Source organism: Erythranthe guttata, chromosome 6, assembly GCF_056151865.1.
Source record: "Erythranthe guttata isolate IM_541 chromosome 6, IM_541, whole genome shotgun sequence".
Taxonomy (NCBI): Eukaryota; Viridiplantae; Streptophyta; class Magnoliopsida; order Lamiales; family Phrymaceae; genus Erythranthe; species Erythranthe guttata.
In genome coordinates this window covers 7,016,828-7,082,082 of record NC_142538.1, presented here as the reverse complement: position 1 = coordinate 7,082,082, position 65,255 = coordinate 7,016,828, and the positions used below count along the sequence as shown (strand labels likewise).

At 34.0% G+C, this 65,255-nt stretch overlaps 4 protein-coding genes and 2 long non-coding RNA genes across 6 annotated transcripts in view; 3 read left to right on the top strand and 3 right to left on the bottom strand.

The window, feature by feature from the left end:
* Positions 1-15,847: 15,847 nt before the first annotated feature.
* On the bottom strand, positions 15,848-17,016 carry LOC148770019 (uncharacterized). Its single transcript, XR_016031533.1, has 3 exons — positions 16,943-17,016; positions 16,109-16,254; positions 15,848-15,962 (listed from the first exon to the last, which is right to left on the bottom strand). It is a non-coding gene; the product is annotated as an uncharacterized LOC148770019 (long non-coding RNA).
* Positions 17,017-19,936: 2,920 nt separating this feature from the next.
* On the top strand, positions 19,937-20,361 carry LOC148770018 (uncharacterized). The gene is made up of 2 exons (XR_016031532.1): positions 19,937-20,022; positions 20,287-20,361. It is a non-coding gene; the product is annotated as an uncharacterized LOC148770018 (long non-coding RNA).
* A 5,541-nt stretch (positions 20,362-25,902) lies between these two features.
* On the bottom strand, positions 25,903-27,716 carry LOC105960327 (two-component response regulator ARR17). Its single transcript, XM_012984491.2, has 5 exons — positions 27,259-27,716; positions 27,082-27,161; positions 26,872-26,949; positions 26,257-26,327; positions 25,903-26,164 (listed from the first exon to the last, which is right to left on the bottom strand). Exons 1-5 carry the CDS (start codon positions 27,365-27,367, stop codon positions 26,056-26,058), a joined length of 447 nt encoding a protein of 148 aa, XP_012839945.2. The 5' UTR covers positions 27,368-27,716; the 3' UTR covers positions 25,903-26,055.
* Positions 27,717-47,472: 19,756 nt separating this feature from the next.
* On the bottom strand, positions 47,473-48,872 carry LOC148770017 (two-component response regulator ARR17-like). Its single transcript, XM_088818949.1, has 5 exons — positions 48,641-48,872; positions 48,464-48,543; positions 48,253-48,330; positions 47,678-47,748; positions 47,473-47,581 (listed from the first exon to the last, which is right to left on the bottom strand). Exons 1-5 carry the CDS (start codon positions 48,747-48,749, stop codon positions 47,473-47,475), a joined length of 447 nt encoding a protein of 148 aa, XP_088675075.1. The 5' UTR covers positions 48,750-48,872.
* Positions 48,873-57,964: 9,092 nt separating this feature from the next.
* On the top strand, positions 57,965-59,605 carry LOC105960378 (Nucleic acid-binding, OB-fold-like protein). The gene is made up of 5 exons (XM_012984535.2): positions 57,965-58,263; positions 58,579-58,724; positions 58,803-58,878; positions 59,048-59,174; positions 59,290-59,605. Exons 2-5 carry the CDS (start codon positions 58,611-58,613, stop codon positions 59,480-59,482), a joined length of 510 nt encoding a protein of 169 aa, XP_012839989.2. The 5' UTR covers positions 57,965-58,263; positions 58,579-58,610; the 3' UTR covers positions 59,483-59,605.
* A 2,837-nt stretch (positions 59,606-62,442) lies between these two features.
* The window catches only part of LOC148770016 (putative aarF domain-containing protein kinase At5g05200, chloroplastic), a 4,644-nt gene continuing 1,831 nt past the window's right edge, over positions 62,443-65,255 (top strand). The window contains exons 1-7 of the mRNA XM_088819752.1: positions 62,443-62,721; positions 62,835-62,946; positions 63,381-63,523; positions 63,958-64,071; positions 64,209-64,397; positions 64,512-64,667; positions 65,191-65,255. The exon at positions 65,191-65,255 is cut by the window's right edge and continues 201 nt beyond it. Coding sequence (XP_088675878.1) covers positions 62,653-62,721; positions 62,835-62,946; positions 63,381-63,523; positions 63,958-64,071; positions 64,209-64,397; positions 64,512-64,667; positions 65,191-65,255 — 848 coding nt within the window. The 5' untranslated portion in view covers positions 62,443-62,652. The remainder of the gene's footprint in view (positions 62,722-62,834; positions 62,947-63,380; positions 63,524-63,957; positions 64,072-64,208; positions 64,398-64,511; positions 64,668-65,190) is intronic.

The following is a 65,255-nucleotide window of genomic DNA, read 5'->3' as shown; positions in this document are numbered from 1 at the left end:
AATTCAAAATAGAACAAATAACGGCCGGTTCACCATGTCGGTTCAGCTTTTTTAAGTTTTTTCAACTTTTTTTTAATTTTATTTTTTAATTCGGGTCAACAGCCGGGCCGGGCCGACGGTTCACGGTTTACCTATTTCTAGAACCGGGCCTGATCCGAGCTACATGGGCCGGTTCACGGTTCCGAAATCGGTTCACCGGTCAACGGGCCGGTCCGGTTAGTCAACGGGCCGATCTGGGGTGTGTCTAGTTATGACTATCGGACATTCCAGAAGAAGGGTTTGGTACCTCTCGTTGCTCTTCTTGCGAGGGTTGTAGCTTTCTTACACGTACCATGATTCGCATGTTCTTTGACGAACTACAGTTTCTTGGTTATCAATCGCCAACTTTAATAATTCTCCTTTTTTGTTAGAGCTGGTCGATTAGAAAAACATCCAAAAACACAGTAATTATGAAAACCGTCCAAACGCACAGGACATAAAAATCCCTAGGGCTATCAATATTTAACCAAAATGGTCCTAGGGATTTTGGGACAAAAACTTCATTTTAGAATTATAAAGACTTCATCCATCAAACTCGGACGACCACTTTTTACCGATAATGTTACTTTGTTGTCAACATGGTGATGATAATATATTTTTTTATTTTTTTATATTTTTATCAAATTAGCAAAGTTTGTTATAATGACCGATAATTTTAATGTGTTGTAAACACAGTAACAACAAGAAAAAAGATATAATTGGTTGGATCCCCTTAATTGGAACTTATATGGGTGGAGATACATTTTGTTAGATGATTATGTGTATAGGTAGGTCCTTAACCAATAAAAATAATATAAATTAAATAAATTTATAAGTATATGTATAAAAAGAGACAATTTGCTATAAGTTCCTCTATATTATAATTTATGTGTATAGATCCAAGACAAAATTTCAATATTTTAGTAAACTAGGCAGGTGCACGTGCGTTGCACGTGTCGTAATAACTTTACTGTATATTTGTTATTTTTACATTATGCTTGACACATATTCAGAAAAATATATTATTATATATATTTAATTTGTCTAAATTGTCTTTTGAGACAAGTTAAACTTTTTTCATTATATATAATCGAACATGTGTTATTTATGTAAGCAATTTTGCAATATTCTTAAATCATTGTTTTTTATCTTCATAGTTTAATTTGTTGTTTTTAACAATCAAATTATGTTTGAAGGAAATAGACTCCTTTGAAATGTTTTGAGGATTTTTTTTTTTTTTTGGAAAACTTAACTTGATATGTTTTGGGTTAGAGTTGGAAGAAAATGAGAGAATCATTCTCTGACAATCAAGAGCAGTATGTACCATAAATTAATCACATATTTTTTTTTAAATAAGTACAATAAACTACTATTATCACTTTTTATTTAGTTATGTAATTTGATTATCATGATATAATAGTCATGTTTTTACAGTGAACTCGTAGGAATCCACATGTAATAAATGATAGACTCCATAAATAGATGTACTTCATATTCAACATCAACATAAGTATAAAAACAATAAATAAAGAACAAAAAAAATCAACAAATAACTATGTACACGGGGAATTTTTTTTCTTCCGTACGCCTCTTCGATACTGAATGATGCATGGTGAGAACGGCATACGCATACTATAGTGTGTGTGTATATGTAAGCAGTTATGTTTCTGGTATTGTTATATGCATTAATGGATAAATTGGTCTAATCTATGCCACAACTTGTGAATTTAATCAAGTTATTTTTCATTTTTTATTTACATATAACGACAAATATATAATATATATGTGTTCATTGGTATGGGTTTATACACATGTATAGTATAATATAGTCCAATGAAGTACATCCGCGTAACATGGAACAAAACTAATAAATATTGTAGGCAGATTGTTTTCTTACTAAGGATTTAATGATCATTTTCCATTTTGTGTAGAATGAGTATATATATATATATATATATATATATATATATATATATATATATATATATATATATATATATATATATATATATATATATATATATATATATATATATATATATATATATATATATATATATATATATTTTGTGTGTGTGTGTGTGTATGTGTATAATAATAATAATAATAATAATAATAATAATAATAATAATAATAATAATAATAATAATAATAATAATAATAATAATAATAATAATAATAATAATAATAATAATAATAATAATAATAATAATAATAATAATAATAATAATAATAATAATAATAATAATAATAATAATAATAATAATAATAATAATAATAATAATAATAAATCTTTTGTCGATAATCTAGCTTACAATAATAAATTGTTGATAATAAAAGAATATTTATGGTCCGTTTGGCTAAACGTATTTTAGACAACTCGATAATTTAGCTCACAATAATCCGATCTAGTGATCTCAATATAGTCAGACATTTGAAGAAAATTATAGGGGTGTGCACGGATCGGTTCGGTTAGGTTTTTTGCTAACACACAAAAAAAAAATTATTTGGGATCTAAACCTTCAATATGAATCTTTCAATACTCTGAACAAAAATCCATGGCATTCCCTGAATGAATCGTCAATAAAAAAAATTAAAAATATGTGCAAGAGAAAATTACTTGTACTTTGCCGATTCACACCATCTTGTCAAATATTTTTTCTGTTGTGATTTGCATCCACAAAAACAACGATAATGTATATTTATGCATCGCTGTAAAAGAAGTTGGGGGGCGGGGGGGTGTTGGGGTTTTAGTTTTTGGAGTTTAACCATCGAGATAAATGTGGCCATATATTTGCTAAAACTGATTTGGGGTAAGGGTTTTGGAATATATGAATTTAGGATCAATTTTCCTATTTTTCGGCAAATCATCCCTATTAAAATGTAGGGGGTTATAACAATATTGGGCTTATAACTTGGATTTATACCTACATAATCTAATAATGGGGGGATAGAAAATTGTCTGTAAAAATAATTATTTTAATTTCTTTTCTTCGGTCAATTGTTTGCACCAAGAGGCAAAATCTCTCGCCCTCGGGGCACTCATACTTTGGCCCGACAACTATTTGATGGAGGGATGTAAATTCATGGTGACTCAACGGTCCGTTAGGGGTAGCGGACCTGAATCTTGTGCCCACAAGGATCCAACCCTCATTGGAGTTGAAATTCTCACACTGCGGTTGCCAGGATTCGATCATAGGATCTTGCACCAACTTACCACCCCCGAAACCAGTTAAGCTATATTCATACGGGCTTCTCGGTCAAATGTTGTTGTGCTCGAAGGAGGGCCAAAGAAAATGTTATAGTCGTAAATAACGTTTGGCATTTTTTTTTAATGTTAATGTGTTGATTATACCGGCCTTCAAAATATTTCTAAAGGTATCTTATCTTATCTTGTTCTATAGAAACAAAAGAAACATTGAGGCAAGCCCTTGCAGGTCAAGATAGTAGCCTTGATCGTTACAAAGGGCGATTCTACTGTATTAATTAATTTTATCGTCTCGGTCTGCAATTTTGTTGTGTTCGACCACAAGTATACGGTCTCCGATCGTAATATCACTACCTCATCCAATAATATTACTGTTTCGGCATTCAATATTACTTTCTCGGACACTAATTTTGTTGTTAACACAGCAATTTAGAGAGAAAAAAAATCAACGCCAGAATCTGGCCGGAAAAAAAAAATTATTTTCTAAAAAACATTAAAAAAAATTATGAAAATGGGGATTAATGTGATATATTTGTTCAAATTCGGGGTCAATATGAAGTTAGAATACAATAGATGGAGTTGATTAAAATTATATTATGATCCGTATTTTAGACAAAAGAAATGAAAATGAATTTATTTGCAAAATTACTTTTTGTCTCAACCTATATGCATTTAAATATCTCATCATGGGCCCATTTGTTATTTGTCATTTCTATAAATTTAGATATTCTTTTTGAATGTCGGATGAAAAGCTAAGCATTAAGTGAGCTAATAAAGATAAATATGATGTAAGTACACAAATAAAATACTTAATATACAGAGTAAAAAATATTAAATAAAAGGGAAAATTAGCAGGAAACCATCTAGGAAATGTAGTGAAGGAAAACTCGACTCCAAAAATAATAAAAGAAAATCCCCTTAGCTAATATTCCACCCAAATACAATTTTAATAATTCTCAAACCACCCTTATTGATATTAAATCACATTTTCACGTTTCTGAACCCTAACCCATTTCATTTGTCATTTCAATCTTCTCATTTTCTCATCTTCTCTTCTCAACTGAAATTCGGAGGAAAAGCAAGACGTCTTCGAAGAATGAGATCAGACGACGACTCTGAAAGAATGTTTGACGACAACCGATAGCGGTGGTGGAAGAATGTTTGCCGCCGCCTCCCGCAGTCGCATGAAGGGTGGTGACGTGTCTGTAGTTGGCGGCGGTGGTATCCACCTACAACGCTGAAACTGATGTTGGGGCGCTCGTCATCCAGGATGCAGTGGGTCGAAGTCTACGGGAATGAGGCGTGAGAAAATCATTGTTGCGGTTGATGTTGATGAAGGTATTTGTTTTTCTTTTCTTTTTTTTTTTGCTTCTTTACTTTTTTTTTTTATAGTGTTGGTTTTGTTATGTGTTCAAAAATTGTTTATCGAGTGGCTAGCAATAGTTGACAAATACTATGAATTGTTCCTTTTTCTTTTTTTTTGGACATTTAAAGGCTAATTTGTGTTTTTTTTATGAATTATTTAATTTATTTATTTTATTCTTGTTAGGGATGTTTGAATAGTGGGGTGTGGCAGTGGTGTGTTGACGATGGGGAGGCATATCTAGGTTTTTTGGTGGAAGGCGGAGGACAGCACGGGTAGAGAAGTTCGTGCAGGCTAAAACCTTAATCGACTTTGTATTTTCATAGTCGATTAAGTTAGTCAACTATGCTCAGGTAGTCAATTAAAGTGTTAATCGACTGTTTTGGTAGTCGATTAAGGTTACTCGATTTCATTTTTAAATTCATTTTTGGATTTTTGTGTATTGATTATGATTTGTATAAATCAAGTACAATTTATGTATATTATTTATTTTGGTAAAAAAATGTTGATTTTCGTTTTTATGTAGTTGTGTTTTAATATTTTTAGTAGCAAATTCTTTAATCGACTATGTTTCATCTTAGTCGATTAATATGCTTCATAGTCGGTCAATATACTTGATAGAGGAAAAAAATGAAAAAATGAAAGAAAAAATAATAAATTACGGCTGATGGGCAGATAGTACTAATGAGGTGGCAAGGACATAATTAGAATAATAGATAGCTAAAATTAGGAGTGAAATTTTCTCAAATAATACAAAATAATTTGATTATCTCCCTGTTAAAAGAAGTATTGAAGGGTTATTTCAAAATGGACCTAAATAAAATTGGGCCGGAACCCCACATAGGGTTTTGATTAAAAAAAAAGGAGTCCACATAGGGTTAGGTTAAGGGTGAATCCCTAAATTAATAAATTCCTAAAACGCGTGGTACATTCCTCCACACACATCCGCTATTTTTCTTCTAGTTCAGATCTTCAAGAATTTACAGAGGAGAAATTCTTTACTTCAAAAGTGCCCATAAAAAAGGTAAGTTTTATTTATTGAGATTAATAGTGGGAATTGAATATATTAACTGCGAAAACTGAAATCAAGAACCCCAAAATTAATTGAATAACTGCTGTTTCTTTTTATATAAGTTTTATTTATTGAGATCAATAGTGGGAATTGAATATATTAACTGTGTACAATTGTGCTGTTTCCTTTCACGTGTTTATTTTATAGTGTGTTATTATGTGCATGTATTTTATGAGTGTCAAATTGAATTATTTCTGATTTATATAAATATTATAGGGAGAAAGAAATATGGGTCATGGACACCACCACCACCACGACGGCCACCACCACCACGACCACCACCACCACGGCGACGAGCACCACGAGCACCACCACGACTTTGATCGTCGATGCTATAATCCAGTGGTGGCATGTAACAGGTCCCCTAGTTTAGTTACGACAATTGTCGTAATGTTGAGTTGCATAGGTGATGTTTTGAAGTGCTTCGGACTCGCCCTCCAGGACGGCCTCAACGACCGTCACCCCACCGTTATTGTTGTCGATTAATTACTTTTCTATTCGTCTCTAATTTCGCTATATCTTTAGGTGTTAGAATTCTTTCTAGTCAAATTTTGGGATGTTCAAGCTACGATCGATTGGATTTTGATATTTCTTGTTTTTTTTTTTTTTTTTTTTTTTGTTTTAGTTATGCAAGTCATGTATATCAAAAGGAAGATTTTTCTATGGAAAACAACATATTTATTTGTATTAGTGGGTATGCTTTTTGTTGCACAGTTCAAATCACGTTTGAATGTTGATTTTATCGATCTTTGTAAGAATAAAATAGATTGACGAATTCGAGTTGCAATGCATATGGATATTTAGGGTTGTGAATTAAACAAAGCCACTCGATTCGAGAGTGTTGTTTAAAAGTTCGTTTGAGCTCGGCTTACTAACAACACAAGCTTGGACATATTTTAGTTAGATAAGCTACGACACATGTTCTGCTAGTTAAATTAAAGATCAATTTCAATTACTAGTGAAAGGAGAGGTTAGAAGTAACGTTTGGCAATGCAATGCCAGATTTTCAACAAAATAAGGAGTACTTACGTGTACCTACACCTGATTAATTTCGCAGCATAGAGCGACACAACCCCACACATTCATATGCGGGTGTGTGTGTCATTTATATGGTGAAATTACACCCGATGAACTTCACTAAGTGTAGGTTAAAATAAATTGAATGGGGGGCAACGCTCCCAATTTTTTTGTGGGTACTTTAATGAACCGACAAATAGAGTACCAAATGGATTATCAAACATGTAAACTATCTGTTGATACCCCAAAACTAAAAATCACTAAAAATTTCCGTAAATATTTTGATATTCCACCTATTTGTATGTAAAAATATATATTGGAAATTGAGTTATCAAAAAAAATAACCACATAAATATTCAATACAAATAGCATGTGCAAATTATAAATAAAACCACCCAAAACCTTCTAATTAATAGTTAATTTGATAACACCATGGTAGGAGCAGATGAATATTAAATGGATAATTAAATATTATATTAAATATCTAACGAGTATTTGATAATTCAATTTGAGTTGTTCTAAGAGCATCTCCAATCGGTTTCACCATTTATTCACCAAATTTCAGTTTTGATTGTGAAAAAATGGGTTCATCTCCCACCGGGTAGCACATCATTTTACCATTTCACCATTTTGTTTGGAAAAATGGTGTTTTTGGTATCCCATGGATTTCACCAAAATTTAGATCAAATATTAAAATAAGAATATTTCACCATTTCACCACTTATATGAAATGGAGATTTGGTTTGGTCTATCAAGGCATTTCACCATATATGTCCCAAAATTGTAAATCTAATGTTTATCGTAATTTTAGTATATTTTATTTCCTAAATACTAATTATAGATCCAATTTTGAGTAAAAAAATATTTTTTTTAACTATATAATTTAAAAATGTGTTATCAATTTTAAAAAACTATCTAAACATGAAATAACATAAACTCAAATTATTTTACATATAATAAAATCATACATAAACAATAATCTAATAAATTATTGCTTAAATAAAAATATTACAACATAAATTATACAAATTAATAAAAAAAATATAAGCATATTTATATTATTAGAATTAATATTTTTTTTAATAATACATGCTAATAAGTCGGTAATCAAGTGCAATTAGTTAAAATCATCATCTATATGCTAATTACTAAAATTGTGTTAATTACACCAAATCTTATTTTTCACCTTTATATTTGTTAGGAAAATAGGATTTGGTGGAAAAAATAGGAAAATGGTGGATGGGTGAGAGATGAAAATTTCTTCACCAAAAAAATTGGTGGAAAAATATTGATAATGCTAAAATATAGCTCACCTAGGGTGGTGTAGAAAATGAACTGGGAGAGCAAAGCGGATCAGTAGCTTGACAACTTGATGATCCTGAGGTACCTGCGATCATAGAACACATGAACTAAGCCGGGGGTTGATCCGGCGGAAACCCCTCCGACGCTCAAGTCAGACGTGCTGATCATAGAAATAGTCCAGAGAATACATGTTATAGTATTGCTCAGTTAATAGGACGTACCTTAATAAAATGAGTAAAACCTCTATTTATATGTCGTTTATTGGGTTGGGTTTGTTTTGTTGGGCCCAAGCCTTACTTGAAGGTGTTTGGGCCTCGGTAATATTAGTCTTCGATATTGGGCTCGTAGCCCATTAGGTAAAGAAATTGTAGGCCCATTGGGTTGACCCAATTAGGCATATCAAATATGATTTTGGTATACGGTGATATGGGGGTTGGCCACGATGGGATGCTAAAACCAAATCTCCATAATTATAGGTGTAATGGTGGTATAAGAATTTTAAGTGAGAGGCTAAAAACACCTAAATTAAATGAAAAAAATGGCGATATAGTAACCGGTCGGAGATGCTCTCAGAGAACTCCAATAGATAGGCATTAATTAAGACCAATGATCAAACTTTTAGTTGATGATTAATATAATGGGTTTATTAGGGAAAACCCCCTTATTCATATTTTCTAATGAGGTAGATCCAATTTTTTTTCCCCTTTTTGAGATACACCCAATTTTGCCAACTTGGCAAAATATATTATATAATTTCCCTTTAATACCCCTGTTTTATTATTAAACGACATTTATTTCCTTTAATACGTGATTTGAGATTTGCTGATACGTTGCCTAAAATCACGTAATAAATTTACGTGAGATCATTGGCCGTTATATCAAATCGTGTACAATATTTTTTGAAGATTCTCTTCATCGTTCCAGCGGGTTTTATCGTCTTTGAAGATTTCTGCACCGTCGTGGAAATAGGATCGATTTTTGAGCGTTTGTTAATTGTTGGACGTTGTTAAGCGAGTATGAATGCATTATTCGTTTTTAATTTTTGCTCAATGTCCATGATTGTCGTGTACGGTGGTTAGAAATTTTTAAGAATTGTGTTGATACTTGATTATATTAAGTAGAACGTTTTTTAACAAAATTATTCCGTCATATATATATCGTTTTTTTTTGCCGATGATGTTTGTTTGGAAGAGGATTGACAGAGTTAGAAGAGGATGGTTCACGCAGATCGGACCAGAGTTGTTTTATATGAGCTTCGTAGTTGGTTTATGCAATAATCGGAATAATTGTCCGCTGTGGTCGAGTTCATGTTTTTATCCCGATCGATAGTTGGTTTATTTGTTTATAACAGCCGATTTAAGTGTGCTGGGTAGTACATTAAAATATAGTTCATAGTCTTTTTTAATTTAGCGTATGGATTTTGCATTTTAAGTTTATTTTTGATGATATTAATGTATTATCATTCAAATGTATTTGCAGTCTATTTAATCATTTTTTAGTATTCTGGATTTTTAAATTTGTTTCATGATTTTAGGTTTTTTCGATGGCGAATTTCGTACGGATTTTGTTGAGGTTTGGTGGGTTGGTTGCTATAAAGAGGTGTTTACGATGTAATGGCTCGGTAACTTCGGTTAAGTGTTAAACCGTTGTAATACAGTAGTATACTATTATGAATACCGTATGATACTACCATTTTCATTTTATTATACTATTATGAGATTATTAATGTACTAGAGTTTTTTAACTCGACATATTGGTTTGATTATGTTATGATGTGTTTTATGTATTTAATCAAAACCCTAGATTGAAATTATGAGATTATTAATGTACTATTTTATTGGTTATGTGGAATACTTTACGTTGGTGTAGTTCTCAATGTTCTTGTCATTTCAGTGGTATATTGTTTGTAACACAATTTCATATCACTACTATAACCGTAATATACTATCATAGCAGATTAATGTACTATATTGAAATTATTAATATACTATATGTGGTTGAATAATACGGGATCCATAGTCAATTAACGAGATCCATAGTCGAATTAGATCAATAAGATAGTCTATTACATGATATAAGGAAAATTACCCTAATTGATTAGTATTTCAAACAAACATATTATTCAGTTTCCATATATATTATTATTTTTTCATATATATTATTATTTACCCTAATCGTTTTCATATAATAAGTAAAATTACCCTAATTGATTAGTATTTCAAACAAACATATTATTCAGTTTCCATATATATTATTATTTTTCCAATAGTCAATTAACTAAACCCATAGTCGAATTAGATACATGGGATAGTCTATTAAAAGATATGAGATAGTCTATTAATTTTAAAAACAAATCCGCCGCCGTCACTTCTCAAATCTAGGGTTTTGATGATTCTTCGGCCCATAGTCGATTAACGAGATTCATAGTAAAATTATACCAGTGGGATAGTCTATTAAATGATATGGGATAGTATATTAATACAGATGTAATTCGACTATGCATCTCGTTAATCAACTATGGGCCGAAGGATTTGATATTATTTCAAAAGGTAAAGTAACGGGATTTGTGGGATTTGATTGAGGGTAATTATGTAATTACGAAAAGCTTGGGCTTTTATCAAAATGGCAAATTTAAATTTGGATCTACCCCTATTATTTGAATGTTTAAGGGGGTTATATCTAATAGACCCTAATATAATACTTTCGTACTTACAAAAACCTCTTATATTATTTAAATGAAATTGAATTAAAAATAAATTAATAGGTAGGACCGTAGGAGGAGTATATGTAATACGTGTTATGTAGAAATTTGTTGAGATTTTATTTTTTAGCCGAATTAAAATAGAGGTTCTTAATATTAAGGAATATTAGATTTCTTTTTTTTTCCTCCTTGTGTTTTTACATTTCAATGAGGTGAAGTATCGAAAATCATTAGAGCGTGCGCGAGTAAGTGAGGCGCGCTGGAGAGTTCGCGCAATTTGGTGGAGAATAGCGGGAGTTGTGCGCGCTCCAAAGTAGGAGGTAGCGCGCTGTGAGAACGCGCGCGCATGGGGTCGCGCGTCAGGCGCTGTGTACGCGCTCCGCCCTTTTTTTTTTTTTTTTTTTTTTTTACTTATTTTTTCTTAATCTTCTTCTCCTTCTATTCTTCTTCTTTTTTCCTTCTTCTCATTTTGGTTTTTTTTTTTTGCCTCAGGAATCGTGCCCACGCGCTGCCTCGGGAATCGTGCCCGCGGCTGCCTCGGGAATCGTGCCGGATTTTTTTTGCATCGGGAAGCGTGCCCGCGCGCTGCCTCGGTAATCGTGCCGATTACTTTTTTCTTTGCATCGGGAAGCGTGCCACGCGCGCCTCGGGAAGCGCGCCCGCGCGCGCCTCGGGAATTGCGCCCGCGCACTGCCTCGGGAATCGTGCCCGTGGTTGCCTCGGGAATCGTACCCATTTTTTTTTTTGCATCGGGAAGCGTGCCCGCGCGCGCCTCGGGAATCGTGCCCGCGCGCGCCTCGGGAATCATGACCATTTTTTTTTCTTTTTTTTTGCATCGGAAGCGTGCCCGCGCACTGCCTCGGGAATCGTGCCCGCGCGCGCTCGGGAATCGTGTCGGGGCGCCTCGGGAAGCGTGCCCGCGCGTGCCTCGGGAATCGTGCCCGATTTTTTTTTTTTTTTTTTTTTTTTTTGGTTGATATTCACCCCTTGGGGATGTTATATTTTTTGAGTAGGGAGATTATCCTCGTTCCTTGAGATGGGATGTGCACCCCCTTGGGGATGTTCTATTTTTTGAGTAGGGAGATTATCCTCGTTCCTTGAGATGGGATGTGTACCCCCTTGGGGATGTTCTATTTTTTGAGTAGGGAGATTATACTCGTCTCTTGAGATGTGATGTGAACCCACTTAGGGTTGAAAGGTAAGGGTGATGTCCAACCTTAGGATGGGGATAACTGCCCACTGTAGGATGAGGCGCTCGAGACCTATGGTCTGAGGTGGATGCGCATGGTTGTGCCATTGGTTCGCGCGTGCGCGTCAGACCATTTTTTCTGCTTTTGAAGTAGGGACGTGAAACACTTGATGGGATGTGAAACCCCTTGGGGTTGAAAGGTAAGTGGATGTACCACCCTTGAGATGAGATGCCCAACTTTAGGATGGGATAGCCCCCCATTTAGGATGAGGCGATCACGAACCACTGGGGTGAGATGCCCAACCTTGGCGATATATGGTGCCACTGATTCAGTGGCAGCACGAGTTGAATCTTCCGTGATCATACGCTGAAGGTCTTCTTCAGTTATCTGAACCGTTCGAGAAGTAAGTAGAAATTGATCATGTTGAGGACCCAGTGGGGCCTCACGAGGAGGAGTGTTGGCTCCTACTATGACGATGTATGGTGCCACTGCTTCAGTGGTAGCACAAGTTGAAGCTTCCGCGATTATACGCTGAAGGTCCTTATCGGTTATCTGAACCGTTAGAGGAGCAAGTAGAAGTTGATCTTGTTGAAGGTTCGGCGATCATATGCTGAAGGTCCTCTTCGGTTATTTGAACCGTTCGAGGGGGCGGAAGTAGACCTCCAGAGAGTCGATGACCCATGGCGAATGAAATGTTTTGGGGGCACTGTGAACCCCCAGGGAGTCGATAACCCTTGGCGAACGAAATATTTTGGGGGTGATGTAAGCCCCCAGGGAGTCGATAACCCTTGGCGAACGAAATATTTTGGGGGCGATGTAAGCTCCCAGGGAGTCAATAACCCTTGGCGAGCGAAATATTTTGGGGGCAGGTGTAAGCCCCCAGGGAGTCGATGGCGGTGGTGCCATAGGTGGCTCCACATGTGGAGCAGGTGCTGGTATCGCGTTGGGAGCATTTGCTCCCATCGTGGCGATATATTGGGTCACGGCCTCTGTGGCATCGCGAGTTGAAGCTTCTGCTATCATGCGTTGAAGCGCATCCTCGGTTATTTGAACCATTCGAGGAGCAGGGAGTGGTGGATCGGCGAGTGGTGGGTCCCGAGGGGGGATCACCTGAACCTTGCGAGGTGGATCCATAGAATATGGAGGAGGTGGCAAGCTAGAGCCTCCACGAGGTGGGAGGTCGTTAGCTGTGTCATTTTCTCTCTTAGCAGACGCCTCAGGAGGATCTTGTTGGCTACCTGATCTGGTTTGCATCGTTCCCACAGACGGCGCCAAAATGATGATGCTAAAATATAGCTCACCTAGGGTGGTGTAGAAAATGAACTGGGAGAGCAAAGCGGATCAGTAGCTTAACAACTTGATGATCCTGATGTACCTGCGATCATAGAACACATGAACTAAGCCGGGGGTTGATCCGGCGGAAACCCCTCCGACGCTCAAGTCAGACGTGCTGATCATAGAAATAGTCCAGAGAATACATGTTATAGTATTGCTCAGTTAATAGGACGTACCTTAATAAAATGAGTAAAACCTCTATTTATATGTCGTTTATTGGGTTGGGTTTGTTTTGTTGGGCCCAAGCCTTACTTGAAGGTGTTTGGGCCTCGGTGATATTAGTCTTCGATATGGGGCTCGTAGCCCAGTAGGTAAAGAAATTGTAGGCCCATTGGGTTGACCCAATTAGGCATATCAAATATGATTTTGGTATACGGTGATATGGGGGTTGGCCACGATGGGATGCTAAAACCAAATCTCCATAATTATAGTTGTAATGGTGGTATAAGAATTTTAAGTGAGATGCTAAAAACACCTAAATTAAATGAAAAAATGGCGATATAGTAACCGGTCGGAGATGCTCTCAGAGAACTCCAATAGATAGGCATTAATTAAGACCAATGATCAAACTTTTAATTGATGATTAATATAATACTTTCACATGGGGTTGTCTAGGGTCCGAGAGGTTTGTACTTCTCGGACCATTATTATCCAATGAAAATTTGCCATTTAGGATAAGTGCGTACCCTGCGAAAATAAGTACGAACTCTGGATTATATACTAAATGACACAAATACCCTTAAAACTAAAACTTTATTATAATTGAATGACTAATAACTAATATTGAATTACATAACAATAATAATGATAAGATAATATGTTAATTGTCGATTAATCATTAATATGTTCTGTGTTCTTCAGCCAACAACCGTAAACCCTTCTCCAACATGTCCTCTTTCCGGCCGACGAATTGTGTCTCTCTCACCACAACTACCGTAAACCCATCTCTCTCTCTCTCTCTCTCTCTCTCTCTCTCTCTCTCTCTCTCTCTCTCTCTCTCTCTCTCTCTCTCTCTCTCTCTCTCTCTCTCTCTCTCTCTCTCTGGCTGAGCGTCTTTCTCTTTCACCATCTCTTCTTCGGGCTGATTTTTTAAGAGTACGAAAACAATGGTTGTACAACATTTAGGGCTTGAAAGTTGAGGTAATGCATGCGCTCCGATTGAGATCATCAACTGCATTTAGGGTTTTCAAGACTCCACCCATAAATTTGTAACAATTTAATGAAAAATATTGTCTTACATTTGGTTGGTTATGTCCATTCCATAATTGATTGTATTGTGCCCAGAACACGTCATTATTCTTTATTATCACTTTCAGCTTTGTGCTTGGTCTGCATTGCAAGTTTTTATTACCATTATGAAGATAGATTGCTATGGAAAATATTTTAGAGTGCGTTTGGATGGAGGGATTTGGAGGGGGATTTGATTTGTGAAAGAAATTTGAAATGACTTCAATTTGGAGTCATTTGAAATCCACCCCAATTGCTCAAAAAGCAACTAAAAAATAAGGGTATGGATTTGAAATTCATCCCCAATTCCCTCAATCCAAACAAGTTAGAGGAATTTATTGTCATGGATTTGAAATCCCTCCTCCAAATCCCTCCATCCAAATGGACCCTTAAGGTATTTATATGAATCGAACTATTAGTATGTAATCGTAAGTGTTCACTATATTTTGATGTTTTGGTGGCATGAGTTGAACAGTTTATGTATTATATATGTTGGCTTGTTGTTTCCTAAGATTCTTGCATGCATGTTTATTATGTGTTTGCTACTCTGCTTTATTGTTACATATCATTTTTTCTTGTTCTCTTATAGACTACATAACTACATGTTACTTTGAAATAGAATACTAATAGTGAAAATAAATACTGTTCCTGGTTCCAAGAAGTAATGGCTTTACTATAATTGAACTCATTGGTAGCATTCTCCCCTGATGGCAGGGTCAAAAAGTACAATAATTCTTGTTTTTCTTCTTCTTCTTCTTGTTTGTAGGCATAATGGTGTTAACCTGACGTTATCTAAAGGAAGGTCGGAAAGGTTATGAAAAACACATATATTCACCTCCAGGAGATAGAGTTGTGGGATATTATGGTCGTATAAGAGGTCTCAAATTCGTTATGCATTTCTTGGAGAAAATTATTATTGATCCGCACAATGCTATTCGTCTCGATTAAAAGTATAAGCAAGGGATTGAAGAGGAAAAGGAAGTAATGAGTCATGTCGCAATGCAACTCAGAAACATAGTGGCTTCTTGAATACATCTCACCGTCCCTGTAGTCAGTATTATGGGATGCAACACCCTATTGGAGTTGATTTTCTTTTTATTGATTTCTATTGGTTTTTATTTTTTATATTTATTTAATTAATGTTTTCTAACTATATATATATATACAAACATAAACTATTTTGTTTTACTGTTGAAATACTTATTTTTATGCCATATATGGGCTAGCAGATTGTTTCTTGTAACCGGAGAGCAGAGGGAGTCAGTGACTCTTTTCCCGTTCTAACAAGTAGAAGCAAAAATATGCCTAACATATTTACAGGTATTCATTGCAAATATTTATCACAGATTGAATAATTTCTCATCATTTCACAAAACTATCACATAGAATTTAGTTCACATATTAATGTAAAATCCTAACAACTACAAGTGATTAAAACCCAAATTAAAATCAGTAGAAGGATCTCTAGTCTTGTTTCGGATCAAAACTCCAGCTTGCACTTGCGATCGATCTTCTTTAGGCTATATCACCTGTATATGCACAGACAAATAATAAATTCAATAACTTCAGTAAGATTGGGGCGATGCACAATAAAAGCATAATTTCTAAAAAAGAATCCACAAGTCTATCAAAGCAAAAATACTTTACAACAACCTCAATATATAAGTGTATTTACCATCATCGGAAGGAGCTGAAGAAGGGTAAGCGGCGCTTCTGCAGTTCTTCTGGCACCATAAATAATAGTTTCTTTGCAACATTTTGCTTCTAACTCCTAGGTCTGAGTCATTATCTCACTCCAACTGATTTTTGGTTCTCTCTAGTCTTTGCTCACACAATAAAAAACACGAGCATTTAGAAATCAATCAATATTATTTATTTCAATACAATTAAAAGACACAGATTTTGACATGTATCATACTTTGAAGTACTAATATTTTTCTTTCGTGGTTTTATTATGCAAGAATATCAATTTATTGGCAACTCAATCCAATGTAAAGGAGAGGTATGCTAAATAAAAGTTGCTCCATGAATGGCCTTAGCCACATATATGTTAGATAAAAATTTAAGAATATATATACTACACAAGAACATCAGAGAAAAACGCGAAGCACTTGGGCATAGTTGGAAAAAACACAATATAATTCATAGTTGACCATGTCGAATATAGCAAGAAAAGCACGAACCAATAACCATAAAACCATAATTTATTCAAAACAAAACAAATTTACGTGATCGGAATTTAGCCTCAATAAAAAGAATGTGGGAAATATCATGGGACATCCCTTTCATGGTTAATCTTATCAACAACATGTTAGTATATATGTCTATGTGGAAACAATACCAGCCATTAGAGACGTCATTCTAATCAATGAAACCAAAGAACGAACATTAATTAGGTTCGTCAAAGTTATCCAGTTTGATTCTATTTAATTCATGGATTTATTTTTTGAATTAAGGTTCAAATAAAAATCTAATCGAATTTAAAAAAAAAAAAAAAATCCAAACTAACCTCTAATTGTCGCCTTCCATGGGTATTGCTCAGATCGGGGTCCCGTTCGAAATTCTCTCAGTTGCCGTTGAACCCACCCACTACCATCAATTTTCATTCCTACACAACAACATCAACAAAGAAACACAAAAGAGGGAATATTCAATCTCGTTTACCTTTTCAAGAAGACGGCGAATAGGTTCACAAACTAAAACCTTGAATATCTTGACGGACTTCTCCATCAACGGAGATGGCACCAAGAAAATACTTGAATTGCGTCTTTGTCTGTGTGGGAAAGACGACCCAGTTCGTTCATGGTGTGTAAACTATCAAATTTTGTTTATAAAAATTGAGTAAATATTTACTAATTAAATGTTAAGGTTAAAAGTGTAAATTCGTTGAAGTACGATCCATGTATGATGGGAGTACAATGATTTTTGCTAGGTGCGTACATTTTTTTACGATACCCTAGGGTCGTGGTATGTACATTAGATCAATGGACAAAATCATTTATCAATTAATATTAACGGTGCAGATTAAATTGTTTATGGTCCGAGAAGTACAACCCTCTCGGACCCTAGACAACCCCTACTTTTCATACTTACAAAAACCTCTTATATTATTTAAATGAAATTGAATTAAAAATAAACTAATAGGTAGGACCGTAGGATGAGTATATGTAATACGTGTTATGTAGAAATTTGTTGAGATTTTATTTTTTAGCCGAATTAAAATAGAGGTTCTTAATATTAAGGAATATTAGATTTCTTTTTTTCCCTTGTGTTTTTGCATTTCAATGAGGTGAAGTATCGAAAATCATTAGAGGGTGTTTTTATGTCTTGAGGTATCAAAGTGCTAGTTTTATGATTTGGTATTCTTGCAATTTTTCGTCTCGAGCCATATTGAATAACAATCACCTAATCTTTTGAATCCTTGTTTCGGAGTCGATAAATTATACGTCCACTAGTTGAATCATAACGACTTACTTCGTTATTTTGTGATTTTTTTTCTTTTTTTTTACAGAAAAAACTATTATCTAAGATATTATTTTTCATTCCAACAACCCAAAAGATCATTCCCCATCCACTATAATGTTGCCAAGTCTCATCAATTAATGTTACTATATCATTTTATTTATTGCAATTATAATTAATTAAATTATATCCCAAAATTCCAGGCTAGCCATTACAATTCTCAACCACCGACATCCCACGACGAGTAGAAAATATAAATTGTTAAACTTGAACATTAATGAAATCGTGTTCACGAAAAAAGAAAAACAATACGAGTCCTCACACACGCGTAGTACACACACTTAAGTTTTAGTTTAAATTACAAACCCCCTGAACTTAGGATAAATAACAAAAAACACCCCCACCTATCTGTAATAACCAAAATTCCCCTCTAGTTAACTACTTGTCGAGATTATTAACAGAAAATGTGTTACAATCTATTATACATTCTATTAAATAGGTGAGATATAAAAGAAAATATATGAAATTGTGTAAAGTCTACTCCCTGGAATTAAAAAAATAATCCGTGAAAAAATCACACTATAAGGATTAAGGGGTGTTGTAAGCAGTGTTCTAAAAATCGGACTAGGCGGCCGATTAATCGGTCGCCGAGGCGGAGGCGGTCCAAAACCTTTACGATTTTAGTGTAAAGGTTTGAAAAATCGGTTTTTTGCCTTTGAGGCGGTTTGAGGCGGTCCGAGGCGGTCTGAGGCGGTCAAACCTTTAAGGCGGGTCAAACTTAGGTGGCAAAAATCGGCAAAAAATCGGTCAAAAATAGGTTTTTTTTTTTTTTTTTTTTTATAAATCAAAATAAAAGTTGGGATTTTAATAAAAAAAAAAGGAGTTTATGCTTTATTTTGTTTATGTTAATTATTATTGTTAAAGAACTAATGATGTATGTCAAGAATGTATGTAAATTCAAAAAAAATTGCCTTTTTATTTATATTTTATAAGGATATTGATGTATTATGATCTTATTATTATTAAACTTTTATTATGTTATTAGAATATATACATGATGGAGATATAACTATGTTTAAATATTTTTTATCTATGTTTTGAGTATTTATAAATAATATCTACAAATATATTATATTAAATTTTAAAAACCGATTTATTTTCGATTTATCACCGATTAATCACCGCCGCACCGATTAATCGTGAGTCAGTGCCTGACCGACTCGGAACCGATTACCGCTTTTTACAACCTTGGTTGTAAGGCGGAAACAACCTCAAGGGCGTTTTGGTAATTATGAATAAGTGGAGGTGGTTTTTGTAATTTAATCTAAGTTTAGGGAGGTTTTCGTAATTTACCCTAAAGTTTTAACCTTTATATACTCGTCTTCCTCCACACACACGCACAGATCCCCTGTTTTTTTCTTCTAGTTCAGATCTCCAAATATTCAACACGAGAAGTTCCTTACTTCATAAAAAGGTAATTTTATTTATCGAGATTATTTAATAGTGCGCATGTATTATTTACAATAATCGTAATTAAAAATTCATTCTGATTTTTTTTTTTTTTTTTGTGTGTGTTTGATATTTTAGGTGTAATAAAATGGGCCGCCACCACCACCACCACGACTGCGATAGTCGGTACGATAATCCGGTGGCGGCGTGTTTATGCTGCCCTTGTTTATTAATCGACTATGTTTCATCTTAGTCGATTAATATGCTTTATAGTCGGTCAATATACTTGATAGAGGAAAAAAAATGAAAAAAAGAAAGAAAAAATAATAAATTACGGCTGATGGGCGGATAGTACTAATGAGGTGGCAAGGACATAATTAGAATAATAGATAGCTAAAATTAGGAGTGAAATTTTCTCAAATAATACAAAATAATTTGATTATCTCCCTGTTAAAAGAAGTATTGAAGGGTTATTTCAAAATAGACCTAAATAAAATTGGGCCGGAACCCCACATAGGGTTTTGATTAAAAAAAAAGGAGTCCACATAGGGTTAGGTTAAGGGTGAATCCCTAAATTAATAAAGTCCTAAAACGCGTGGCCGCTATTTTTCTTCTAGTTCAGATCTTCAAGAATTTACAGAGGAGAAATTCTTTACTTCAAAAGTGCCCATAAAAAAGGTAAGTTTTATTTATTGAGATTAATAGTGGGAATTGAATATATTAACTGCGAAAACTGAAATCAAGAACCCCAAAATTAATTGAATAACTGCTGTTTCTTTTTATATAAGTTTTATTTATTGAGATCAATAGTGGGAATTGAATATATTAACTGTGTACAATTGTGCTGTTTCCTTTCACGTGTTTATTTTATAGTGTGTTATTATGTGCATGTATTTTATGAGTGTCAAATTGAATTATTTCTGATTTATATAAATATTATAGGGAGAAAGAAATATGGGTCACGGACACCACCACCACCACGACGGCCACCACCACCACCACGACCACCACCACCACGGCGACGAGCACCACGAGCACCACCACGACTTTGATCGTCGATGCTATAATCCAGTGGTGGCATGTAACAGGTCCCCTAGTTTAGTTACGACAATTGTCGTAATGTTGAGTTGCATAGGTGATGTTTTGAAGTGCTTCGGACTCGCCCTCCAGGACGGCCTCAACGACCGTCACCCCACCATCATTGTTGTCGATTAATTACTTTTCTATTCGTCTCTAATTTCGCTAAATCTTTAGGTGTTAGAATTCTTTCTAGTCAAATTTTGGGATGTTCAAGCTACGATCGATTGGATTTTGATATTTCTTGTTTTTTTTTTTTTTTTTTTTTTGTTTTAGTTATGCAAGTCATGTATATCAAAAGGAAGATTTTTCTATGGAAAACAGCATATTTATTTGTATTAGTGGGTATGCTTTTTGTTGCGCAGTTCAAATCACGTTTGAATGTTGATTTTATCGATCTTTGTAAGAATAAAATAGATTGACGAATTCGAGTTGCAATGCATATGGATATTTAGGGTTGTGAATTAAACAAAGCCACTCGATTCGAGAGTGTTGTTTAAGAGTTCGTTTGAGCTCGGCTTACTAACAACACAAGCTTGGACATATTTTAGTTAGATAAGCTACGACACATGTTCTGCTAGTTAAATTAAAGATCAATTTCAATTACTAGTGAAAGGAGAGGTTAGGAGTAGCGTTTGGCAATGCAATGCCAGATTTTCAACAAAATAAGGAGTACTTACGAGTACCTACACCTGGTTAATTTCGCAGCATAGAGCGACACAACCCCACACATTCATATGCGGGTGTGTGTGTCATTTATATGGTGAAATTACACCCAGTGAACTTCACTAAGTGTAGGTTAAAATAAGTTGAATCGGGGGCACCGCTCCCAAATTTTTTTGTGGGTACTTTAATGAACCGACAAATAGAGTATCAAATGGATTATCAAACATGTAAACTATCTGTTGATACCCCAAAACTAAAATCACTAAAAAATTCTGCTCCAATGGGAGTATCAAAACTGGTAAATATTTTGATATTCCACCTATTTGTATGTAAAAATATATATTGGAAATTGAGTTATCAAAAAAATAACCACATAAATATTCAATACAAATAGCATGTGCAAATTATAAATAAAACCACCCAAAACCTTCTAATTAATAGTTAATTTGATAACACCATGGTAGGAGCAGATGAATATTAAATGGATAATTAAATATTATATTAAATATCCAACGAGTATTTGATAATTCAATTTGAGTTGTTCTAAGAGCATCTCCAATCGGTTTCACCATTTATTCACCAAATTTCAGTTTTGATTGTGAAAAAATGGGTTCATCTCCCACCGGGTAGCACATCATTTTACCATTTCACCATTTTGTTTGGAAAAATGGTGTTTTTGGTATCCCATGGATTTCACCAAAATTTAGATCAAATATTAAAATAAGAATATTTCACCATTTCACCACTTATATGAAATGGAGATTTGGTTTGGTCTATCAAGGCATTTCACCATATATAAAATTGTAAATCTAATGTTTATCGTAATTTTAGTATATTTTATTTCCTAAATACTAATTATAGATCCAATTTTGAGTAAAAAAATATTTTTTTAACTATATAATTTAAAAATATGTTATCAATTTTAAAAAACTATCTAAACATGAAATAACATGAACTCAAATTATTTTACATATAATAAAATCATACATAAACAATAATCTAATAAATTATTGCATAAATAAAAATATTACAACATAAAATTATACAAATTAAAAAAAAAAGCATATTTATATTATTAGAATTAATATTTTTTTAATAATACATGCTAATAAATCGGTAATCAAGTGCAATTAGTTAAAACCATCATCTATATGCTAATTAATAAAATTGTGTTAATTACACCAAATCTTACTTTCACCTTTATATTTGGTAGGAAAATAGGATTTGGTGGAAAAAATAGGAAAAATGGTGGATGGGTGGGAGATGAAAATTCTTTCACCAAAAAACCGGTGGAAAAATAGGATTTTGATATATGGTGATATGGGAGTTGGCCACGGTGGGATGCTAAAACAAAATCTCCATAAATATAGGTGTAATAGTGGTATAGAAATTTTGGGTGAGAAACTAAAAACAACTAAATTAAATGAAAAAATAGCGATATATTAACCGGTCGGAGATGCTCTCAGAGCAACTCCAATAGATAGGCATTAAGACGAATGATCAAACTTTTAATTGATGATTAATATAATACTTTCATACTTACAAAAACCTCTTATATTATTTAAATGAAATTGAATTAAAAATAAATTAATAGGTAGGAGGAGTATATGTAATACGTGTTATGTAGAAATTAGTTGAGATTTTATTTTTTAGCCGAATTAAAATAGAGGTTCATAATATTAAGGAATATTAGATTTCTTTTTTTCCCCTGTTGTGTTTTTGCATCTTAATGAGGTGGAGTATCGAAAATCATTAGAGGGTGTTTTTATGTCTTGAGGTATCAAAGTGATAGTTTTATGATTTGGTATTCTTGCAATTTTTCGCTCGAGCCGTATCGAATAACAATCACCTAATCTTTCGAATCCTTGTTTCGGAGTCGATAAATTATACGTCCACTAGTTGAATCATAACGACTTACTTCGTTATTTTGTGTTTTTTTTTTTTTTTTTTTTTACAGAAAAAACTATTATCTAAGAAAATTATTTTTCATTCCAACAACCCAAAAGATCATTCCCCATCCACTATAATGTTGCCAAGTCTCATCAATTAATGTTACTATATCATTTTATTTATTGCAATTATAATTAATTAAATTATATCCCAAAATTCCAGGCTAGCCATTACAATTCTCAACCACCGACATCCCACGACGAGTAGAAAATATAAATTGTTAAACTTGAACATTAATGAAATCGTGTTCACGAAAAAAGAAAAACAATACGAGTCCTCACACACGCGTAGTACACACACTTAAGTTTTAGTTTAAATTACAAACCCCCTGAACTTAGGATAAATAACAAAAAACACCCCCACCTATCTGTAATAACCAAAATTCCCCTCTAGTTAACTACTTGTCGAGATTATTAACAGAAAATGTGTTACTATCTATTATACATTCTGTTAAATAGGTGAGATATAAAAGAAAATATATGAAATTGTGTAAAGTCTACTCCCTGGAATTAAAAAAATAATTCGTGAAAAAATCACACTATAAGGATTAAGGGGTGTTGTAAGCAGTGTTCTAAAAATCGGCCGAGGCGGCCGATTAATCGGTCGCCGAGGCGGAGGCGGTCCAAAACATTTACGATTTTAGTGTAAAGGTTTGAAAAATCGGTTTTTTGCCTTTGAGGCGGTCCGAGGCGGTCAAACCTTTAAGGCGGGTCAAACTTCGGTGGCAAAAATCGGCAAAAAATCGGTCAAAATAGGTTTTTTATTTTTTTTATTTTTATAAATCAAAATAAAAGTTGGGATTTTAATAAAAAAAAAAAAGGAGTTTATGCTTTATTTTGTTTATGTTAATTATTATTGTTAAAGAACTAATGATGTATGTCAAGAATGTATGTAAATTAAAAAAAAAAATTGTCTTTTTATTTATATTTTATAAGGATATTGATGTATTATGATCTTATTATTATTAAACTTTTATTATGTTATTAGAATATATACATGATGGAGATATAACTATGTTTAAATATTTTTTATCTATGTTTTGAGTATTTATAAATAATATCTACAAATATATTATATAAAATTTTAAAAACCGATTTATTTTCGATTTATCACCGATTAATCGTGAGTCAGTGCCTGACCGACTCGGACCCGATTACCGCTTTTTACAACCTTGGTTGTAAGGCGGAAACAACCTCAAGGGTTTTTTGGTAATTATGAATAAGTGGAGGTGGTTTTTGTAATTTAATCTAAGTTTAGGGAGGTTTTCGTAATTTACCCTAAAGTTTTAACCTTTATATACTCGTCTTCCTCCACACACACACACGCGCACAGATCCCCTGTTTCTTTCTTCTAATTCAGATCTCCAAATTTTCAACAGGACAAGTTCCTTACTTCAAAAGTCTCCATAAAAGGTAAATTTATTTATCGATATTATTTAATAATAATCGTAATTGAGAATTCATCTGATTTTTTTCCTGTGTGTTTGATTTTGTAGGTGTAATAAAATGGGCCACCACAACCACCACCACCACCACCACCACGACGGCTGCGATGGCCGGTACGATAATCCGGTGGCGGCGTGTTTATGCTGCCCTTGTTTATTAATCGCTTCTATTTTTGGAATGATTGGGCGCTGCATTTCTGCTGCTTGTTATCCTGTTTTGCACTGCTTTGGATTGGACCACCACCACCACCACCACCATTGCTGATTAATTAATTATTTATCAATATCTTGTTATACGGTAAATTGCAACTACCTCCCTTAGATAAAGTTTAATTACAAAACAACCCCTTATTTTTTTATATACATCCAATCCTTGCACTTTGTAAATTTCTTACATCCACCTCCTACAAAAGGGTGTTAATGCAAGAAATTTACAAATTGCAGGGGTGGATGTAATTATGGAAAAATTAAGGGATTTTTCGTAAATAAACCTTACCTCATGGGGGCAATTGTAATTTAACCTATTTATTTTATAAATGTCGGCTCTAGTTTTGATAAATCTTTATTTGTTGGAATTCTTTTAAGTTAATTTTGGATGTTTAAGCTATTATGATTGATTGGAAGTATTTTTGGGATATATTTTAATTTTGTTTGGAAGAATTCGTGCTAAGAATGAAAGTAATATTTATTTATCATTCGACAAAATATTTTCTTACCATAGTAGTGATATAATATCAATGGATTCTCAAAAAAAAAAAAATTGGAAAATGAATGTTAATATTGATTTCTATTTCAATGAATATGTTTAACTATATGAGTTAAATTTAGGGGTGCTCATTAGGTAAAATTATACTGAATTGTACTAAAATTTTGGTACTTTGAAAATTTGTACATTTTACGGAACCGAATTATTCGATATGGTACGTGTTTTAAGAAAAAGTAAAACGAAGTATTTAAACCAATTAATTCTTGAATGTGACATTTAAATTTAAATAATCGACTTTAAAAACAAAAAGTGATTATCAGTAAAGGCTAGATTGTAAATAATGGAAAAAATTATCGATCTATAAGTATTTTATAATTTGTTATAACTTTAAAGGATTTAAAATAAAAGAAAAAAATTAAATACATATTAAATTTTTCGGTATTCGTTACGGTACATCAGACATCAATACAGTATACAATATCGATCCGGAATTCAATTCAAAACAAAACAAAACAAAAAAAGAAATACCCAACCGAATTTTCGATTGTATTTGACACAAAAAAAAAACAAATACCCAACCGAATTTTCGATCGTATTTGACACGTACGGAATTTTCAGTTCGATCGATTTACCGAACAAGTGAACACCCCTAGTTAAATCATACTAATGTGAATTTCAATTTTATTTTTTTGGAATAATAGAATCGAGACAAGAATTTAAGTGTATGAAAGTTTGACAAACCCAATGCAAGAACTTGACCTATATGAAAATTACAAGCAACTTTGGAGCAAAAAACAAAAAGGCAATCCATATAAATTGCTGTAGCAAAAAATTAAGGCAATAATAAGGAATGAATAATAGCCCTTTTTTATGAAGCTCTAACTGTAGAACTGCACAGAAACTGACATCTCAATTTCTTTACATCTGAAAACTTGAGAGGCTTCAACATGAACATTTCTGCTCCCTCTTCCAAACACCTATTCATTTTCAAAAACAATAAAAAAAATTCATATTAGTAATTATTCTATCTCGAACTAAAAATCGAGATATGAATCGAAAAGTCGATTACTTGTTAATTCGCGTAGGTACGTTCTCGGACGACATTATGACAACCGGCACATCCTTCATAACAGACGACTCCTGCTCGAAACAAGTCATTCTTAAAATCATCATAAAAACAATTAAGGCTAACCCGAAAAATCATTTTGGCGGGTCGACCTAAAAAACAATTAGGGCCAAATCGGAAAAATGATAAGCCATGACAAAATGATAAGCCATGACTAATCTCCACAACCAAACAGGGGCCGGTCTCTATGTATTAATTAGGGCAAATTACGGCCACCCCTGAGGTAAGACCAAATTACGAAAATACCCCTCTTGTTTGGGTAACTACAGTCACCCTTTTTTTAAATATTTTTACATATAATTCTTGTAATTCGTTATTAACGAACCAAATCGTATATTCAGCTCGGTAAACGGTATGAAATGTTGGCCTACCGAAATTTCTGTTCGGTTTTACCGATTTAACATCCCTAAATTTACATCTGGAGGGGTATTTTCGTAAGATAATACATACTTAAAGGGTGGCTGTAATTACCCAAACATGAGGGAGATTTTAGTAATGTGACCATAACTCAGTGGTGGGCCGTAATTTGCCCAATTAATTAATATGGTAATTAATTACCTTAATCTTCTTAAGAAGCTCATATCCAGTCATTCCTGGCATGCAATAATCTGTGATAATCATATTCACCTTTGAAGCCTGCTTCATCAATCACAAGTAATTATTTATTCTTGTCATATATTTTAATATTTAATAATTGTCCGATTGAAGACCAAAAATACATAGGTTTATTTATTCAAAAGGAGAAAATAATAAATAAATTAAACCTACATTGTCATTTGAAGATGTCTGGTTGTTCTCTACTAAGCCCAGATACTCCAAAGCCCTCTGCCCATTCTCTGCAGTTGTCACTACAAAAATAAAAATAAAAATATTTTAATTTCTTATTTAAAGATTTCCCATTTGATAATTAGCCAAAAAATAAAGGACCAAGAAATAAATAATTACCTTTGCAAGATGAATTCTTGAGTAATTTCTCAACAAGTATACGGTCTATCAAATTGTCATCAACTGCCAAAACATGGGGTTCTTCAACAAAACCTGCTGCCCCATCCATTTTTCTCAAATATAATATATATGTATATATATGTGTGTGTGTGTGTGTGTGTGAGTGTGTGTGTGTGTGTGAGTGAGTGTGTGTATATATATACCAGAAAAAAATGAAAATTAAAGCAAGAAGGGAGAGAAAGGCAAAAAGGGTTGGTATAGAATTAAAAAAAAACACAATTTGGAATGTGAAACATCAATCTAGCTGTTGGTATTTATAAAAAAAAAATAATAATAATAATAATAGTAAATAAATAAAAAGCTACAAAAGTTTTGGTCACAGATATTCCGTGATCTTCTTAGGGTTGCTACAGATTCTTGAATACTTCATAGCAAATCCCATTTGTTTTTCTCTCTCTATCTTTTTTTTTTCTTACAACAAAATTAGTATAAGTATCAATATCAGAATCTCGACGGTGGTTCGAAGAAGGCGGAGATCAGACGACGACTCTGGAAGAATGTTTGACGGCAACCGACGGTGGTGGTGGAAGAACGTTTGTCGCCGCCTCCCGCAGCCGCATGAAGGGTGGTGACTGGTCTGTAGTTGGCGGCGGTGGTGTCCACCTACAACGTTGAAATTGATGATGGGGCGCTCGTCGTCGAGTACGCAGTGGGTCGAAGTCTACGGGAATGAGGCATGAGAAAATCACTGTTGCGGTTGATGTTGAAGATGGTTTTTGTTTTTTTTATTGTTTTTTTTTTTTTTTTTCTTATACTTTTTTTTTTAGTGTTGGTTATGTTAAGTGTTCAAAAATTGTTTATCGAGTGGCTAGCAATAGTTGACAAATACTATGAATTGTTCCTTTTTTTTCTTTTTTTTTTTTTGGACATTAAAATGCTAATTTATGTTTTTTGTATGAATTGTTTAATTTATTTATTTTATTCTTATTAGGGATGTTTGAATAGTGTGGTGTGGCAGTGGTGTGTTGACGATGGGGAGGCAGATCTAGGGTTTTTTTGTGGAGGGCGGGGACAACGCGGGTAGAGAAATTCGTGCAAGTTGGAACCTTAATCGACTATGTATTTTCGTAGTCGATTAAGTTAGTCGACTATGCTCAGATAGTCGATTAAAGTGTTAATCGACTGTTTTGGTAGTCGATTAAGGTTACTCGATTTCGTTTTTAAATTCATTTTTGGATTTTTGTGTATTGATTTCGATTTGTATAAATCAATTACAATTTATGTATATTATTTATTTTGGTAAAAAAAAATGTTGATTTTCGTTTTTATGTAGTTGTATTTTAATATTTTTAGTAACAAGTTCTTTAATCGACTATGCTTCATCATAGTCGATTAGTATATCTAATAGGGGAAAAAAATGAAACAATGAAAAATAATAATAATAATAAATTACGACTGATGAGCGGATAGTGGTAATAAGGTGGCTTTGACATAATTAGAAAAATAGATAGCTAAATTTAAGAATGAGTTTTTCGCAAATAATACAAAATAATTTGATTATCTCCCTGTTAAAAGAAGTATTGAAGAGTTATTTCAAAATGGCCCTAAATAAAAGTGGGCCGGAATCACATAGGGTTTTGATTAAAAGAAAAGGAGTAGGGTTAGGTTTAGGGTGAATCCCTAAATTAATAAAGTCCTAAAACGCGTGGTACACACCTCCACATACATCCCCTATTTTTCTTCTAGTTCTTTTTTTTGATAATTAAATTTTTTTTCTTCTAGTTCAGATCTTCAAGAATTTACACCGGAGAAATTCTATACTTCAAAAGTGCCCATAAAAAAAGGTAAGTTTTATTTATTGAGATTAATAGTGGGAATTGAATATATTAACTGCGAAAACTGAAATCAAGAACCCCAAAATTAATTGAATAACTGCTGTTTCTTTTTATATAGGGGTCTTTAGCAATAAACCCCTCCAACCGCTAAGAAATAGAGATAAACCCAACCCTAAATTCATCATTTGTAGTAGCCCCTCCAGCTTTTTTTTACCTAAAATACCCCTCCTTTATCTACAGCATTAGTAATTATGTGGACTGCAAAAATCAATTTTGGACTGCATTTAGCAATTTCAAACTGCATGTAGCATTTTTTATTTTATTTTTTATTTTTTATTTTATTTTATTTTTTAATATTTTTTATAATTTTATAATCTTTTATTTAAATTTTCTTTTAGATTTTTTTTTTTTTTTAAACAAAAAAAAATGATTTTTTTCCCAATAATTTTACTACGCCGAATATGACTATAGTCGTTTATATGTGACTATATCAACTATAGTCATATTCTTTCTTTATATTGCCGTTTTTTTACATTTTCAACTTCAAATTTCCAATTATATAGTGTACTACAGTTATGTTTACTAAATTATATAAAAACACGAAGATTGCCCATTATTTACGAAAACAATCCAATCAACATCCACACAAAAAATTACAATTTGAACCTTGTTATTACAAATCCACCTGTAGCCACACAAATACATCAAAAAATCGCGTGTATGAATTCTTCAACTATAAACAACCATCTACATCATTGTACATTGGAAAAAAAACATACATGTCATATATATGACTATGCACGACTACAATATGACTACAATATGACTATATATGACTATAGAGATGATTTTCTTCAATTAGCCTGCTTTTTGCCCATCTTATTCAGCATCATCGATTCTTTTGGTTGCAAACTGAATTTTACACCAGAAAACCTCAGAAAACAAACTAAGATCAAGTGAAGATAGATGAATAGGGAGAAAGATACTTCAACCCCCGGCAGGTAAAACACAATATATGACTATATGTGACTATGAGCACAAGTGTTTGCAAACATAACAGGTGTAGTTAAGCGACTATACGTGACTATTATGGTATTTTATTGTTAAAATTCGTAACAACCAAAAGGTATGAACACTCATACATTATTAGATAAATAAAACGAATTCGAACAACATGAAACACAAAAAAAAAATATATATATATAAATCACAACTCTTATCATGCCAATCCACAATTGCCAATGCATACAAATGCATACAAACATGCTCTAGGATACGAATAAACAAAAACTCACAAAAATTAAGAAAATGCATGATAATTGAAATATATGCATTCATAACAAACAAAATAATATAACTATTGTAGAACATTGTAGGGGAAAGGTAAAAGTAACTATTAAAACGGACTTTGGCTATTATAACCATTTAACTAAAAAAAAAAAAATAATAATAATATAATTGAAAATTCAGATCCATAAATTATACCGGTTAATTTGTAGATATTTAACAGTTGCGGCTTTGGCTACAATATGACTACAATATGACTACAATATGACTACAATATGACTATATATGACTATAGAGCTGATTTTCTTCAATTAGCCTGCTTTTTGCCCATCTTATTCAGCATTATCGATTCTTTTGGTTGCAAACTGAATTTTACACCACAAAACCTCAGAAAACAAACTAAGATCAAGTGAAGATAGATGAGTAGGGAGAAAGATACTTCAACCCCCGGCAGGTAAAACACAATATATGACTATATGTGACTATGAGCACAAGTGTTTGCAAACATAACAGGTGTAGTTAAGCGACTAAACGTGACTATTATGGTATTTTATTGTTAAAATTCATAACAACCAAATGGTATGAACACTCATACATTATTAGATAAATAAAACGAATTCGAACAACATGAAACACAAAAAAAAAATATAAATCACAACTCTTATCATGCCAATCCACAATTGCCAATGCATACAAATGCATACAAACATGCTCTAGGATACGAATAAACAAAAACTCACAAAAATTAAGAAAATGCATGATAATTGAAATATATGCATTCATAACAAACAAAATAATATAACTATTGTAGAACATTGTAGGGAAAATGAAAAAGTAACTATTAAAACGGACTTTGGCTATTATAACCATTTAACTAAAAAAAAAATAATAATAATATAATTGAAAATTCAGATCCATAAATTATACCGGTTAATTTGTAGATATTTAACAGTTGCGGCTTTGGCAAAGGACGGCAGCGGCGATTTTGACGGAGGGCGGCGGCTGTGGTGAGAACATGGGCGGCGTGGGATAATTTCTAGATCTCCATCGGTGTCCTGCTGCCAGTCCTTTGAATCCTTTACCGTTTGTGTTTGTCGATTCCTGCCGCCGGGATCTTCTGTTGCCTCCTCAATTTTTTTGTGGTGGAAAGATTAGACCTAGGGTTTGGAAGGATGAAGAACAGAGAAAAGAGAAGAAAAAAAAAACAATTGAGAAACGAGAATGACGATTGGGAGCGGAAGAAAAATAATTAGAATTTAGGAATATTGTGGTTGAGGGTACTTTTGTCTTATCACATAGGTCTAGGGGGGTCTTACAAATTAAAACTGAGATTTGGGTGTAGGCAAAAGTCTATAAAGTCAATTGAGTTTAGTTCAATATATTTCCCATATGAGGGGGGTATTGCATATTTACCCTTTTATATAAGTTTTATTTATTGAGACTAATAGTGGGAATTGAATATATTAACTGTGAAAACTGAAATCAAGAACCCCAAAATTAATTGAATACTGCTGTTTCTTTTTTATAAGTTTTATTTATTGAGATCAATAGTTGGAATTGAATATATTAACTGTGAACAAATTGTGCTGTTTTATTTCACGTGTTTATTTTATAGTGTGTTATTATGTGCATGTGTTTTATGAGTGTAAAATTGAATCTTTCTAATGTTTATGATCTCATGTATATATAAATATTACAGGGGGGAAAGAAATATGGGTCACGGACACCACCACCACCACCACGGCCACCACCACCACGGCCACGAGCACCACCACCACAGCCACGAGCACCACCACCACGAATTTGATCGACGATACTATAATCCAGTGGTGGCATGTAACAGCTCCCATAGTTCAGTAGTTACCACTATTGTCGAAATGTTGAGTTGTATAGGTGATGTTTTGAAGTGCTTCGGACTCGCACTCCAGGACGGCCTCAACGACCGTCACCCCACCATTATTGTTGTCGATTAATTACTTTTCTATTCGTCTCTAATTTTGTTAAATCGTTAGGTGTTGGAGTTCTTTATTCTAGTCAAATTTTGGATGTTCAAGCTACGATCGACTGGATATATATATATTTTTTTTTTTTTTTTTTTTTTTTTTAAATCATGCAAGTCATGTATATCAAAAGGAAGATTTTTTTAAGGAAAACAAAATATTTATTAGTTATTATTTGTATTAGTTGATATGCTTTTTGTTGCGCCGTTCAAATCACGTTTGAATGTTGATTTTATCGATCTTTGGAAGAATAAAATAGATTGACGAATTCGAGTTGCATGCATATGGATATTTAGGGTTGTGAATCAAACAAAGCCACTCGATTCGAGAGTGTTGTTTAAAAGTTCGTTTGAGCTCAGCTTACTTACAACACAAGCTTGGACATATTTTAGTTAGATAAGCTACGATTTTCTGCCCAAGCTCTAGTGCGCGTGCGATTACAAGAAACAATAAAAATGTATGCAAAAAATCAAACTATTCGAGCTCAATTGATATTCGACTGGATTCGTTTACAACTAGTTTTGCACATGTTCGGCTAATTTCTGCTTCAATAGGAGTATCAAAATTGGTAAATATTTTGATATTCCACCTCTTTGTATGTAAAAATACATATTGAAAATTCAGTTATCAAAAAAAAAAAAAACAAAGAACCACCTAAATATCCAATCACAAATGACATGTGAAAATTACAAATGATTAATTTGACAACCATGGTCGGAGTTAGGGGTGGGCATTCGGGACGGGTTATTCGGGTTATGACCCGACCCGGCCGGGTTTTACCCGACCGGATCGGGTAATTTTGAAGTCCCCGGGTTTTTGCCATATTCGGGTACCCGGTGTTCTTTAACCGGGTCGGGTCCGGGTTTTAGAATTTCTAACCGGGTACCCGATCGGGAACCCAGCAAAAAAAACAAAAAAAAAAAAATAATAAATAACTAAACTACATAGCCCACTTTCACCCAAGCCCAACCCAATTTCTAGCTCATCTAATGTTATATCATCTATATATTCTTTTTATTATTTATTATTGAGTTCCATCTAATATATTTCATTTTGAGCTTCCAATTCTCGTTTGTATATTGCAACAATTTATTTAGTCGTTCAAGTTTTTATATTGGCACCTAATTTTATTTTTTTTTAATAAATAAATGACTTTGTAATAGGTAATAGTTCTAATTTCAACATTATTATTGAATATATTGGTGCCAAAAAAAAAAAAAAAAAAAAAAAACCTGAACCCGACCCGACCCGACCCGAAATAACCGGGTACCCGGTTATTTCGGTTCGGGTTCGGGTAATGATTTCCAAATCAAAAACCCGAATAACCCGACCCGACCCGACCCGAATGCCCACCCCTAGTTGGAGTAGATGAATTTTTAAATGGATAATTAAATATTATCTAAAATATCAAATGATTATTTAATAATTCAATTTTAATGTTTTAGCATTGGGATTGATCTAATCACAAATGACATGTGAAAATTACAAATAATTAATTTGATAATCATGGTTAGAGTAGATGAATTTTTAAATGGATAATTAAATATTACTACCTTCATTTCATATTAAGTGGCATTTAAGAAAAATGCACACAGATTAAGAAACTTAATTAATAACCTATTTTTTAAAAGAAAACCCCAAATTACCCTTTGCAATACTATTAAATGAGTTCTTAATAATAAATTGATGAACTTGAACAATTAATGATAAAGGGCAAAATTGGTAAAATAAATTATATTTTTCTTCAAAATCTAAAGTGACACTTCATATGGAAAAAGATTATTTGGCCAAAACGTCACTTAATATGAAACGAAGGTAGTATCTTAAATATCAAATGAATATTTAATAATTCAATTTTGATGTTTAGCATTGGAATCGATCTAACTTAGAGCAACTCCAATGCCTAGGCATTAAAATGGATAATCAAACATTCAATTGATGCTTCATATGATACTTTGGTAATTCAACACTCATATATTATTTAAATGAAATTGATTAAAAATAAATTAATAGGCATATGTAATCCCTATTGTGTAGAAATTTGTTGAATTTTTTTTTTTTTTTGGGATTAAAATAGCGATTCCTAATATTAAGGAATTTTTAATTTTTTCCCGTGTTGTATTTTTGCATCTCAATGAGGTGAAGTATCAAAAACCATTGGAAGAGGATTTTTGTATCTTGAGAAATCAAAATGATTATTTTATAATTTGGTAATCTTGCAATTTTTTTGTCTCGAATCGTATTGAACAACAATCACCTAATTATAGATCTTCTGGTTGGATCATAGCGACTTACTTCGTTATCCTCTCTATGATTTTTATTTTTTTTTTTTACAGAAAAAAGTACTATTCTATCTTCCATAATAACTGTCTCTTTTTAGAAATATTTTGTTTCATATTATCTGATATCTGTCACTTTAGATTTCCAATACTGCATTAAATGCATTTTTTTCTATTTTAACCTTGTTAATTCAATTATAAGTATAAATTATCTCTTATCATATCATTAAATAATCATGGTTATTTTAGTCTTTCTAATATATTTTTACCTAAAATCAAGACACGTTTATTGAAATTCTTAATACTTGTGCAAAGCTAAAAACGACACTTAATAGGGAAATGATGGAGTATTAATCTACGACAATTATTTTTAATTCCAACCACCCCAAAGATCATTCCATCCACTATATTGTTGCCAAGTCTCATCAATTAATGCTATATAATTTTATCTCATTCAATTATAATTAATTAAATTATTTCCCCAAAAATTCCAGGCTAGCCATTACAATTTTCAAGCACCGACATCCCACGACGAGTATAAAATATAAATTGTTAAACTTGAACATTAATGAAATCGTGTTTCACGTAAATAAAAAAAATTAAAAAAAAAAAAAAAGAAAACGCGGTAGTACACACACTTAAGTTTTAACCTTTATATACTCGTCTTCCTCCGCACCGCAGCACACACACAACACACACACAGAGATCCCCTGTTTTTTTCTTGTTTCTTTTTTCTTCGTCTTCTTTTTTTTTTTTTTTTTTTTTTTTTTAACTTCTTCTTTTTTCTTCTTTCATCTTTTTTCTTTTTTTTTTTTTTTAGTTGGTTGATGTTCACCCCCTTGGGGATGTTCTATTTTTTGAGTAGGGAGATTATCATCGTCCCTTGAGATGAGATGTGCACCCACTTGGGGATGTTCTATTTTTTGAGTAGGGAGATTATCCTCGTTCCTTGAGATAGGATGTGGACCCACTTGGGAATGTTCTATTTTTTGAGTAGGGAGATTATACTCATCTCTTGAGATGTGATGTGAACCCACTTGGGGTTGAAAGGTAAGGGTGATGCCCAACCTTAGGATGGGGATAACTGCCCACTGTAGGATGAGGCGCTCGAGACCTATGGTCTGAGGTGGATGCGCACGGTTGTGCCATTGGTTCGCTCATGCGCATCCGACCCTTTTTTCTATTTTTGAAGTAGGGACGTGAAACACTTGATGGGATGTGAAACCCCTTGGGGTTGAAAGGTACGTGGATGTACCACTCTTGAGATGAGATGCCCAACTTTAGGATGGGATAGCCCACCATTTAGGATGAGGCGATCACGAACCACTGGGGTGAGATGCCCAACCTTGGCGATATATGGTGCCACTGATTCAGTGGCAGCACGAGTTGAATCTTCCGTGATCATACGCTGAAGGTCTTCTTCGGTTATCTGAACCGTTCGAGAAGTAAGTAGAAGTTGATCTTGTTGAAGGTTCGGCGATCATATGCTGAAGGTCCTCTTCGGTTATCTGAACCGTTCGAGGGGGGGCGAAAGTAGACCCCCAGAGAGTCGATGACCCATGGCGAATGAAAAGTTTTGGGGGCACTGTGAAACCCCAGGGAGTCGATAACCCTTGGTGAACGAAATATTTTGGGGGCAGATGTAAGCCCCCAGGGAGTCGATAACCCTTGGCGAACGAAATATTTTGGGGGCGATGTAAGCCCCCAGGGAGTCGGTAACCCTTGGCGAACGAAATATTTTGGGGGCAGATGTAAGCCCCCAGGGAGTCGATAACCCTTGGCGAGCGAAATATTTTGGGGGCAGATGTAAGCCCCCAGGGAGTCGATAACCCTTGGCGAGCGAAATGTTTTGGGGGCATTGTATACCCCTAGGGAGTCGATAACCCTTTCTAGTGTTGAAGGGCTTCCTCGGTTATTTGAACCATTCGAGGAGCAGGGAGTGGTGGATCGGCGAGTGGTGGGTCCCGAGGGGGGATCACCTGAACCTCGCGAGGTGGATCTGCAGCACGTGGAGGAGCTGGTTCCGCGGCACGTGGAGGAAGTGGCTCCGCGGCACGTGGATGAGGTGACATGCCAGATCCTCCACGGACTGGGAGGTTATTAGCTGTGTCATTTTCTCTCCGAGCTGACGCCTCAGGAGGATCTTGATTAGCTGTGTCATTTTCTCTCCGAGCTGACGCCTCAGGAGGATCTTGATTAGCTGTGTTATTTTCTCTCCGAGCTGACGCCTCAGGAGGATCTTGATTAGCTGTGTCATTTTCTCTCCGAGCTGACACCTCAGGAGGATCTTGATTAGCTGTGTTATTTTCTCTCCGAGCTGACGCCTCAGGAGGATCTTGATTAGCTGTGTTATTTTCTCTCCGAGCTGACGCCTCAGGAGGATCTTGATTAGCTGTGTTATTTTCTCTCCGAGCTGATGCCTCAGGAGGATCTTGATTAGCTGTGTCATTTTCTCTCCGAGCTGACGCCTCAGGAGGATCTTGATTAGCTGTGTTATTTTCTCTCCGAGCTGACGCCTCAGGAGGATCTTGATTAGCTGTGTTATTTTCTCTCCGAGCTGACGCCTTAGGAGGATCTTGATTAGCTGTGTTATTTTCTCTCCGAGCTGACGCCTCAGGAGGATCTTGTTGGCTACGTGATCTGGTTTGCATCGTTCCCACAGACGGCGCCAAAATGATGATGCTAAATGTTAGATCACCTGGGGTAGTGTAGAAAATGAACTGGGAGAGCAAAGAGGATCAGTAGCTTGACAACTTGATGATCCTGAGGTACCTGCGATCACAGAACACGTGAATTAGGCCGGGGGTTGATCCGGCAGAAACCCCTCCGACGCTCAAGTCAGACGTGCTGATCATAGAAATAGTCCAGAGAATACAGTTGATAGTATTGCTCAGTTAATAGGACGTACCTTAATAAAATGAGTAAAACCTCTATTTATATGTCGTTTATTGGGTTGGGTTTGCTTTGTTGGGCCCAAGCCTTACTTGAAGGTGTTTGGGCCTCGGTGATATTAGTCTTCGATATTGGGCTCGTAGCCCAGTAGGTAAAGAAATTGTAGGCCCATTGGGTTGGCCCAATTATGCATATCAAATAGAGAGGTTAGTTTTGGATCGAAGAGGATCAATGTTATCGATAAGGAATTTGCAGTCCAGAAGATCGAACCTAAGAAGTTTGATTTCCAGATTAACTTTGAGAAGATGAATGCTAACTATTCAGCGTCTTCTTTGGATATTGACTTAGTCAAGAAGTTTATCCCAGATCATCTTATGTGTAGATATCTATCTACGGCTGAGGATGCTCGGAAGACTTTACATGATATTTTAGAATTAGATGATGATGTAATACAGTATGGTACTTTGACTGTTAATTTAGATGAATTTGCTTTTTAATTGAATTATTATCTTTATTATTTTCTGTATTGTCCAATAAGGGATACAATATAATAATCATTAAATACAATATAACAAGTGGGAATATAATATTAAATTAATTCCCTTATAGACCTTTGAGATATGTGTTTGTGTTGTGTGTGTGTTTGGTTAAGATCAAAAAGATTAAAATACATAAACAAAGAGATATTTATTGATTATGTTTAAGATATTACAAGTGTATGAAAATGACTGGATATTTAAATACATACAGAGATATATAAGATTTGACTAGTCTTCATCTTTGATTTCACCTTCTTCAATAACATTCCGAGTTGCTTCAATCATTACAGATATATTATCAATAACACCTTTGAGAATTTTGATCTTAAGATCAAGGGGTACATACTGGAATATAGAATCCATTGTATGTATAAATGATAATGCCTTAGAAAAATACGAGTATTTATAGATCGATGAATAAAATGATCTATACCGTTGATATTTATATATTGACTATTTGACTTTGCTAGCATTCTACACTTGACATATATATATATATATATATATATATATGTTAGAATCCGAGAGGATTCTATTTCGGTTTTTCAACACGTGTGCGAAAAACGTGTATAAAAACTAGGGAAGTTTCCTTAGTTCTTTAAACTCTTATTTTGTCATTAATTTATTTAATTGCCTAAGTGTTTTATTAACAAGGAATTTAATTGACTAAGACTTTCCTTGTTTTACATAACTCCTTGTTCCTTACGTGAAGAGTATTTCTAACCTAATGGGCTCTAACTTTTGTAGGGCTCTACTAATTCACCTAAGGAAGTATAAGAAGGGCAGCATCAACGTTTTTATACGTCGTCCTTTTTATTTGAGAGAAAAACTTTTTCTGCTCTTACGTTGCTGCTCCTGAGTTGTGATCTTATTCGAGAAGAAAAACACAGCAAAAGATTTGCTTCTTTCACGCGAAAAGAAGATCGGTTCTTCGGGAGGAGAACTCAGAAGATCTCGGGAGGAGGTCGATCCGCCGACTGAGGGACTCAGCGTTGAAGGAATTTCAACCGTGCGGAAAGGGACGTGCTGCAAAGTGAAGATTCACAATTCAGCGTAGGATACAAGAACGGCGTCGACAAAGAGGGAGTCTTTGCATTTTCGATTAAGTCCTATTACTGTATTCGTAAAACTAAAAATTAGTGAATTTCATTTGCAGGTCCCCGTGGATTTAGGGTACAATTGTATCCGAACCACTTTAAAATTTGTGTCTTTTTATTACTGTTCCATTAACTGTTGCAACTCTTCGTAAAACAGTAGAACAGTAGCTAAAACTGAATCTGGAATTTATCGGACACAAATTTATAATTAATTTGCACAAAATAATTCTAACAATTGGCATCAAGAGCCTGTCACTAAATATATCTAGTGAGATTTTGGGAACTGATTACTCTTATTTTGTGCAGATATGAATACTCAACGAGAAGGATCTTCAACTACTCGTCCACCTCTTCTAATCGGCTCCAACTACTCATACTGGAAATCAAAAATGAAGATGTTTATCAAATCCATAGATGAGAGAGCATGGCGCGCCATCATAACTGGTTGGACACCTCCCATGATCAAAGGAGAAGACAAAGAGGAAGTATTCAAACCAGAAGCAGATTGGAGTGATGGAGAAATACTATTCGCAAACTACAACTCGAGGGCCCTAAACGCAATATTTAGTGGTGTTGATGATAATCAATTTAAACTAATAGCGTCATGTGAATCTGCAAAGAGAGCTTGGGAAATTCTTCAAGTCACATACGAAGGAACGTCAACTGTAAGGACATCCAAGTTACAGATGTTGGCCACCAAATTCGAAAATTTGAAGATGGAGGAGAATGAGACGATCACTGACTTCCATGCTAAATTATGTGATATCTCCAATGAATCATATGCACTCGGTGAACCATACTCAGAAAGCAAATTAGTGAGAAAAGCGATGCGCTCATTACCTGAAAGATTCGCTTACCGAATTGCTGCCATTGAAGAAGTCAGAGACGTTGACACGCTCAAACTAGACGAACTCATGGGGAAACTTCTAGCACAAGAACTCAATCATGGTGAAAATCATCGTGAAAAGTCTAGAGAAAAGAAGATAGCCTTTCAAGCAGAAACATCATATGCAACGCCCCAAAATTCGTCAACTCAAGAAGATGAGCAAACAGTTGAAGAATCCTTGGCACTACTATCGAAAAATTTTGGGAAATTTCTCAAAAAGATCGAAAAAAGGGGAAATCTTCCAAGCACAGGGAAACCCGTGAATTTTCAAAATTCTAGGAGAAATTCAAATCAAGATAACTCAGAGGAGTCAAAACCAAGAAGAATACAATGTCGAGAATGCGAAGGCTTTGGTCACATTCAATCAGAATGCGCAAACACCCTGAAGAAAAAGAAGAAAATGTCACTTACTACTGGTTGGAGCGATGAAGAAGAATCTGATGATGACCAAGGAAACAACAATCAAGTCACTAACTTTGTAGCATTCAGCAGCAAAGTTCCTCTGGACAGCTCAGAATCAACTGTTGCTTCAACTGTTGCAACAGACTGTGAAACAGAATCCAGGTATGAAAATATGTGTTCTGATTATGACAAAAATCTAAACGAAAATTCTTCTTTTGCAGAGGATCCGAACAGCAGCAGTGATGAGGAAGAACCAACCTTGGATGAAGTAAAGGAGGTATATGAAAAAATGTACCAAAAATGGCTCGACGTCGTTAAGGTAAATAACTTCCTGGAAAAGGAGAAGTTTGTGCTTGTAGAGGAAAACAAGACACTAAAGGTAAGAATCTCTACTCTTGAGGAAAGGGTCATATCTAGTGATCAAGAGAAAAATAGTTTGCAGGCTAAACTTACTCAAACTCAAGAAGCAATTGCAAAATTGAACTTGGGTAGAGGTAATCTAGATGAAATCTTAAGCAACAACAGGCCAAACTATAATCGTCTAGGCATAGGAGGGAGTCAGCTACCCAAAGTTGATCTAAAGCGAAAGGAAGATCAAAACAGAAAAATCAACTTTGTTAAACAAGCTTCTGTCTCACAAACACTTGCAACTGTTGAAGCAACGAAACACAATTCAAAGAAAAGGTTTATTCGCACTTGTTTTTTCTGTCAAAATCCAGGTCACATACGTCCTAGATGTTTCAAATATTTAAAACTTGTGAAAAAGCTTGTGGCTCGTTCTCTTTACTCTGCTCGGGCAGATTATTTTCCTTCACCCTCTCAAAAACCCAAAAATAAAATTGATATTTCCAATAAACCTCAGCAAAAAATTTGGGTTGAAAAGTCCACGTTTAAATGCTTATCTGCGATTACTTCTTTAAAAGCAAGTACTACTAATGATTGGTATTTTGACAGTGGGTGTTCACGACATATGACCGGTGTTAAAGAGTTTCTGAAAAACTATCAACAAATCACCGGTGGAGCTGTTACCTTTGGAAACGGAAAAAAGGGTGAAGTGCTAGGGAAAGGATCGCTAAATCATGAGAATCTGCCAAAGCTGAAGAATGTACTACTTGTAGAAGGACTCACGTCAAATCTGATAAGCATCAGCCAGCTATGTGATCAAGATCTTGAAGTCAGATTCAACAAATTCGCATGTCGAGTATTAGACAAAGATGAGAATTGTGTTATTCAAGGAACTCGATCATCTGACAACTGCTATATTCTTGTCTCTGCTGGTATGAACTGTTTCAACAGTCTGTCAGACTCTACAGTGCTTTGGCACAAAAGAATATCTCATGAATTCTCCGCACCTAAAACACCTCAACAAAATGGAGTGGTTGAACGCAAAAATCGCACTCTGCAAGAGATGGCCAGGGTCATGATGAACGCAAAGGAGATCGCTCCTCGTTTTTGGGCAGAAGCAGTTAACACTGCATGTCATATCATAAATCGAGTCTATCTTCGACCAGGTACCACTAAAACTCCGTACGAAATTTGGAAAGGACCACTGGAAGAGGAACCAACAAAGGAATCGGAAAACAGCTCCAGTGTCGCACCAACAGTTCCAACAGTTGATGCAGCCTCTACCATTTCAGAAGAAAGTGACGTCAATTCTGAAACAGGAGACGAAGCTGAAGTCAGGCCTCTCGAATTGGATGATCAAACTCACAAGGAACCCTCAAGAAGAGTCAAGAAGAATCATCCAGTGGATCAAGTCATTGGCCCGGTAGAAGAAGGAATTCAAACCCGAGGCTTTAGCGATGCTGATTGGGCAGGTGATGCAGACGATCGAAAAAGCACAACTGGAGGATGTTTCTATCTTGGGAACAATCTCGTGTCCTGGTACAGCAAAAAACGGAATAGTATCTCGCTTTCCACTGCTGAATCGGAATATATCGCCGCTGGTAGTTGTTGTGCCCAACTCTTATGGATGAAACAAATGGTATGTGATTATGGTATTAGTCAAGATTTATTGCATATTTATTGTGACAATGTGAGTGCGATTAATATTTCCAAGAATCCAGTACAGCACTCTCGAACTAAGCATATTGAAATTCGCTACCATTTCATTAGAAATCTTGTAGAGGAAGGAACTGTCTCATTAGAGTATGTCACAACGGAGAAACAACTTGCTGACATCTTTACTAAACCCCTAGATGCACAAAGGTTTGATTCCTTGCGAAATTCGCTTGGAATTTGTATTGTCTGACCTGTGCAGTTGCATAAACTGTTGCAACAGTCTGTGTCCAGACTTGCAACTTTTAAAGTTTTATGGACACATCACGCATACTGCATTTTTTTCATCTAGGTTATGCATTAGACATATTGCATGTGATGAGACCCCTTGTGTATTGGATACTATCTGTACTTTCGAATCTTGTGAGGTAGAACTTCATCAATCCCCAAATGATAGCTACAGAGGCTTTAGCATATTTACTACCCTTCACAGTCTTGTCATGGTTGAACACACTCATAAGGAAAAGCTGCCGCTTCAAATGAGTGAAAGCTACTCTTGAATTTTCGTTAATTCTATATATAAAATGTCAATCAATTGGTCTGTGAATAGTTCGAAGCCTTTTTGAGTTGAGTCAGTAAATCACGTGGCCGAAAGCTCGCTACAAGGCTCAATTAGAAAGCCCAAGGGACTACACATTGCACGACCATTATAAATTTTATATGCGGTCAGTGAATAGTTCGAAGCCTTTTTGAGTCGAGCCGGTAAACCACATGACCGAACACTCACTACACGACTCAATTAGAAAGCCCAGGGGACTACACATTGCACGATCATAACTATCTCGCTATTTTAATTGCTCTGCTCTTCATGAAAAAGCTACCTTTGATAGTGTGTGTATGCTGCCTAATAAGAGTGTTTTTGTGCTTGATTTAAGGACACTAAATTTGCTGTTAGTCTCCTTAGTCTATCTCTTGGAGCTTGCTTTTTGTTAAAATTGAAGATAAACCCCATGGTTTGATAGTCCTAATAGTATCCTATTCACTTGTGTTTACTCACTCATATTTTCTTTCGTTCTCTCACGTTTATTTTTTTCGTCCTAGTAATTTAATTCTGCATATTAGGCATAAATAAAAAAAAAAAAAAAAAAAAAAAAAAAAAAAAAACCGGGGTGGGTTAGTATATTTTTTGGCGGCAATCATTTTTTTGGAGTAACCCACTTTTCTGGGCATTTTTTTCTTCTCGAAGTTTTCTTGAACTGTGTTGGGCTTCATATGTGAAGGTTGAGAGTTGCTGTACCTGAATTTAATTTTCATAAAATTGCTCTCATTGTTGGCAGAATAATATTTGCAATTTCTTCACTATAATCTTCCTAAATTGCTAAAATACCCATGAGAAGACCAACAGTTACCCATGTTTCTGCCCCTTTTTTCGTTTTTTCCTTCAATTTGGTTTTCTTCTCTACTGCTCTCTTTTCTTTCTTCTTCCTTTGCAGCAAATCACAAATCTGCACTCAAATCAAAGGAATCCAAGAGCACAGTTATGGGGAAACCACGTCTTCGGCAGCTCCTCCGCCGCGTCGCCGCTCCGATGACCGCCCTGTCTTCGGGGAGCCATGTGATGCCGTGCCCCTTGCTTTTTGGGAGCCCCCGCTCCTTCTCACGGCTGCCTCTGCTGAGAATTTTGGGAATCTGCCCGTTGTTGTGGGTCATAAGGTTTCTCCACCGCCATCGCCGCTAGTGACGCCACCGTCGCCGCCAGTGACGCCGCCGTCACCCTTCAACTATTCTCCACCGTCTTCTCCGCTGCCACACTCTCCGGCTGCCCAATCATCTCCACCACCAGTTGAACCGACATCGCCGCCGTCGTCAACCACCGCACCGGCTTCACCCCCACCGCCGCCATCCTCGTCGGTCAACAAAGGCAAGGGCCCTGCCACCACACCACCGCCGCTCCGTCGCTCCCGTCGACGTGCTACTCACTCTACCTCGTCTTCCGCTCAACCCACCACCTCTGATGACTCTGCACCCGATCCCGTGGTGCCTATATCTACCGTCGATGCCTTTAATTCTCGGTTCTTTCTCCGAGCGCATCAAACCCGGTGGCGTCTGTCAAGTGGTTCATGATTTTTATGCCAACCTACCTAGTGGGGTCTCTGATTTTCGAGGTCGTTTTTACGAAGAAGAAACTCGACTATTTTACTGCCCTTGCTCAGAAAGGGGGAGATTATTCTTGAGGGGGAGTTGACAACGAAGCATCAACCCAGGAGGAACTGCATACAGGGGGAGCTGATGCAGCTGCTGGAACTACTACTGAACTGTTGTTGCTCCAACTGTTCCAACAGTTGATGGTACAACAGCTGAAGTTGATACGAATGATGACGAGGAGTTGTTCGTTGATGCTGAATGTATTCTGGAGTAGTTTTTTTTGTGGTTGTCGAATTGATTTTCTGAACAACGGCCTCTAATAGTCTGCTAGGCTTAACTTTTTTCTTGTTTCGTTAACTGCTTTTTCCTTTAACTGTTCTAACAGTTACTCTATTATGCAGTCTAATGTTTTGTCAGGTATTTGATCAAGGGGGAGGACTTGATTATAATAAATAGATGACAAAGGGGGAGATTGTTAGAATCCGAGAGGATTCTATTTCGGTTTTTCAACACGTGTGCGAAAAACGTGTATAAAAACTAGGGAAGTTTCCTTAGTTCTTTAAACTCTTATTTTGTCATTAATTTATTTAATTGCCTAAGTGTTTTATTAACAAGGAATTTAATTGACTAAGACTTTCCTTGTTTTACATAACTCCTTGTTCCTTACGTGAAGAGTATTTCTAACCTAATGGGCTCTAACTTTTGTAGGGCTCTACTAATTCACCTAAGGAAGTATAAGAAGGGCAGCATCAACGTTTTTATACGTCGTCCCTTTTATTTGAGAGAAAAACTTTTTCTGCTCTTACGTTGCTGCTCCTGAGTTGTGATCTTATTCGAGAAGAAAAACACAGCAAAAGATTTGCTTCTTTCACGCGAAAAGAAGATCGGTTCTTCGGGAGGAGAACTCAGAAGATCTCGGGAGGAGGTCGATCCGCCGACTGAGGGACTCAGCGTTGAAGGAATTTCAACCGTGCGGAAAGGGACGTGCTGCAAAGTGAAGATTCACAATTCAGCGTAGGATACAAGAACGGCGTCGACAAAGAGGGAGTCTTTGCATTTTCGATTAAGTCCTATTACTGTATTCGTAAAACTAAAAATTAGTGAATTTCATTTGCAGGTCCCCGTGGATTTAGGGTACAATTGTATCCGAACCACTTTAAAATTTGTGTCTTTTTATTACTGTTCCATTAACTGTTGCAACTCTTCGTAAAACAGTAGAACAGTAGCTAAAACTGAATCTGGAATTTATCGGACACAAATTTATAATTAATTTGCACAAAATAATTCTAACAATATATATATATATATATATATATATATATATATATATATATATATATATATATATATATATATATATATATATATATATATATATATATATATATATATATATATATATATATATATATATATATATATATAATTATATATCATAATAAATGACATATTCCATAATGACATATATATTTTATGGTAATCATTAAATGACATTTCTTTAACTATGGTTAATCGCTTCTATTTTTGGAATGATTGGGCGCTGCATTTCTGCTGCTTGTTATCCTGTTTTGCACTGCTTTGGATTGGACCACCACCACCACCACCACCATTGCTGATTAATTACTTATCTACCAATATCTTCTTATTCGGTAAATTGCAACTACCTCCCTGAGATAGAGTGTAATTACAAAACAACCCCTTGTTTTTATAAAATTACATCCAGTCCTTGCAGTTTGTGAATTTCTTATATCCACCCTAAAAAAGGGTGTTAATGTAAGAAATTTACAAATTGCAAGGGTGGATGTAATTATGAAAAAATAGAGGGATTTTTTGTAAATAAACCTTACCCCAGGGGGCAATTGCAATTTACCCTATTTATTTTATAAATGTCGGCTCTAGTTTTGATAAATCTTTATTTGTTGGAATCTTTTAAGTTAATTTTGGATGTTTAAGCTATTATGATTGATAGGAAGTATTTTTGGGATATATTTTAATTTTGTTTGGAAGAATTCGTGCTAAGTATGAAAGTAATATTTATTTATTATTCGAAAAAATATTTTATTACCATAGTAGTGATATAATAATATCAATGGATTTTCAAAAAAGTTTTTTTTTTTTGGAAAATGAATGTTAATGTTGATTTCTATTTCAATGGATATATTTTACTATATGAGTTAAATTTAGGGGTGCTCATTAGGTAAAACCATACTGAATTGTACCAATATTTTGGTACTTTGAAAATTTATACCACTTATGGAATCGAATTATTTACGTGTTTTAAGAAAAGGTAAAAGGAAGTATTTAAACCAATTAATTCTTGTGTGTGACATTTAAATTTAAATAATCGGCTCTAAAAACAAAAAGTGATTATCAGTAGAGGCTAGATTGTAAATAATGGAAAAAAAAATATCAATTTATAAGTATTTTATAATTTGTTATAACTTTAAAGGATTTAAAATAAAATAAAAAATACATGTTAATTTTTTCGGTATTCGTTATGGTACATTAGACATATCAATACAGTATACAATACCATACTGGAATTCAAAAAAAAAAAAAAAAAAAAACAAATGCCCAACCGAATTTTAGATCGCATTTGACACGTACCGAATTTTCAGTTCGGTCGATTTACCGACCAAGTGAACACCCCTAGTTAAATCATACTAAAGTGAATTTCAATTTTATTTTTTTGGATTAATAGAATCGAGACAAGAATTTAAGTGTATGAGAGTTTGACAAACCCAATGCAAGAACTTGACCTATATGAAAATTACAAGCAACTTTGGAGCAAAATCCATATAAATTGCTGTAGCAAAAATTAAGGCAATAATAAGGAATGAATAATAGCCCTTTTTTATGAAGCTCTAACTGTAGAACTGCACAGAAACTGACATCTCAATTTCTTTACATCCGAAAACTTGAGAGGCTTCAACATGAACATTTCTGCTCCCTCTTCCAAACACCTATTTATTTAAATAAAAATAGTAATTATATGAGTAATTATTCTATTTCGAAATAGAAGATAAAAATCGAGATATGAATCAAAAAATATCGATTACTTGTTAATTCGCGTAGGTACGTTCTCGGACGACATTATGACAACTGGCACATCCTTCATAACAGACGACTCCTGCTCGAAACAAGTCATTCTTAAAATCATCCTAAAAACAATTAGGGCTTACCCGGAAAATTATTTTGGCGGGTCTACCTAAAAAACAATTAGGGCCAAATCGGAAAATGATAAGCCATGACAAATCTTCCCAACCAAACAGGGGCCTCTATGTATTAATTAGGGCAAATTACGGTCACCCCTGAAGTATGGCCAAATTACGAAAAAACCCATCTTGTTTGGGTAATTACAGTCACCCCCTCTTTTTAAATATTTTTACATATAATTCATGTAATTCGTATATTCAGTTCGGTAAACGGTATGAAATGTTGGCGTACCGAAATTCCGGTTCGATTTTACCGATTTAACATCCCTAAATTTACCTCTGGAGAGGTATTTTCGTAAAATAATACATAGTTGAGGGGGTGGCTGTAATTATCCAAATAGGAGGGAAATTTTCGTAATGTGACCATAACTCAGTGGTGGCCGTAATTTGCCCAATTAATTAATATGGTAATTAATTACCTTAATCTTCTTAAGCAGCTCATATCCAGTCATTCCTGGCATGCAATAATCTGTGATAATCATATTCACCTTTGAAGCCTGCTTCATCAATCACAAGTAATTATTTATTCTTGTCATATATTTTAATATTTAAGAAATTGTCTGATTGAAGACCAAAAATACATAGGTTTATTTATTCAAAAGGAGAAATTAATAAATAAATTAAACCTACATTGTCATTTGAAGATGTCTGGTTGTTCTCTACTAAGCCCAGATACTCCAAAGCCCTCTGCCCATTCTCTGCAGTTGTCACTACAAAAATAAAAATAAAAATATTTTAATTTCTTATTTAAAAATTTCCCATTTGATAATTAGCCAAAAGAAAAAGGACCAGGAAATAAATAATTACCTTTGCAAGATGAATTCTTGAGTAATTTCTCAACAAGTATACGGTCTATCAAATTGTCATCAACTGCCAAAACATGGGGTTCTTCAACAAAACCTGCTGCCCCATCCATTTTTCTCAAATATAATATATATGTATATGTATATGTATATATGTGTGTGTGTGTGTGTGTGTGTGTGTGTGTGTGTGTGTTTGTGTGTGTGTGTGTATATATTACCAGAAAAAAATGAAAATTAAAGCAAGAAGGGAGAGAAAGGCAAAAAGGGTTGGTATAGAATTTAAAAAAAAAACACAGTTTGGAATGTGAAACATCAATCTAGCTGTTGGTATTTATAAAAAAAATAATAATAATAATAAATAAATAAAAAGCTACAAAAGTTTTGGTCACAGATATTCCGTGATCTTCTTAGGGTTGCTACAGATTCTTGAATACTTCATAGCAAATCCCATTTGTTTTTCTCTCTCTATATTTTTTTCTATACACAAAATTAGTATAAGTATCAATATCAGAATCTCGACGGTGGTTCGTGAGATCTCTATAATCAACCTCATTTAATCCCTCTTAATTAATGGATTTTTGGTTTCTTTTAAATTTTGTTGGGTTTTGATCATTTAATTAATTAATGGCTAAGTTAGTAGTAGTCATCAATATATCACATCCACTCTCTATTTAAAGTTGGGTTTGTTATAGCTGTTACGCCACACAATCTCACATATTATTGCATTATTATTATTCATAATAATAATAGTATCCTAGTATTGGATTTGTTTTCTAGTATTGTCACTGTGTGTGTTTGTATATGGCATATATCTTAATTAATATGGTATCCTCCTTTTTTTTCAATTGTTTTTTTTAGGCGGTGTTTGCAAAATGAGTTGTAAAAGTACAAATATCAAAATTAAATGTTCCATGATACTATACTCTTTTTTTTTTAAACAATGAACAACCCGCAACCAACCATATTGATGCACTGGATTGGGTAAATTTAAATTTTATCGTATAATAGCTTGCAATCACACTAGGTTAGCCGTGTGTGACAAGCTTCATCTAACGGTCAATGGCAAGGGAATTCAAACTTGTGTCAATTAACACATGTTCACTTGTTCCAACCGCTAGGTCATCCCTTGCGGGACCAATGATACTATACTCGTTCTCAACATTGATGATAATTCTATGGTATGTTAATCGAAGTTAATTCAAAAGTCTTTTTATGGTCGAAATCCACCACTATAATTTTAAAATATTCCACCATATGATTAGGACCGGTAGTTGAATCGGGTCTACCCAAAACTCGATTGTTCGATCCGATTTTATTTGAGTCAAACTTAACTAACTATAAGTCGAGCCGAGTTTCAGACATTTTACTAAACACGATTCATTTATGAGCCGTGTTTGAGTCTGTTGTGGGTCAACCCGAATAAGGCCCAAACGATTAAGTTAATAATAGAATAAATAATATAAAAAGAGTTAGGAGTACATCTAGAATTGCTTCTATCTCATTTTGGACTCTGATGCATTTTTTGTCATATTAATTACTTAAGGATTAAACATTTGAAATATTAAACTTCTTTCGTTTTGAGGAACAGACTATGGTTTTCATTTTATAATGTGACTATAGTTTTTATCTTATTTAAGTCTTTATGAATAGTCTAGTGTTCCTTTTCGGTTGTGAAGGCATTTTTTTTTAACACGTTCAACTGCAAAGTTGTAATGTATGTAATTGTTCGATATAAACCGAAACTCGAAAAAATTTACGAGACGAGCTTAAACCCTTAGTAATGTGACCCCATATTATATGAAATTGAGTCTATAATAATGAGATTCGATCATATGTGAGCTTGAGTCAATCCAAACTCAACAAATCACATAGTCGGATGTGCATGACTGTAACTAAATATTAAATAATGCACCCTATAAAATCGTTCAACATATGAGAAATTAGAAATTAGTGACTATGGGTGGGTATAACTTTAAAATTTTATCTTTTCCTAAATGTCGGAAATGTTCTCAAATGTTCTAAAAATCAGCTTTAATCAATTTTCTTAAACATAGATGTGTTTGGCTTAGCTTATAAGCTCTTAGAAACATATGTAAGATGTTTAAAGAGAGCTTATAAGCTCGTCAAAGGTCTTTGGTATTGTTTTTTCAAAAACATCTTATTTTTTTAAATAAGCAATTGGAGAAGTTTTAAGATTTTTTTTTTTAAGTACATTCACTCCCACATTTTTATTTAAGATTTTATAATGAATAAAAATAACTTATAAGCTTATTATCCAAAACACTTCATAAATTAATTCTAAAAATGAGATATAACAACTTATCAACTCTTAAAACAACTTATCAAGATGTTAAAGTTTGTCAGTTGTTTAAAATAAGTTTCCCTAAGCAAGCCCATAATCGTACTATTTGGAAAAGAAGTTTAATTTTTATTGTATATATTTGTAAAATATCTTCAATATTCCAACAAAGTGGATCTAGATATAAATAATAATAAAAGGGTACAAATTTCATTAGTTATACAAGCACTTTTAAACCAAAAAAAATTGTTGATACTTTTGAAATTGTGACACAAAACATCTTATTTTTAGAGAAACATAACCAAAAATTAGGTTTGCAAGTACCCAAAAGTAGATTATGAACCAAAAAGAAAAAAAAAAAACTCAAAATCTATTTTGAAAAACTTTTTCAAATGCCAACTAAATATTTGTTTCGTGAAAGAAAACGAAAAGAATCTTGATCAAAATTATACAAATTTTCAAGATATTTTGTTGAAGATCATAAAAAGTGATTTTCTTTGAAAAGTTTCGAGTGAAATGGAACACGAAATCTTGTAACCACAATAATAAGTTGTGAATTGTGATCATTAAATAATAAATATGGAGTCCCAAGAAATTACTTATTTACCAAGGGGGGCTTGTCCCACTTAAATTAAACTCAGCAGCATTTAATATCGTATGCATCATTTATTAGGTTCATGGAATATTTGTTTTGGAAGTATTTTCAAAATTCAAATTTTATTTTCTCTCTTTTGAGAAATCAAAGTAACAAAAAGAAATGATCGAACGTTTATTGTTCTACTTAGGGGTGGAAATCGGACGAAATAGATCGGAAACGGCATTTCCATAATATTTTCAATTTTGTTCATTAGTAGAAAACGGGTTCTAATTTTCGTTCCGAAAAAAGTCGGAATGCCCCAGAATCGGTGGAATTTTGGGATTTTCATAAACTACATTAGTTTATAATCTCTTGTTCCAAATTCAGATATAATGGAAATTTTCACAATATTTTTCTATCTTTTTCGAATTTTTGCAGGAAAATGCAAGAAAATCCAAAAAAGAGTTCAATAGAATGCAATAAATGAAACCACATGTAGGAACAACAAATCGAAACATAGATTTTCTAATAAGATAAAAAGGCATAGAGTTTCTGATACCAATTAATATTTTCTAAGATTTTAATTTACTTGACTCTTCAGTATTTATATTTTTCATTAAAATATAACATAAGTTATATTATGGGATCAAAAAATATATTATAAAATTATATTATATATTTCGAAAAACAATCGAAATATTCGGAACTAAATTTATTCGAAAATTGGAATTTCTGGTAATTTTATATTCAATTCCTATTTCATTCCAAATAAATTCGGAAAAATTGAAAATCGGCACTTCAGAAATTGGAATGAAAATTATTGTTCCAAATTCGGATCGCAATGGACAGAATTCGGAAATTATATTCTGATTTCCACCCCTAGTTCTATTGATTACTGACGGCATTCATTTTTTTTAAAGGGTAAATCACGGCCACCTCCTGAGATAAGGTCAAATTACGAAAATTCCCCTCTTATTTGAGTAATTACAACCACCCCTTCAACTATGAATCCACGTCCATCCTTGCGATGTCAAATTTAGTGGAATCTTCTAAATTATATGGAATATTCTCAAGTTTGTACCCGTTTTATCCCATTCGAACTCCATATTTTGAAGCAATGTGATAATAAAATGTGTTTTTTGGGTTGTATATATCAGATTGTGATGCATCAGAAATTGCATTTTTGCGCAAAACAAGTACAAATTAGAGAACATTCCACAAAATCTAAAAGATTATGTTGAATTTGACACCATAAAAGGGGACGTTTAAGAAGATTAATAACTGAAAGAGTAGTTATAATTATCTAAACATAGGGATCTTTTCATTATTTAATATTATCTCAGAGGTGGCTGTAATTTACCTCAAAAAATTAGTAAAAGGCAAATCAAAGAAAAATCGTCCACCTCTAAAATTAAGTAGAACTAAATTCACCTACTTCAAAAACATCAGTTGACACCATCTAAACAATTAACATTAGCTGATTAAAGTCAGTTGATTAACATTAATAATTTTAACATATGACTAACATTAGTTCATAAAATTTCAGTTAACAAACCCAGCTGAAAATATGTTAATTGACTAAATTTTGAAGAGATGAACTAATACGATACAACATAAATTGACATTAGCTGACTAAGTCAAGTTGATAAACAATAAATCATCTCCACATTAGTACACAGACTTTTTTAACATACATTAGTTGACTAAGATTAGTACTAGTAACATATGACAAACTTTAGTTAAAAAAATATATACTAGTTAACAAACGTTTGCTGAAAATATTGGATCCACTCTCTTCCGCTACCCATTTTTACTGTAAACAATGTATGCCCCAATTGGAACCATAATATATCTAGTGAATATAAATTTTTGGTCAAAACTTCGAGAGAGGAAGAAACAACGAAGATGAGGGCACCAAGAGACGATGCGCAGAAAATCCACATGAAGTAATCAACATCGACTGTGGAGACCTTGATTGCGACATTCATCTCACCAATAACGAAAAATTATTATATTTGAAAGTGTGTGCCTAATTCTCTGGTGGCGGCAACGGCTTAGGCGACATAACGAAAGAGATAAAAAGATCGTGGTAGAAAGGGTGGGAGAGGTGAGTAAGCTGGAGTGAGTTTATGCTTTTCTAACTTATGAAGTCGGTTTTTGCGGACGTATTTCAAATAAAAGTAAGTACGGACATTTTCAGAACGTAAATTGCAATTTTGGGAGGGTTTATTTGAAATGAAAGATGAATGGCGGACGACAGACCAATTTGTAGCAAAACTTGGTTCTATGGGCACAAGTCAAATTACCCCTACTTTATTAAATTAGGAATGCTTATAAATTGTTTCTTTAAAATATTTTGGGTTAAATACAAAATATACCCATATACTATGAAACTTTGTATCATATACCCATATGTACTACACATAAATACGAAAACGCCCCTCACATTACATTTTTTTCTAAAATATGATGAAAATACCCCTACTAAGTAGGGGCTGTCTAGGGTCCGAGATGGTTGTACTTCTCGGACCATAGTATATTTAATCTTGAGCGTACATAGTAGCTAAATTTTAATCTCATTCATTGATTTTTCTGTACGACTCAGTACGACCTAGTACGACGCTAAGGATTTGAAAATTAATGTACGAACCCAGTCAAAACATATCGTACACCACCGTACACACATCGTTCTTTAAATAAATTACTTAATTAACCTTATACATTCAAATCAATAAATTAAAATACCCATTAGAAAATATTATAATAATTTAACAAAATTAAACGTCTAAGAAATCAAAACGTCAGACTTGTTCTTCCCCAAAACCAAAATCCATGTCTCGACTACAAGCATCACCTTCTTCTCGCCAAGAAATTAAAGATTATTTCTTCGTATCTTGAAAACCTTAGATTCGTTAAAGTACTCCACATATTCGATGAAAGGCCTCTCAAAGACATAGTCACGTGGAATTTCCTATGCGCTCTTCTAATTGTCTTAGCTACTTAGGTAATTTTTGAAATCTTTGTTTAAAAGAATTATATCTATTTTCTGAAATCATCATTTCTATGTTTGGTTTGTGGTTGAGGCGTGTTCTGATGGGTAGGCATTTGTGTGTTTATCAAGGTCATACAATTTATGTTCATAGTTTTTGTTTTCAATACTTGACCATAGATGATTCTTCCAATTTCGTAGAATTCTAGCTACAGATTGTTGATTGTGGAAGATGTTGCATAAAGAAATTAATTACAAATAAAGGGCTTCTTTTTTTTCTTTTCTTTTTTTTTTTTTTTGGTAAAAGATAAACTTTTACAATTTTAAATGGGATTAATGAGTATATGTTCAGAAAATCTAGAATTGTAATATTTTTTAATCCAAGTTACTAGATGTAGTCCTTTTCTTAGCGAATTAATAACCATCATTAAAACATGTACCTCTTTATTGGATTAGAGCGCCAAACATTTACCTTTTTTTTTTTGTTTTTGCGTTGTTTTATGTTGCGTCGTCGGCAAGAAAACTGTAAAAAAAATGGATTGTGTAAATGTTAAATATGCACATTTTGTTGTGACAACGGATTTCCAAGAATTGCTATATGCGGTGGCTGATGCATCATTATGATTTATACATTGATTATTGGAGTACTACTTCTTTCTTTTTTCAATATTATTAGTGATTGATTTTTTCGTTATTTCCTTTTCTTTTTTAGTACTTCTTTGCTCGCCGTTGGAATTGAGAAATTTTTAACAATTATTTTCTTGTTACTTGTCTTTTAATTGTTTTGTTTCTTATTGCTACAATTGAGAATCTTGGTTTTCAATCTTGGGTGACATGACAATGGACATGGACAATGTGTGTTTGCTTATATGTGTAACCTATCCCGAATTGAGAGTTGCAGGCAAAGTGAAAATCTATACGAGGTGAAACGGAAAGAAGTTGCTAGTGTTATGATGATGAAGCATAATCAGAATAGTTTATTCTTCGCACCAACCTAACTGGCACTCTGCCCACTTCTCTAACTTGTTGTTCCGGTCTCAAGACTCTGCTTCTGAGGAACAATCATTTCGGGGGAGAGATCTTCAATCTTGATTTTGCTAAACTCCAAAGATATGAACACGACAGCTAGGTTATCACAAATACGCTGATGAAACTTCCCCACATATTGGACCTCAGTCAGTTGTCTGAACTTGTTAATCTCTCTCGAAAAATTAGATATGTCGGAGAATCATCTGTCTAGAGATATCCCGAGAGCGATGGCAGACAATTAACATGACCACAACTGAGGAAAAGAGTGTTGGTGAGGGTTCATCGAATAATGTTCAGTTTGGGATTGGATATTTTGTGGGATTCTACGTAGTTAGCATAACTTTGTTGTTTCATGGTTCGTCGACAAGTTTTGGTTTCAACTCCAAACGAGGTGTTTGTAATATGTTGAAAAAGCTGAACTTAATGAAGTAGAATGTATGATGTGGTTGCTTATTTTTTTAATGACTAATGACTGCGATTATGTTAAGAGGGTGCTTGGGTGATCTTAAACTCGTTAAAACCCTTTAAAGTAACAAAAAAATGATGACAAGTTGGATCCTTTGTGTTTCTTTTTCAATTTTTGAAAATTAATTAGCCTAAATACAAAGATTAGTGTAATTATTTTCAAAATTCTTAGAGTTTATTGGATCAAAACTAGCATCGATGTCAGTATATAAGCTTCACATAACGCATTAATATTCTGAACAAACCTCAGAAGATTTTCCTAAAATCATACTTGTGATTTTATTAATTTTCAGAGAAATGTTGTCATGAAGAAGTTCATTTTGGATTGGAAGAGAAAAATCGAAGAATAAAATTACATCGGTGATTCAGATAGCCATTATTAGTGCTTGTACTAAATTGCAATGCTTGTCCTATACTTAAATATACATTACAACCAACTCCATTAGAGAGAGAGAGAGAGAGAGAGAGAGAGAGAGAGAGAGAGAGAGAGAGAGAGAGAGAGAGAGAGAGAGATGTCCAGAAATTATACAAGATTTCACATACAAAAAATCAACAATAGTGTTGATGCTAGTTTAGATTCATGGCCGCGGTTATAGATTCGAAAAGTTGTACTTTGACTATACCCCTATGGTGAATATGAAAAAAATAATTAATGTTGACGATGATGATAAATTTTGCTTTTTACACCATCGATGATGATGTATAGAAAAAAATTAAGTAGTGAAGATTAGTGTTCAGAGGTTAGGAATAATTATACGTAATATGATTTTAATTTTCTTAATTTGTAGTTAACTATTAAATTATCTAATTAGGTTTTTAAGTTTAAATAAAAGGGGCTTTTATGTAATTTTACTTGTAATCCAGGGATCGTACATTTTTTACTAGGTACGTACTAATTATACGTGGCACATTATTATTGGTTGATTACGATCCGAGAAGTACAACCCTCTCGGACCCTAGACAACCCCTACTAAGTATATATATATATATATATATATATATATATATATATATATATATATATATATATATATATATATATATATATACTATGAACTTTGTATCATATACCCCATGTGGCCATGTACTACACATAAATACAGAAAACCCCCTTACATTACATTTTTTCTAAAATATGATGAAAATACCCTTACTAAGCACATATATATATAAGGTTTTGTGTGAGCCATTTTTCACTATATATTTTACCATTTTCAGTCAATTTTACGTGGAAAATTTTGGTATTTATATTTTTTTCTCCTAAACATCTAATCGCTTAGAATTTTTTAATTTTCTGAATAAAACTTTTTATTTTTGTCATTTTGAGTTTCTTCATTTTTTTTTTCTTAAATGTCTTCCGGTAGTTCAAACATCCTAAGATTACAAACATCTTTACAATCCTATGATTGTTGAGAATTTGAATTACCGGAAGACATTTAAGCAAAAAATGAAGAAATTCAAAATGACAAAAATAAAAAGTTTTATTCAGAAAATTAAAAAAAAAAATCCAAGTAATTACATTTTCAAAAAAACTCAGATTTTGGAAAAAATATAACAGTAGAAGAATTTTTGTATCTATATGTAGTACAGGGGTATATGGTATATGATACAAGGTATATAGTACAGAGGTGTTTTTTATTTAACCCAAATATTTTATTACAATTAATTTTATTAATAAATAATCAAATACTATATCAAGTAAAAAAATATTACCAATCATTTATGCAGTAATAAAATTTTAAATTAAGTTCTAAGTTCCATGTCCAAATCTAAAAAAAATAAAAAAATAAAATAAAATATGTAAATTGTTTAACTATTTCGAGATACACGTGTTATTGGGGACTTCTAAGAACATTCTACTCTACTTGGATTATCGGTTGCTGAAACAACTCATAAAACATATATTATCGGTTAATAATAATAATATGTTTCAAAAAAAAAAATTAATAATAATAATAATAATAATAATAATAATAATAATAATAATAATAATAATAATTCCTAAATATCCTAATCTCTCCTTTTTCTTATTTCCCAATTCCGAGCCCTAATTTATCATCTTCTCTCCACGTTTCATCACTACCACCATCATATCAGAATACTCGCCGTCGCCCGCCACCATCGACCATCAGCCATCCGCCACCGTCGACCACCACCCGCCACCAGACGACCACCACCTCATCTTCACCGTCTCCATTGACCTTGAATCTCCTGCTTCCACAACAAAGGTCTCCACCACCGGAGTTCAGTTGCTGCTAAACTCTAAAGGTAAGTTTTTTTACACATAAGCACTTCTTAGAGGTTAATTGCATAATCAATTTGCTTATTTAATTCAAACATTAATTTAAAATATATGTATTTTAACTGTTATGAATGATTTGCGGGAGCTGGATCTTAACAATGTGGCTTCGTTTGGGTTTGAATGTATTTATGCCGACGCCCACTAGGGTTTATGCATTATGCAATCATAGTAATTGTGTGTGCTGGTGAGGTGTTGATTATGAATTACCATGTACTGGTCACAGTTTTTTATTTATTTATTATTTTTAATTTCAATTTCCCTGTTGTATTACTGATTTGCAGAAACAAAAGCAAATTTGAAGTAATAACAAGAGATGGGAGGAGGAAGGAAGAATCTTAAGAGGGCAGTCGAGTCTGAAATGGCGACTCTTCAACAAGGTCAAAGCATAATGCAGGTTGTCGAATTGAGGGGTTCTAATCATATCGAGGTATAAACTTTTTTTATCTTAATGTATTTTAATGTTAAAATCGAAGGTTATTTTACTCCGTCAATGCCGTTTGTGAAGGTAATGGACTCGAAAGGAGAGAAATTTATAGCATTGTTTCCAGCGAAATTCCACAAAAGCATGTGGATTAAAAAAGGTATGGTTCGTGAATGTAAATCTGTTTATATTTTTCGCTGCCGTTAACAATGAAATAATATTGTTCGTATTGCCCGGAATAATTTTTTCAGTTCAATTCCTATTACGAGGCAATGATTATTCTTGTATATAATGAAAATTTTCCCTGTTATTGGTTGATGTATAAATAGGGAATTTTGTAGTGGTCGATGAAAGTGGGAGAGAAGAGGCGGAAGAATCTGGTAGGAAGGTGGCAGGCTTTGTTAGGCAAGTGCTTTACCACGAGCAAATTCGTCTGCTTCAAAAATCTTTAGAATGGTGCTTCCCTAACCTTTCTTGAAAATGCAGTTGAATTTATCGATTTGGTTTTATAATTTCACGTTTGTTTTGTTCTAATTTTGCTCGTTTGTGTTTCTCAACTCTGTACTCGTAGGCCGGAGATTTTTAAATCCATCTCCCACGAAAACCCGAAGGAAGCTTTAGAGTGCTGTACTTCCCAAAAAGACAATGAAGATTCTAGTGACGACGATGGACTTCCGCCTTTGGAAGCAAATACAAATAGAGTAAATCCTCTCAAGTTGTATGTAGAGTCCGAGTCGGATTCTGATGATGATAATTGTTCTTAGTTTTCATCCATTCCGATAACAATTTTATAACCCAACAGATGTGATCACTTACACATTACGTTTCTTATTTTTGACCGAATTTCCGAGGTATGTTTATGTATGAGATTTTGAGCATTTTATCGATACCTCTTGCTACTACAAGCGATATGGATAGTTCATGGAACTAATTTTATTTGCAGACGCGAAACTGTCTATGTGTGCTTCTCATCGTATTACATTGAAAGAGTCCACATGTTGCAGTTGAATCCCAGAATTTGAACTGGACTCGAGCAGGGCTCAGTTTTAAATTCTTTATTTTGTAATATTTTCGTGTGGAAAGTATAAATTCAGAACTCAAAATTTTATCCTCAATTTGTTAGGAAATAAATACTGTTACAAAACAATCTATATCATTGGTTAGGAGTGGAAATCAGAATAGACTTCCTAATTTCGTCATTTTTTAATCGAAACTTTTCGACTCCAAAACAATATTTTTCATTCCAAATTTCAAAATTTGTGATTTTTTTCTGATTTCCAGTTTTTTTGGGATCACAATTGGAATATATATCAGATTTATGGCGCCTAGAAAAATTGCGGCAGTCAAATTTCGTCCGACAAAGAACAGAAAAATTCCACCGGAACTCCGATGAACGGATTTCATCACGAAAAGACAATCATTTCCCTCAAAATTTCATGCACCCGAAAAACCCATCTACTCCAGCTCCACGCCCATCTCCTCTGCTCCGCCCAATTTCACAACCCCCGCCGTTTTCCTCCCCTTCCTCTCTCGTTTGGCTCTCCCTCCGTTGCGGGATCTATCTTACTCCGGCAGAATATTCTCCAACTTCCGGGAGCTAAATGTTTCACTTTGAATTTTCGATATCCGTTGATTTCCATTTGATTTTTTTTTTGGAACAAGTATGTTAATTTCAATTTCCGTTTTTTCTGATCAGTTTTTTTGGAAATAAATTGGAATTGTTTTTCATTTTCGAGAAATATTAGAATTTTTCCAGTGTGTTAACTTTGATCCGATCTATTTGATTTCCACATTCAGTAGAGAGTAGACATGACCTTGGTTCTGAGTCGACCCGGATTGGAGACGAGTTCCAATGGGCCGGTTAATAGGATCAGTGGGTCCATGACCCGGAACCGGACCAGTGCACCAAGGCCGATTAAGGTTTTGATTTTTTTATTTTTTGTGGTAAATGTAGGTGCATATAATGTATGCTTATGGATTTAGATCTCCGGATCTCGAACCAGGCTAGTGTTCTATATTAATAAGTTTACGAAGGGTCAACCTCTAGGTTACTATTCGTTGTGGTCGCTGTTCACATTGACACATCATATGGTCGTCTGGCTCGCCCCGAAAGGATTTACCGAGGGCAGGGCTTTTGGTATTACGCTACATATGAATGATCTTGTTATCGGCGATTTGGCAGTAGCAGGTTGTTGATTATTTTTACGGCGAAGATCAACTTGTAAGAATTAAGATTATTATTTTGATTGAACCTGCGGGTTGAACCATCTAAACACATGGGTCGAACCGCGTAACCGCCGGTTTCCCACCCATTTTTCTGAAGAAAAAAAATCAAAAAACAAATAAAAAAATTATAAAAATTGGAACAATGAACCTAAAGATGGAACAAGCCCGTAAATCGCGTGTTTCAACTTTCAACAGGTGATTAAGGGTCGGGATCTCGAAATCGAACCTTAGACATGTCTAGTAGATAGTAGAGGTGTGAACGAGCCGAGCTTGGCTATTTTGACAGGCTCGAGCTCGAGCCCATTTTGTCGAACTCCACCCCAAGCTCAATTTGGGTTTTTTTTTTTTTTTTTTTTTTTTTTTTTATTATTATTATTAAAAAATAGTTGTATTATAACAAAAAATTACAAAATAAACAATGAACCTTAATTATAAAGATGGTTATCGAATCGGAAAATATCGGCGTATCGTTTTCCTCCGTGTATCGTATCGTATCGTTATCGTATCGTATCGTACGATATTTAACCAAGTATTAAATATAATAAAATATATATATCTACATACGAAAAATACTATAAAAATGTAAAAATTAATATTTTAAAGTCAAACGACACAAACCTAATTTCTTAAAAAAAATAATCCATCATAAAATAGGACATAAATCATAACTGCTCATAAAAATAACATTAATAAAGTTCAAATTTTGATCTCTAATTTGTAAAAAAACTAATCTATCACTCATAATCTTCAAGATCAATGTAACTTAAATATTTTTGATTCACCAAATTCAAACGAGTGTCTTTATCCTCATGTTCATCAATTTCTTCAACTTCATCAACTCCAACTTTGGCATTTCCCTATTTTCTCTTATCAATATAAAACTTGGCGTGTAAATTTCTTGGATCTAATATATGTAAAAAAAATATTAAATAATATTGAAATTCGTTTTCAGGTCCTGATTATGTGAATATTTCGTTTTCTTCTTTCTTTCTTTCTTTTCTTTTTTAAACTTTTAAATTTTTAAATTTTTTAAATTTTTTTAATTTTTTTTTTATATTTTGACTAGTATCGTATCGTGATATGGCGATACGATACGATATCTCGCGATATTTAACGGTATTTATGCATAGCCGATACATATTATGAGTTGTATCGTTTTAATTGGAACCGTATCGTCTCGTGATATATATCGCGGTATCTCGCGAGTTTAACTACTATTAAATTTTTATATATTCTTTTTATATTATTATTATAACATTTATATTATGTAAATAATAAATAACATATAAAAATAAAAAATAAAAAATAAAAGGAAGGCTCACTAGCTGACTCGTGAGTTTACAAACAACTAAGAAAAAGTTCGAGTTCGAGCATTTTTCGAGTCAGCTCAGCTCGTTTACCACTCGTAATAGACAGTCAAAAGTGAAATTATTTTATTTTCAGAAAGCTCAAACACAGGTAACCGTGGATTCATGCGACGCGTGGCCATCTCCATTTCACTAGCCAAGCGGATATTTTTGTCAACTCCGTGCTTCGACGACGTCGTTTACACCGTCTTTCCCAGTTAATGTCAACAAGAAATAGAAAATAAAATATGTCGTAAATAAATATAAATTATTATTACTTAAAATGCAACAGACACTCTGCCATATTTCCAACTCAATTTTCCCATTCTTCACCCAATTTAGAAGGGGAGAAAGAGTAGAGAATGGCCGGAATCTCAGTGCTCAGAGCCACCACCGCTTACGGCCGGTTACCTCTGTTTCATTACCCTCAGGTTCGTCCAATTCCACCTCCGCTGTATTCTGTTTCTGTAGGAATTTCACGAATTTGAATTCATTGATTATTATTTTATTTTATTTTTGTTAATCTGATGACATATGGTTACAGTTGCCTGTATCTATAAGCGTATCAGCTAGCAAGCAAAAATTCGGTCGTAGAAAGTTTTCCCTCTTCGCTCGATACTCGCAGTCACAGGACGTGTTCACCACGCGTCTTCAAGGTAGTGTAATATGCCTACATCGCTAATTGATCATGTGTAAGGCTTGATTGTACAACTGATCTATTAGGTTTTGGTCGAATCAAAGCATTTGGACTGAGTATTTGTGTAATTTGGGGTTTTCGTTTGGTTCAATTAGTATTAGAATTCTCATTATTTGAATTTTATGTTGCCAAGAATTTAAAGTGCGTTGAAATTATACGAAAAATAAGGGAAGGGCAGAGATGGGTACATCTGATTTTCGTCTCAATTTACTTTTTTTTTTTTTTTTTTTTTACTTTTCACGCGCTGGATTATCAGATTACACAACCGTGTAAACGATTGTTGTTATTTGTGTATATCGTGGCACTTTAGCAGCTAAAGTGCTGAGTAGGCATTTTGCATTTTAACTAGTGTAAGTATGTAGTGAATAACGAGAAAATTCCAATGTGCTGCAGATAGCATCGAGAACTTGCCGAAGCTTGTGGAGGATATTATACAGACATCCATAAATACAGGCCCTCGTGGTGCTCTTAGACTAGCTCAAGGTATACAAGCTGTTATTGGTGTTGGTAGCGAGTGGCTGGCTGATGCTTCTAAGGTAATTTTATTAGGTCCCCTTTCGAATAAGAATATTATATGTTTTCGCGAGTCTTTTTGCTATTCACTGTTTGAAGTTAACTACTTGGTGAGTGTTTGTAGTATTTTGATGATTAGCAAAAGTATTTTCGGTCCGATTTTTCTAATTAGTCTATTTGTGTCCTGATATCTTAATGTGATTTACCGAAATCGTATTTATAAAGACTTGAGGTCACCGAACCTTTTTTTTTAAATGGGAATATATTATGCAATCTAAATACAACCTCGGTTAATTATCCATATTTATCCAATTAAGTAGGAATTCCATGCTTTTATTTTATGTTTCTGAGACTGGCACTTCATGAATAAATTCGTGAGGTTGGTAAGTGCGATCTAACTGTTATTTAATTATATATCGATGATGACACGAGTTATAATGCTTTTTAACCTCTTTAGACAGCAAGTTCGCCTAGTGGATTAGCGACTGAGTTGCAGCTTGGATTATTATCACCGGTTTACTTGAGGAAATTATTCGAGCGCATGGGGGCAACTTATATTAAGTTAGGCCAGGTAAATAAACAATAATTCTTCCATATCTCCGTGTCTGTGTATCTAACTCTCCATTTTATTTTTTTCAGAGGTAGAGGGTAAAGTTCTATGATAAATAACCCCAACAAACTTTCACCCTTTTATTTTGAAAAATGCAGTTAATAGCATCTGCACCAACATTATTTCCTCCGGAGTATGTCCAGGAGTTTCAGTACTGTTTCGACAGAGCTCCTTCAGTTCCATTCCAAGAGATTCAAGCAATTTTGCGTGAGGAATTAGGCAAGCCCATCGATAGTGTCTTTGAGTACGTGGACCCTACGCCATTAGCTTCTGCATCCATAGCGCAGGTTTATTTTATTTATCACAGTGCTTCTCTTGTATGCCTCGATTTGGGTAGTATTGTATGTTGAAGTGTGAGGTCGGCTAATTGAATATATTAAGGACTTCGTATCTGATTTCAGGTGCATGGTGCTAGGATTAAGGGCACTCGAGAGGATGTAGTGATAAAGGTTCTAAAACCGGGAATAGAAGATGTCTTAGTCGCAGATTTGAACTTTGTGTATGTTGTTGTGCGCATCTTGGAGTTTTTGAGCCCCGAATTGAGCAGAGCATCTCTGGTACGAATTCAGTGGCCATTGTTAATTCTTGAAAGTGGTTTTTGCCCTCTAAACACAAGTCCGTGTTTCTGTAATGAATGCAAATTTTGATCAGAAAATAATCCGAGACATTTATCCTCGTATAACTAAATAATCACATCTAAAGACAACTTTGTATTCCATGCACCTTGCCTGCCCTGTTTTTTCCTTTCTTTACTATTCATTTATATATTGAGGTTTCAATATAAAGGAAAAATCAACGTACCTATTGACAGGTGATTAGCCCTTAATACGACGACAGAAATTCTGCTTGTTTTACTTCGCATCTTCATTAATCTTCAGAATGTCGGGCTGAATTGCAAGATAAAAATCAGAATCTTTTCAATTAGGTCTTGTACGTAATTCCTGAATACACCGTTTAAGTCTGTTGATGCAACAGGTTTTAATTTTATTATTTATCTGATATGCTGTTACTTCTAGATTGTTAAATTTCTTGAGTTGTGTTGCCTGAAGTTCTTATCTAAAACAGAAGTTGCAATGATAGGTTGCTATTGTCAAAGATATAAGGGAGTCGATGCTCGAAGAAGTCGACTTTAAGAAGGAGGCTAA

Coding starts and splice junctions, on each gene's coding strand:
- LOC105960378 (XM_012984535.2), top strand. CDS start 58,611: ATGGGAGGAGGAAGGAAGAATCTTAAGAGGGCAGTCGAGTCTGAAATG. Junction 58,879..59,047: donor AAGCATGTGGATTAAAAAAG/GTATGGTTCGTG, acceptor ATGTATAAATAG/GGAATTTTGTAGTGGTCGAT. Junction 59,175..59,289: donor CTTCAAAAATCTTTAGAATG/GTGCTTCCCTAA, acceptor CTGTACTCGTAG/GCCGGAGATTTTTAAATCCA.
- LOC148770017 (XM_088818949.1), bottom strand. CDS start 48,749: ATGGATGGGGCAGCAGGTTTTGTTGAAGAACCCCATGTTTTGGCAGTT. Junction 48,544..48,640: donor CAAGAATTCATCTTGCAAAG/GTAATTATTTAT, acceptor TTATTTTTGTAG/TGACAACTGCAGAGAATGGG. Junction 47,582..47,677: donor GTACCTACGCGAATTAACAA/GTAATCGATATT, acceptor TTAAATAAATAG/GTGTTTGGAAGAGGGAGCAG.
- LOC105960327 (XM_012984491.2), bottom strand. CDS start 27,367: ATGGATGGGGCAGCAGGTTTTGTTGAAGAACCCCATGTTTTGGCAGTT. Junction 27,162..27,258: donor CAAGAATTCATCTTGCAAAG/GTAATTATTTAT, acceptor TTATTTTTGTAG/TGACAACTGCAGAGAATGGG. Junction 26,950..27,081: donor AGACATCTTCAAATGACAAT/GTAGGTTTAATT, acceptor TTGATGAAGCAG/GCTTCAAAGGTGAATATGAT.